The sequence below is a fragment of the Leuresthes tenuis genome, unplaced genomic scaffold (genome assembly GCF_036924035.1).
Source record: "Leuresthes tenuis unplaced genomic scaffold, fLeuTen1.0.hap1 SCAF_17, whole genome shotgun sequence".
Lineage (NCBI taxonomy): Eukaryota > Metazoa > Chordata > Actinopteri > Atheriniformes > Atherinopsidae > Leuresthes > Leuresthes tenuis.
Window position 1 is genome coordinate 28,016,896 of NW_027325371.1, and position 72,089 is coordinate 28,088,984.

The 72,089-nt window shown below is 42.7% G+C and overlaps 4 non-coding genes across 4 annotated transcripts; all 4 read left to right on the top strand.

Moving 5' to 3' along the window:
- Positions 1–25,599: 25,599 nt before the first annotated feature.
- LOC140274324 (U5 spliceosomal RNA) lies at positions 25,600–25,713 on the top strand. Its single transcript, XR_011908288.1, has one exon. It is a non-coding gene; the product is annotated as a U5 spliceosomal RNA (small nuclear RNA).
- Positions 25,714–39,868: 14,155 nt separating this feature from the next.
- Positions 39,869–39,982, top strand: LOC140274271 (U5 spliceosomal RNA). The gene has a single exon (XR_011908240.1). It is a non-coding gene; the product is annotated as a U5 spliceosomal RNA (small nuclear RNA).
- Positions 39,983–53,168: 13,186 nt separating this feature from the next.
- Positions 53,169–53,282, top strand: LOC140274272 (U5 spliceosomal RNA). The gene has a single exon (XR_011908241.1). It is a non-coding gene; the product is annotated as a U5 spliceosomal RNA (small nuclear RNA).
- A 16,239-nt stretch (positions 53,283–69,521) lies between these two features.
- LOC140274273 (U5 spliceosomal RNA) lies at positions 69,522–69,635 on the top strand. The gene has a single exon (XR_011908242.1). It is a non-coding gene; the product is annotated as a U5 spliceosomal RNA (small nuclear RNA).
- The last annotated feature ends 2,454 nt before the right edge of the window (positions 69,636–72,089 follow it).

Below are 72,089 nucleotides of genomic sequence, written 5' to 3' on the forward strand. Positions count from 1 at the left end.
AAGAGCTGTTTTCCTCTGCGCCTGTTCTCATCCACCCTGATACCTCTAAGCAGTTCGTAGTGGAGGTGGATGCCTCTGACAGTGGTGTGGGAGCAGTGCTTTCGCAGATCTCACAACAGAAGTTGCATCCGTGTGCTTATTTTTCTCGCCGGCTGTCTCCAGCTGAGCGCAACTGTGATGTGGGTAACCGGGAGCTTTTAGCAGTCGTTCTGGCATTAGAGGAGTGGAGACACTGGCTGGAGGGAGCAGAAATTCCATTTGTGGTTTGGACGGACCATAAGAACTTGGCCTACCTTCAGCAAGCCAAACGTCTCAATTCTCGACAGGCCAGATGGGCACTTTTTTAGGCAGATTTAATTTTACTCTCTCTTATAGACCTGGTTCCCATAATTTAAAGCCTGATGCCCTTTCCCGTCAGACAGAGAGACAGCCATTGACTGATCCCTCTGAGCCTGTGCTCCCTCCAAGCTGTTTTGTGGGAGCGGTCCATTGGGAGGTTGAGCAGCAGGTTAAGAGGGCCCTTTCCCGTTGTCCCCGTCCAGAGATCGGACCACCTAACTCTTTGTTCGTTCCCGAGAACGTTAGGTCTCAGGTGCTGCAGTGGGGGCACTCCTCCAGATTGGCCTGCCATCCTGGGGCGGCACGCACACTTGAGCTTATTCGACAGCGGTCCTGGTGGCCCACGCTGGTCTGTGACACCAATCAGTTTGTGGCAGCGTGCTCTGTCTGTGCCCGAGGGAAGGCCTCGCACCAACGGCCCGCTTGCTTGCTGAACCCTCTCCCCATTCCCTCACATCGCGTAGGATTTTGTCTCTGGTCTACCTCCTTCTGCAGGTAACTCTGTCATCCTTACTATTGTCGATCGTTTTTCTAAGGCTGTGCATTTTGTACCACTGTCGAAGCTCCCTTCTGCTCTGGAGACTGCTGAACTCTTGGTTCATCATGTTTTTCGTCACCATGGTATCCCCATGGACATCGTTTCTGATCGGGGACCCCAGTTTTTTTCCCAGGTTTGGCGAGCGTTCTGTGGCGCATTGGGGGCGAGGGTTAGTCTATCGTCTGGGTACCATCCTCAGTCGAACGGCCAGACAGAACGGGCCAACCAAGACCTGGAGGCCGCTTTAAGATGTGTGTGTGCACGTAACCCATCCTCCTGGAGTGTTCTGCTACCGTGGGTGGAGTATGCTCATAACAGTCTCTCCACATCTGCTACTGGTATGTCGCCATTCATGGTAATGTATGGTTTTCAACCCCCTTTGTTCCCTTCCCAGGAGGATGATGTGTCCGTCCCTTCTGTTCAGGAACACTTGCGACGAGTTCGCAGAGTGTAGGCGTTCGCCCGCTCCTAATTATCAGCCTGGGCAGATGGTGTGGTTATCCACCAGGGACCTGCCTTTGCAGGTAGAATCCCGTAAGCTGTCCCCTCGTTTCATTGGTCCTTTTCCAGCGGTCAGAATCATTAATCCCTCGGCTGTGCGCCTTAAGCTCCCAGACTCCCTTAAGGTACACCCCACGTTTCATGTGTCCCTCTTAAAGCCAGTCACCTCTTGTGCACTTGGTCCTCCAGCTGAACCTCCTCCTCCCCCCCCTGGTCGTGGATGGCCATCCTGCTTACTCAATTAATCGGATTCTGAATGTCAGACGTCGAGGCAGGGGTTTCCAGTATTTGGTTGACTGGGAGGGTTATGGGCCGGAGGAATGTTCTTGGGTTCTTGGGCGCTGGCTATGTGGGAGGGCAACCCCCAGCTCTGCTCCTCCTACCGGCGGTTCGTGGTGGAGATGAGAGGGGTCTTCGACCATCCTGTTCGTGGTAAAGAGGCGGGCAACCGACTGCTCTCACTACGCCAAGGCTCCAGGTCAGTAGCCGACCCGCTTACCCGCCAGACCATACATGATCAAAACAGGGAGTGGAGGTTGTTCAGCTGCAGGGTGTGAATTTCTGACTAAAGTTTGTAAATAGCGGGTAAGAAAAGTGCGAATGCCCGACAATGTATGATCAAAAGAGGGAGCGGAGGTTTTCGGCTGCAAGAAGGTGTGAACGTCTGACCAAAGTTTTTAAAAAGCAGTTAAGAAAAGGTTCGAATATCCAACCAAACATAATCAAAAGCGGGAGCAGAGCTGTTCGACTGCAAGTAGGTGTGAATGTAAGATCATAATTTGCAAGAAGCTGATGAGAAAGGGTGAGAATGCCCGACTATACACCATCAAATGCGGGAGCGGAGTTGTTCGGCTGTGAGTAGGTGTGAATGTCCGACCATAATTGCTGAAAAATGTGTTAGAAAAGACTAGAATGCCGGACAATACATCATCAAAAGCTGGGAGAGGTGGTGTTCGGCTGCAAGTAGGTGTGAATGTCCAGCCATAATTACTCACAAACGGGTAAGAAAAGGTAGTTTTGCCAGACCATACACGATCAAAACAGGGAGCGGAGGTGGTTCAGCCGCAAGGTCTGAATGTCTGACTAAAGTTTATAAAAAGCGGGTAAGACAAGGTGCGAATGCGCGACAATGTATGATCAAAAGAGGGAGCGGAGGGGTTCCGCTGTAAGACGGTGTGAATGTCCGACCATAGTTGGTAAAAAGCAGGTAAGAAAAGGTTGACATACCCGACTGTACACAATCAATTGCGGGAGCGGAAGTGTTCGGCTGTGAGTAGGTGTGAATGTCCGACCATAATTGCTGAAAAATGTGTTAGAAAAGACTAGAATGCCGGACAATACATCATCAAAAGCTGGGAGAGGTGGTGTTCGGCTGCAAGTAGGTGTGAATGTCCAGCCATAATTACTCACAAACGGGTAAGAAAAGGTAGTTTTGCCAGACCATACACGATCAAAACAGGGAGCGGAGGTGGTTCAGCCGCAAGGTCTGAATGTCTGACTAAAGTTTATAAAAAGCGGGTAAGACAAGGTGCGAATGCGCGACAATGTATGATCAAAAGAGGGAGCGGAGGGGTTCCGCTGTAAGACGGTGTGAATGTCCGACCATAGTTGGTAAAAAGCAGGTAAGAAAAGGTTGACATACCCGACTGTACACAATCAATTGCGGGAGCGGAAGTGTTCGGCTGTGAGTAGGTGTGAATGTCCGACCATAATTGCTGAAAAATGTGTTAGAAAAGACTAGAATGCCGGACAATACATCATCAAAAGCTCGGAGAGGTGGTGTTCGGCTGCAAGTAGGTGTGAATGTCCAGCCATAATTACTCACAAATGGGTAAGAAAAGGTAGTATTGCCAGACCATACATGATCAAAACAGGGAGTGGAGGTGGTTCAGCTGCAGGGTGTGAATTTCTGACTAAAGTTTGTAAAAAGCGGGTAAGACAGGTGTTCAGCTGCAAGGTGTGAATGCCCAACCATACATCATCAAAAGCAGGAGTGGAAGTGTTCGGCTACAAGAAGGTGTGAACGTCCAACCAAAATATGTAAAAAGAAGTTAAGAAAAGGTTCGAATATCCAACCAAACATAATCAAAAGCGGGAGCAGAGCTGTTCGACTGCAAGTAGGTGTGAATGTCAGATCATAATTTGCAAAAAGCTGATGAGAAAGGGTGAGAATGCCCGACTATACATCATCAAATGCGGGAGCGGAGTTGTTCGGCTGTGAGTAGGTGTGAATCTCCGACCATAATTGCTGAAAAATGTGTTAGAAAAGGTAAAAATGCCGGTCCATACATCATCAAAAGCGAGAGAGGTTGTGTTCGACTGCAAGTAGGTGTGAATGTCCAGCCATAATTACTCACAAACGGGTAAGAAAAGGTAGTAGCCAGACCATATATGATCAAAACAGGGAGCGGAGGTGTTTCAGCTACAAGAAGGTTTGAATGTCAAACTAAAGTTCAAATATATTAACAAAAGCGGGAGGAGAGGTCTTCGGATGAGAGTGGTTGAAAATTTCCAACCATAATGTATAAAATGCGGTGAAAAAAAAGGTGTGATAGAACACTAAAAGGTGGAGCGGAAGTGTTCGGCTGCAAGAAGGTGTGAATGTCCGACTATATTTGGTGAAAAGCAGGTGAAGCAAGGTCTGAATGCCCAACCTTACATCATCAAAAGCAAGATCAGAGTTGTTTGGCTGCAAGAAGGCCATAGTTTGCCAAAAGCGGGTAAGGTGCGAATGTCCGACTAAATATCAACAAAATTTGGGGCGGAGGTCTTCGGATGCAAGTGGGTGTGAATATCCCACCATACAAGTATGGTGGGTGGAGAGGAAGCTGTGAATAGCCGACCATAGTTTGGAAAAAGCGGGTAAGAAAAGGTTTGAATGCCCGAACATACACCATCAAAAGAGGGAGCGGAGGTGTTCCGCTGTACGAAGGTGTGAATGTCCAACCATACTTGGTAAAAAGCGGGTAAGAAAAGGTTAATATACCCGACTGTACACAATCAATAGCGGGAGCGGATGTGTTCGGCTACAAGAAGGTGTGACAGTCCGACCATGGTTTGTAAAAAGCCGGTAAGAAAAGGTGCGAATGTCTGACAATGTATGATCAAAAGAGAGAGCGGAGGTTTTCGGATACACGAAAGTTTGAATGTCCTACCATAGTTTGTAAATAGCGGGTAAGAAAAGGTTCAAATGCCCGACTATACACCATAAAAAGCGGGAGCGGAGGTGTTCCGCTGTAAGACGTTGTGAATGTCCGACCATAGTTGGTAAAAAGCGGGTAAGAAAAGGTTAAAATACCCGACTGTACAAAATCAATAGCGGGAGCGGAGTTGTTCGGCTACAAGAAGGTGTGAAAGTACGACCATGGTTTGTAAAAAGCAGTTAAGAAAAGGTTCGAATATCCAACCAAACATAATCAAAAGCGGGAGCAGAGCTGTTTGACTGCAAGTAGGTGTGAATGTCCAGCCATAATTACTCACAAACGGGGGAAGAAAAGGTAATATTGCCAGACCATACATGATCAAAACAGGGAGCGGAGGTTCAGCTGCAAGGTGTGAATGTCTGACTATAGTTTGTAAAAAGCGGGTAAGACAAGGTGCGAATGCCCGACAATGTATGATCAAAAGAGAGAGCGGAGGTGTTTGGCTGCAAGGTCTGAATGTCCAACCATAATTTGTAAAAACCGGGTAAGAAAACGCTCGAAAGCCCGACTATACATCATCAAAAGCGGGAGCGGAGGTGTTCAGCTGCAAGAAGGTGTGAATGTTCGACTAAAGTTTGTAAAAAGCTGGTAAGACAAGGAGCGATGTCCCGACATTGTATGATCAAAAGCGGGAGCGGAGGTGTCCAGCTGTGAGTAGGTGTGAATGTCCGACCATAATTGCTGAAAAATGTGTTAGAAAAGGTAAGAATACTGGGCCATACATCATCAAAAGCGGGAGAGGTGGTGTTCGGCTGCAAGAAGGTGTGAAAGTCCAACAATGGTTTGTAAAAAGCGGGTAAGAAAAGGTTAAAATACCCGACTGTACACAATCAATAGCGGGAGCGGATGTGTTCGGCTACAAGAAGATGTGAAAGTCCGACCATGGTTTGTAAAAAGCGGGTAAGAAAAGGTGCGAATGTCCGACAATGTATGATCAAAAGAGAGAGCGGAGGTTTTCGGATACAAGAAGGTTTGAATGTCCCACCATAGTTTGTAAAAAGCGGGTAAGAAAAGGTTCGAATGCCCGACTATACACCATCAAAAGCGGGAGCAGAGGTGTTCCGCTGTAAGACGGTGTGAATGTCCGACCATAGTTGGTAAAAAGCGGGTAAGAAAAGGTTAAAATACCCGACTGTACACAATCAATAGCGGGAGCGGAGTTGTTCGGCTACAAGAAGGTGTGAAAGTCCGACCATGGTTTGTAAAAACCGGGAAGAAAAGGCTCGAAAGCCCGACTATACACCATCAAAAAGAAGGTTTGAATGTCCATCAATAATTGCTTTAAAACAAGAAAGTAAATTTTCGAATATCAAACCGCACATGATCATAAGCGGTAGAGGAGGTGTTCGGCTGCAAGAAGGTGTGAATGTCCACCCATAATTCATGAAAAATGGGTAAAAAAAAAGGTGCGAATGCCTAACAATACATTATCAAAAGCAGGTGTGAATGTCAGATCATAATTTGTAAAAAGCTGATGAGAAAGGGTGAGAATGCCCGACTATACACCATCAAATGCGGGAGCGGAGGTGTTCGGCTCTGAGTAGGTGTGAATGTCCGACCATAATTGCTGAAGAATGTGTTAGAAAAGGTAAGAATGCTGGACCATACATCATCAAAAGCGGGAGAGGTGGTGTTCGGCTGCAAAAAGGTGTGACTGTTCGACTAAAGTTTGTAAAAAGTGGGTAAGACAAGGTGCGAATGCCTGACAATGTATGATCAAAAGCGGGAGCGGAGGTTTTCTGCTGCAAGAAGGTCTACATGTCCATCAATAATTGCTAGAAAACGTGAAAGAAACTTTTCGAAAATCAAACCGCACATGATCATAAGTGGGATAGGAGGTGTTCAGCTGCAAGGTGTGAATGTCCACCCATAATTCCTGAAAAATGGGCAAAAAAAAGGTGTGAATGCCCAACCATACATCATCAAAAGCAGGAGTGGAAGTGTTCGGCTACAAGAAGGTGTGAACGTCCAACCAAAATATGTAAAAAGAAGTTAAGAAAAGGTTCGAATATCCAACCAAACATAATCAAAAGCGGGAGCAGAGCTGTTCGACTGCAAGTAGGTGTGAATGTCAGATCATAATTTGCAAAAAGCTGATGAGAAAGGGTGAGAATGCCCGACTATACATCATCAAAAGCGGGAGCGGAGTTGTTCGGCTGTGAGTAGGTGTGAATCTCCGACCATAATTGCTGAAAAATGTGTTAGAAAAGGTAAAAATGCCGGTCCATACATCATCAAAAGCGAGAGAGGTTGTGTTCGACTGCAAGTAGGTGTGAATGTCCAGCCATAATTACTCACAAACGGGTAAGAAAAGGTAGTAGCCAGACCATATATGATCAAAACAGGGAGCGGAGGTGGTTCAGCTGCAAGAAGGTTTGAATGTCAAACTAAAGTTCAAATATATTAACAAAAGCGGGAGGAGAGGTCTTCGGATGAGAGTGGTTGAAAATTTCCAACCATAATGTATAAAATGCGGTGAAAAAAAAGGTGTGATAGAACACTAAAAGGTGGAGCGGAAGTGTTCGGCTGCAAGAAGGTGTGAATGTCCGACTATATTTGGTGAAAAGCAGGTGAAGCAAGGTCTGAATGCCCAACCTTACATCATCAAAAGCAAGATCAGAGTTGTTTGGCTGCAAGAAGGCCATAGTTTGCCAAAAGCGGGTAAGGTGCGAATGTCCGACTAAATATCAACAAAATTTGGGGCGGAGGTCTTCGGATGCAAGTGGGTGTGAATATCCCACCATACAAGTATGGTGGGTGGAGAGGAAGCTGTGAATAGCCGACCATAGTTTGGAAAAAGCGGGTAAGAAAAGGTTTGAATGCCCGAACATACACCATCAAAAGAGGGAGCGGAGGTGTTCCGCTGTACGAAGGTGTGAATGTCCAACCATACTTGGTAAAAAGCGGGTAAGAAAAGGTTAATATACCCGACTGTACACAATCAATAGCGGGAGCGGATGTGTTCGGCTACAAGAAGGTGTGACAGTCCGACCATGGTTTGTAAAAAGCCGGTAAGAAAAGGTGCGAATGTCCGACAATGTATGATCAAAAGAGAGAGCGGAGGTTTTCGGATACACGAAAGTTTGAATGTCCTACCATAGTTTGTAAATAGCGGGTAAGAAAAGGTTCAAATGCCCGACTATACACCATAAAAAGCGGGAGCGGAGGTGTTCCGCTGTAAGACGGTGTGAATGTCCGACCATAGTTGGTAAAAAGCGGGTAAGAAAAGGTTAAAATACCCGACTGTACAAAATCAATAGCGGGAGCGGAGTTGTTCGGCTACAAGACGGTGTGAAAGTACGACCATGGTTTGTAAAAAGCAGTTAAGAAAAGGTTCGAATATCCAACCAAACATAATCAAAAGCGGGAGCAGAGCTGTTCGACTGCAAGTAGGTGTGAATGTCCAGCCATAATTACTCACAAACGGGGGAAGAAAAGGTAGTATTGCCAGACCATACATGATCAAAACAGGGAGCGGAGGTTCAGCTGCAAGGTGTGAATGTCTGACTATAGTTTGTAAAAAGCGGGTAAGACAAGGTGCGAATACCCGACAATGTATGATCAAAAGAGAGAGCGGAGGTGTTCGGCTGCAAGGTCTGAATGTCCAACCATAATTTGTAAAAACCGGGTAAGAAAAGGCTCGAAAGCCCGACTATACATCATCAAAAGCGGGAGCGGAGGTGTTCAGCTGCAAGAAGGTGTGAATGTTCGACTAAAGTTTGTAAAAAGCTGGTAAGACAAGGAGCGATGTCCCGACATTGTATGATCAAAAGCGGGAGCGGAGGTGTCCAGCTGTGAGTAGGTGTGAATGTCCGACCATAATTGCTTAAAAATGTGTTAGAAAAGGTAAGAATACTGGACCATATATCATCAAAAGCGGGAGAGGTGGTGTTCGGCTGCAAGAAGGTGTGAAAGTCCAACAATGGTTTGTAAAAAGCGGGTAAGAAAAGGTTAAAATAACCGACTGTACACAATCAATAGCGGGAGCGGATGTGTTCGGATACAAGAAGATGTGAAAGTCCGACCATGGTTTGTAAAAAGCGGGTAAGAAAAGGTGCGAATGTCCGACAATGTATGATCAAAAGAGAGAGCGGAGGTTTTCGGATACAAGAAGGTTTGAATGTCCCACCATAGTTTGTAAAAAGCGGGTAAGAAAAGGTTCGAATGCCCGACTATACACCATCAAAAGCGGGAGCAGAGGTGTTCCGCTGTAAGACAGTGTGAATGTCCGACCATAGTTGGTAAAAAGCGGGTAAGAAAAGGTTAAAATACCCGACTGTACACAATCAATAGCGGGAGCGGAGTTGTACGGCTACAAGAAGGTGTGAAAGTCCGACCATGGTTTGTAAAAACCGGGAAGAAAAGGCTCGAAAGCCCGACTATACACCATCAAAAAGAAGGTTTGAATGTCCATCAATAATTGCTTTAAAACAAGAAAGTAAATTTTCGAATATCAAACCGCACATGATCATAAGCGGTAGAGGAGGTGTTCGGCTGCAAGAAGGTGTGAATGTCCACCCATAATTCATGAAAAATGGGTAAAAAAAAAGGTGCGAATGCCTAACAATACATTATCAAAAGCAGGTGTGAATGTCAGATCATAATTTGTAAAAAGCTGATGAGAAAGGGTGAGAATGCCCGACTATACACCATCAAATGCGGGAGCGGAGGTGTTCGGCTCTGAGTAGGTGTGAATGTCCGACCATAATTGCTGAAGAATGTGTTAGAAAAGGTAAGAATGCTGGACCATACATCATCAAAAGCGGGAGAGGTGGTGTTCGGCTGCAAAAAGGTGTGACTGTTCGACTAAAGTTTGTAAAAAGTGGGTAAGACAAGGTGCGAATGCCTGACAATGTATGATCAAAAGCGGGAGCGGAGGTGTTCAGCTGCAAGAAGGTCTACATGTCCATCAATAATTGCTAGAAAACATGAAAGAAACTTTTCGAAAATCAAACCGCACATGATCATAAGTGGGATAGGAGGTGTTCAGCTGCAAGGTGTGAATGTCCACCCATAATTCCTGAAAAATGGGCAAAAAAAAGGTGTGAATGCCCAACCATACATCATCAAAAGCAGGAGTGGAAGTGTTCGGCTACAAGAAGGTGTGAACGTCCAACCAAAATATGTAAAAAGAAGTTAAGAAAAGGTTCGAATATCCAACCAAACATAATCAAAAGCGGGAGCAGAGCTGTTCGACTGCAAGTAGGTGTGAATGTCAGATCATAATTTGCAAAAAGCTGATGAGAAAGGGTGAGAATGCCCGACTATACATCATCAAATGCGGGAGCGGAGTTGTTCGGCTGTGAGTAGGTGTGAATCTCCGACCATAATTGCTGAAAAATGTGTTAGAAAAGGTAAAAATGCCGGTCCATACATCATCAAAAGCGAGAGAGGTTGTGTTCGACTGCAAGTAGGTGTGAATGTCCAGCCATAATTACTCACAAACGGGTAAGAAAAGGTAGTAGCCAGACCATATATGATCAAAACAGGGAGCGGAGGTGGTTCAGCTGCAAGAAGGTTTGAATGTCAAACTAAAGTTCAAATATATTAACAAAAGCGGGAGGAGAGGTCTTCGGATGAGAGTGGTTGAAAATTTCCAACCATAATGTATAAAATGCGGTGAAAAAAAAGGTGTGATAGAACACTAAAAGGTGGAGCGGAAGTGTTCGGCTGCAAGAAGGTGTGAATGTCCGACTATATTTGGTGAAAAGCAGGTGAAGCAAGGTCTGAATGCCCAACCTTACATCATCAAAAGCAAGATCAGAGTTGTTTGGCTGCAAGAAGGCCATAGTTTGCCAAAAGCGGGTAAGGTGCGAATGTCCGACTAAATATCAACAAAATTTGGGGCGGAGGTCTTCGGATGCAAGTGGGTGTGAATATCCCACCATACAAGTATGGTGGGTGGAGAGGAAGCTGTGAATAGCCGACCATAGTTTGGAAAAAGCGGGTAAGAAAAGGTTTGAATGCCCGAACATACACCATCAAAAGAGGGAGCGGAGGTGTTCCGCTGTACGAAGGTGTGAATGTCCAACCATACTTGGTAAAAAGCGGGTAAGAAAAGGTTAATATACCCGACTGTACACAATCAATAGCGGGAGCGGATGTGTTCGGCTACAAGAAGGTGTGACAGTCCGACCATGGTTTGTAAAAAGCTGGTAAGAAAAGGTGCGAATGTCCGACAATGTATGATCAAAAGAGAGAGCGGAGGTTTTCGGATACACGAAAGTTTGAATGTCCTACCATAGTTTGTAAATAGCGGGTAAGAAAAGGTTCAAATGCCCGACTATACACCATAAAAAGCGGGAGCGGAGGTGTTCCGCTGTAAGACGGTGTGAATGTCCGACCATAGTTGGTAAAAAGCGGGTAAGAAAAGGTTAAAATACCCGACTGCACAAAATCAATAGCGGGAGCGGAGTTGTTCGGCTACAAGACGGTGTGAAAGTACGACCATGGTTTGTAAAAAGCAGTTAAGAAAAGGTTCGAATATCCAACCAAACATAATCAAAAGCGGGAGCAGAGCTGTTCGACTGCAAGTAGGTGTGAATGTCCAGCCATAATTACTCACAAACGGGGGAAGAAAAGGTAGTATTGCCAGACCATACATGATCAAAACAGGGAGCGGAGGTTCAGCTGCAAGGTGTGAATGTCTGACTATAGTTTGTAAAAAGCGGGTAAGACAAGGTGCGAATGCCCGACAATGTATGATCAAAAGAGAGAGCGGAGGTGTTCGGCTGCAAGGTCTGAATGTCCAACCATAATTTGTAAAAACCGGGTAAGAAAAGGCTCGAAAGCCCGACTATACATCATCTAAAGCGGGAGCGGAGGTGTTCAGCTGCAAGAAGGTGTGAATGTTCGACTAAAGTTTGTAAAAAGCTGGTAAGACAAGGAGCGATGTCCCGACATTGTATGATCAAAAGCGGGAGCGGAGGTGTCCAGCTGTGAGTAGGTGTGAATGTCCGACCATAATTGCTGAAAAATGTGTTAGAAAAGGTAAGAATACTGGACCATATATCATCAAAAGCGGGAGAGGTCGTGTTCGGCTGCAAGAAGGTGTGAAAGTCCAACAATGGTTTGTAAAAAGCGGGTAAGAAAAGGTTAAAATACCCGACTGTACACAATCAATAGCGGGAGCGGATGTGTTCGGATACAAGAAGATGTGAAAGTCCGACCATGGTTTGTAAAAAGCGGGTAAGAAAAGGTGCGAATGTCCGACAATGTATGATCAAAAGAGAGAGCGGAGGTTTTCGGATACAAGAAGGTTTGAATGTCCCACCATAGTTTGTAAAAAGCGGGTAAGAAAAGGTTCGAATGCCCGACTATACACCATCAAAAGCGGGAGCACAGGTGTTCCGCTGTAAGACGGTGTGAATGTCCGACCATAGTTGGTAAAAAGCGGGTAAGAAAAGGTTAAAATACCCGACTGTACACAATCAATAGCGGGAGCGGAGTTGTACGGCTACAAGAAGGTGTGAAAGTCCGACCATGGTTTGTAAAAACCGGGAAGAAAAGGCTCGAAAGCCCGACTATACACCATCAAAAAGAAGGTTTGAATGTCCATCAATAATTGCTTTAAAACAAGAAAGTAAATTTTCGAATATCAAACCGCACATGATCATAAGCGGTAGAGGAGGTGTTCGGCTGCAAGAAGGTGTGAATGTCCACCCATAATTCATGAAAAATGGGTAAAAAAAAAGGTGCGAATGCCTAACAATACATTATCAAAAGCAGGTGTGAATGTCAGATCATAATTTGTAAAAAGCTGATGAGAAAGGGTGAGAATGCCCGACTATACACCATCAAATGCGGGAGCGGAGGTGTTCGGCTCTGAGTAGGTGTGAATGTCCGACCATAATTGCTGAAGAATGTGTTAGAAAAGGTAAGAATGCTGGACCATACATCATCAAAAGCGGGAGAGGTGGTGTTCGGCTGCAAAAAGGTGTGACTGTTCGACTAAAGTTTGTAAAAAGTGGGTAAGACAAGGTGCGAATGCCTGACAATGTATGATCAAAAGCGGGAGCGGAGGTGTTCAGCTGCAAGAAGGTCTACATGTCCATCAATAATTGCTAGAAAACATGAAAGAAACTTTTCGAAAATCAAACCGCACATGATCATAAGTGGGATAGGAGGTGTTCAGCTGCAAGGTGTGAATGTCCACCCATAATTCCTGAAAAATGGGCAAAAAAAAGGTGTGAATGCCCAACCATACATCATCAAAAGCAGGAGTGGAAGTGTTCGGCTACAAGAAGGTGTGAACGTCCAACCAAAATATGTAAAAAGAAGTTAAGAAAAGGTTCGAATATCCAACCAATCATAATCAAAAGCGGGAGCAGAGCTGTTCGACTGCAAGTAGGTGTGAATGTCAGATCATAATTTGCAAAAAGCTGATGAGAAAGGGTGAGAATGCCCGACTATACATCATCAAATGCGGGAGCGGAGTTGTTCGGCTGTGAGTAGGTGTGAATCTCCGACCATAATTGCTGAAAAATGTGTTAGAAAAGGTAAAAATGCCGGTCCATACATCATCAAAAGCGAGAGAGGTTGTGTTCGACTGCAAGTAGGTGTGAATGTCCAGCCATAATTACTCACAAACGGGTAAGAAAAGGTAGTAGCCAGACCATATATGATCAAAACAGGGAGCGGAGGTGGTTCAGCTGCAAGAAGGTTTGAATGTCAAACTAAAGTTCAAATATATTAACAAAAGCGGGAGGAGAGGTCTTCGGATGAGAGTGGTTGAAAATTTCCAACCATAATGTATAAAATGCGGTGAAAAAAAAGGTGTGATAGAACACTAAAAGGTGGAGCGGAAGTGTTCGGCTGCAAGAAGGTGTGAATGTCCGACTATATTTGGTGAAAAGCAGGTGAAGCAAGGTCTGAATGCCCAACCTTACATCATCAAAAGCAAGATCAGAGTTGTTTGGCTGCAAGAAGGCCATAGTTTGCCAAAAGCGGGTAAGGTGCGAATGTCCGACTAAATATCAACAAAATTTGGGGCGGAGGTCTTCGGATGCAAGTGGGTGTGAATATCCCACCATACAAGTATGGTGGGTGGAGAGGAAGCTGTGAATAGCCGACCATAGTTTGGAAAAAGCGGGTAAGAAAAGGTTTGAATGCCCGAACATACACCATCAAAAGAGGGAGCGGAGGTGTTCCGCTGTACGAAGGTGTGAATGTCCAACCATAGTTGGTAAAAAGCGGGTAAGAAAAGGTTAAAATACCCGACTGCACAAAATCAATAGCGGGAGCGGAGTTGTTCGGCTACAAGACGGTGTGAAAGTACGACCATGGTTTGTAAAAAGCAGTTAAGAAAAGGTTCGAATATCCAACCAAACATAATCAAAAGCGGGAGCAGAGCTGTTCGACTGCAAGTAGGTGTGAATGTCCAGCCATAATTACTCACAAACGGGGGAAGAAAAGGTAGTATTGCCAGACCATACATGATCAAAACAGGGAGCGGAGGTTCAGCTGCAAGGTGTGAATGTCTGACTATAGTTTGTAAAAAGCGGGTAAGACAAGGTGCGAATGCCCGACAATGTATGATCAAAAGAGAGAGCGGAGGTGTTCGGCTGCAAGGTCTGAATGTCCAACCATAATTTGTAAAAACCGGGTAAGAAAAGGCTCGAAAGCCCGACTATACATCATCTAAAGCGGGAGCGGAGGTGTTCAGCTGCAAGAAGGTGTGAATGTTCGACTAAAGTTTGTAAAAAGCTGGTAAGACAAGGAGCGATGTCCCGACATTGTATGATCAAAAGCGGGAGCGGAGGTGTCCAGCTGTGAGTAGGTGTGAATGTCCGACCATATTTGCTGAAAAATGTGTTAGAAAAGGTAAGAATACTGGACCATATATCATCAAAAGCGGGAGAGGTCGTGTTCGGCTGCAAGAAGGTGTGAAAGTCCAACAATGGTTTGTAAAAAGCGGGTAAGAAAAGGTTAAAATACCCGACTGTACACAATCAATAGCGGGAGCGGATGTGTTCGGATACAAGAAGATGTGAAAGTCCGACCATGGTTTGTAAAAAGCGGGTAAGAAAAGGTGCGAATGTCCGACAATGTATGATCAAAAGAGAGAGCGGAGGTTTTCGGATACAAGAAGGTTTGAATGTCCCACCATAGTTTGTAAAAAGCGGGTAAGAAAAGGTTCGAATGCCCGACTATACACCATCAAAAGCGGGAGCACAGGTGTTCCGCTGTAAGACGGTGTGAATGTCCGACCATAGTTGGTAAAAAGCGGGTAAGAAAAGGTTAAAATACCCGACTGTACACAATCAATAGCGGGAGCGGAGTTGTACGGCTACAAGAAGGTGTGAAAGTCCGACCATGGTTTGTAAAAACCGGGAAGAAAAGGCTCGAAAGCCCGACTATACACCATCAAAAAGAAGGTTTGAATGTCCATCAATAATTGCTTTAAAACAAGAAAGTAAATTTTCGAATATCAAACCGCACATGATCATAAGCGGTAGAGGAGGTGTTCGGCTGCAAGAAGGTGTGAATGTCCACCCATAATTCATGAAAAATGGGTAAAAAAAAAGGTGCGAATGCCTAACAATACATTATCAAAAGCAGGTGTGAATGTCAGATCATAATTTGTAAAAAGCTGATGAGAAAGGGTGAGAATGCCCGACTATACACCATCAAATGCGGGAGCGGAGGTGTTCGGCTCTGAGTAGGTGTGAATGTCCGACCATAATTGCTGAAGAATGTGTTAGAAAAGGTAAGAATGCTGGACCATACATCATCAAAAGCGGGAGAGGTGGTGTTCGGCTGCAAAAAGGTGTGACTGTTCGACTAAAGTTTGTAAAAAGTGGGTAAGACAAGGTGCGAATGCCTGACAATGTATGATCAAAAGCGGGAGCGGAGGTGTTCAGCTGCAAGAAGGTCTACATGTCCATCAATAATTGCTAGAAAACATGAAAGAAACTTTTCGAAAATCAAACCGCACATGATCATAAGTGGGATAGGAGGTGTTCAGCTGCAAGGTGTGAATGTCCACCCATAATTCCTGAAAAATGGGCAAAAAAAAGGTGTGAATGCCCAACCATACATCATCAAAAGCAGGAGTGGAAGTGTTCGGCTACAAGAAGGTGTGAACGTCCAACCAAAATATGTAAAAAGAAGTTAAGAAAAGGTTCGAATATCCAACCAATCATAATCAAAAGCGGGAGCAGAGCTGTTCGACTGCAAGTAGGTGTGAATGTCAGATCATAATTTGCAAAAAGCTGATGAGAAAGGGTGAGAATGCCCGACTATACATCATCAAATGCGGGAGCGGAGTTGTTCGGCTGTGAGTAGGTGTGAATCTCCGACCATAATTGCTGAAAAATGTGTTAGAAAAGGTAAAAATGCCGGTCCATACATCATCAAAAGCGAGAGAGGTTGTGTTCGACTGCAAGTAGGTGTGAATGTCCAGCCATAATTACTCACAAACGGGTAAGAAAAGGTAGTAGCCAGACCATATATGATCAAAACAGGGAGCGGAGGTGGTTCAGCTGCAAGAAGGTTTGAATGTCAAACTAAAGTTCAAATATATTAACAAAAGCGGGAGGAGAGGTCTTCGGATGAGAGTGGTTGAAAATTTCCAACCATAATGTATAAAATGCGGTGAAAAAAAAGGTGTGATAGAACACTAAAAGGTGGAGCGGAAGTGTTCGGCTGCAAGAAGGTGTGAATGTCCGACTATATTTGGTGAAAAGCAGGTGAAGCAAGGTCTGAATGCCCAACCTTACATCATCAAAAGCAAGATCAGAGTTGTTTGGCTGCAAGAAGGCCATAGTTTGCCAAAAGCGGGTAAGGTGCGAATGTCCGACTAAATATCAACAAAATTTGGGGCGGAGGTCTTCGGATGCAAGTGGGTGTGAATATCCCACCATACAAGTATGGTGGGTGGAGAGGAAGCTGTGAATAGCCGACCATAGTTTGGAAAAAGCGGGTAAGAAAAGGTTTGAATGCCCGAACATACACCATCAAAAGAGGGAGCGGAGGTGTTCCGCTGTACGAAGGTGTGAATGTCCAACCATACTTGGTAAAAAGCGGGTAAGAAAAGGTTAATATACCCGACTGTACACAATCAATAGCGGGAGCGGATGTGTTCGGCTACAAGAAGGTGTGACAGTCCGACCATGGTTTGTAAAAAGCTGGTAAGAAAAGGTGCGAATGTCCGACAATGTATGATCAAAAGAGAGAGCGGAGGTTTTCGGATACACGAAAGTTTGAATGTCCTACCATAGTTTGTAAATAGCGGGTAAGAAAAGGTGCGAATGCCCGACTATACACCATAAAAAGCGGGAGCGGAGGTGTTCCGCTGTAAGACGGTGTGAATGTCCGACCATAGTTGGTAAAAAGCGGGTAAGAAAAGGTTAAAATACCCGACTGTACAAAATCAATAGCGGGAGCGGAGTTGTTCGGCTGCAAGAAGGTGTGAATGTCCGACTATATTTGGTGAAAAGCAGGTGAAGCAAGGTCTGAATGCCCAACCTTACATCATCAAAAGCAAGATCAGAGTTGTTTGGCTGCAAGAAGGCCATAGTTTGCCAAAAGCGGGTAAGGTGCGAATGTCCGACTAAATATCAACAAAATTTGGGGCGGAGGTCTTCGGATGCAAGTGGGTGTTCCGCTGTACGAAGGTGTGAATGTCCGACCATAGTTGGTAAAAAGCGGGTAAGAAAAGGTTAAAATACCCGACTGTACAAAATCAATAGCGAGAGCGGAGTTGTTCGGCTACAAGACGGTGTGAAAGTACGACCATGGTTTGTAAAAAGCAGTTAAGAAAAGGTTCGAATATCCAACCAAACATAATCAAAAGCGGGAGCAGATCTGTTCGACTGCAAGTAGGTTTGAATGTCCAGCCATAATTAATCACAAACGGGGGAAGAAAAGGTAGTATTGCCAGACCATACATGATCAAAACAGGGAGCGGAGGTTCAGCTGCAAGGTGTGAATGTCTGACTATAGTTTGTAAAAAGCGGGTAAGACAAGGTGCGAATGCCCGACAATGTATGATCAAAAGAGAGAGCGGAGGTGTTCGGCTGCAAGGTCTGAATGTCCAACCATAATTTGTAAAAACCGGGTAAGAAAAGGCTCGAAAGCCCGACTATACATCATCAAAAGCGGGAGCGGAGGTGTTCAGCTGCAAGAAGGTGTGAATGTTCGACTAAAGTTTGTAAAAAGCTGGTAAGACAAGGAGCGATGTCCCGACATTGTATGATCAAAAGCGGGAGCGGAGGTGTCCAGCTGTGAGTAGGTGTGAATGTCCGACCATAATTGCTGAAAAATGTGTTAGAAAAGGTAAGAATACTGGACCATACATCATCAAAAGCGGGAGAGGTGGTGTTCGGCTGCAAGAAGGTGTGAAAGTCCAACAATGGTTTGTAAAAAGCGGGTAATAAAAGGTTCGAATGCCCGAATATACATCATCAAAAGCGGAAGCGGAGGTGTTCGGATGCAAGAAGGTGTGAACGTCCGACCAAAGTTTGTAAAAAGCAGTGAAAAGCGAGAAAAAGCTTTTCGTGAGTTTTGCATGATTTGGGATTTTGCTTATAAAATGCATTACTTCACTCAAATTATGTTAAAACTGATTTGTCCTTCATATTTACCATGTCTAGAAAGATTTAAACAAAAAAAAAAAACGTTGTACTTTGCAGTAAAAGAAAGAGCAAATCTAAAGTTTCAGGAATCCGAGTATAAGCCTGCTTTCATGAGTTCTGCACGATTTCGGATTTTGCTATAAAATGAATTGCTTTGCTCAAACCAAGTTAAAACTGCTTTGTCCTTCCATATTCATCAATGTCTAGATCGACTTCAACAAAGAAAAACCTTGGACTTTGCAGTAGAAGAAGTTGAAATCCATCTACACATTGATAAATACGAAGGACAAAGCAGTTCCCACTTGCCCATAAGAAAATAAGCTTATTCTCGGATTCCTGATCCTTCAGTTTTGCTCTTTCTTCTACTGCAAAATACAATGTTGTTCTTTGTTGAAGTCGATCTAGACATTGATAAATATGAATGAAAAAGCAGTTTTAACTTGGTTTGAGTGAATGAATTCATTTTATACATAAAATCCGAAATCGTGCAGAACTCATGAAAATAAGCTTATTCTCGGATTCCTAAAACTTTTGATTGGCTCTTTCTTTTACTGCAAAGTACAACGTTGTTTTTTTGTTTAAATCTATCGAGACATTGATAAATATGAAGGTAAAAGCCGTTTTAACATAGTTTGAGTGAAGGAATTGATTTTATAGATAAAATCCCAAATCATGCAGAACTCCTCAAAAGGGGCGTATGGCTTAATCACAAGTGTGGCTCTTTCTCATTCAGGGTAGTATGAGGAAGTTTATGCTTGAAATATATGTAGAAATGGGTACATATGAAGGACAAAGCAGTGTTAACTTAGTTTGAGTGAAGGAATTAATTTTATACATAAAATCCCAAAGCATGCAGAACGTATGAAAAGAAGCTTATTCTCGGATTCCTGATCCTTCAGTTTTGCTCTTTCTTCTACTGCAAAATACAATGTTGTTCTTTGTTGAAGTCGATCTAGACATTAATAAATATGAAGGAAAAGGCAGTTTTAACTTGGTTTGAGTGAATGAATTCATTTTATACATAAAATCCGAAATCGTGCAGAACTCATGAAAATAAGCTTATTCTCGGATTCCTAAAACTTTTGATTTGCTCTTTCTTTTATTGCAAAGTACAACGTTGTTTTTTGTTTAAATCTATCGAGACATTGATAAATATGAAGGTAAAAGCCGTTTTAACATAGTTTGAGTGAAGGAATTAATTTTATAGATAAAATCCCAAACCATGCAGAACTCCTCAAAAGGGGCGTATGGCTTAATCACAAGTGTTGCTCTTTCTCATTCTGGGTAGTATGAGGAAGTTTATGCTTGAAATATATGTAGAAATGGGTACATATGAATGACAAAGCAGTGTTAACTTAGTTTGCGTGAAGGAATTCATTTTATACATAAAATCCGAAATCGTGCAGAACTCATGAAAATAAGCTTATTCTCGGATTCCTAAAACTTTTGATTTGCACTTTCTTTTACTGCAAAGTACAACGTTGTTTTTTGTTGAAATCTATCTAGACATTGATAAATACCAGTCGAAACTCTGCTGCCGCTTTTGATAATTTATGGTTGGGCATTCTTACCTTTTCTTACCCGCTTTTTACAAATTATGATCTTACATTCACACCTACTTGCAGTCGAACACCTTCTCATCCACTTATGATCATGTGCGGTTGGGCTTTCGCACCTTTTCTTACCCATTTTTCAGTAATTATGGGTGGACATTCAGACCTTCTTGCAGCCGAAAACCTCCACTCCTCTTTTGATCATACATTGTCGGGAATTCACACCTTGTCTTACCCGCTTTTTACAAACTTTAGTCGGACATTCAAACCTTCTTGCAGCTGAACCACCTCCGCTCCCTGTTTTGATCATATATGGTCTGGCAATAGTACCCTTTCTTACCCGTTTGTGAGTAATTATGGCTGGACATTCACACCTACTTGCAGCCGAACACAACCTCTCCCGCTTTTGGTGATATATGGTCCGGCATTCTTACCTTTTCTAACACATTTTTCAGCAATTATGGTTGTAGAATCACACCTACTCACAGCCGAACAACTCCGCTCCCACATTTGATAGTGTATAGTCGGGCATTCTCACCCTTTCTCAACAGCTTTTTGCAAATTATGATCTGATATTCACACCTACTTGCAGTCGAACAGCCCTGCTCCCGCTTTTGATTATGTTTGGTTGGATATTCGAACATTTTCTTAACTGCTTTTTACAAACTTTGGTCGGACGTTCACACCGTCTTGCAGCCGAACACCTCCGCTTCCGCTTTTGATGGTATATAGTCGGGCATTCGAGCCTTTTCTTACCCGCCTATTACTTACTATGGTTGGACATTCAAACCTTCTTGTAGCCGAACACATCCGCTCCTGCTTTTGATGATGTATTATTTGGCATTTGCACCTTTTCTTACCCATTTTTCATTAATTTTTGGTCGGATATTCAGACCTTCTTGCACCTGAACACCTCTGCTCCCGCTTTTGATGGTGTATAGTCGGGCTTTCGAGCCTTTTCTTCCCCGATTTTTACAAATTGTGGTTGGACATTCAGACCTTGCAGCCGAAAACCTCCGCTCCCTCTTTTGATCATACATTGTCGGGCATTCGCCCCTTGTCTTACACGGTTTTTACAAACTTTAGTCAGACATTCACACCTTGCAGCTGAACCACCTCCATTCCCTGTTTTGATCATGTGTGGTCTGGAAATACTACCTTTTCTTCCCCCGTTTGTGAGTGATTATGGCTGGACATTCACACCTACTTGCAGCCGAAAAACCACCTCTCCCGCTTTTGATGATGTATTGTCCGGCATTCTAGTCTTTTCTATCACATTTTTCAGCAATTATGATCTGATATTCACACCTACTTGCAGTCGAACAGCTCTGCTCCCGCTTTTGATTATGTTCGGTTGGATATTCAAACCTTTTCTTAACTGCTTTTTACAAACTTTGGTCGGACGTTAACACCTTCTTGCAGCCGAACACCTCCGCTTCCGCTTTTGATAGTATATATTCGGGTATTCGAACCTTTTCTTACCCGCTTTTTACAAACCATGGTTGGACTTTCATACCTTCTTGTAGCTGAACAACTCCACTCCTGCTTTTGATGATTTATGGTTGGACATTCGCATCTTTTCCTACCCATTTTTCAGTAATTATGGGTGGATATTCACATCTTCTTGCAGCTGAACACCTCCTCTCCCGCTAATGATCATGTAAGGTTTGATATTCGAAAATTTCCTTTCATGTTTTAAAGCAATTATTAATGGACATTCACACCTACTTGCAGCCGAACACAACCTCTCTCGCTTTTGATGATGTATGGACCGGCATTTTTACCTATTCTAACACATTTTTCAGCAATTATGGTCGGAGATTCACACCTACTCACAGCCGAACAACTCCGCTCCCGCATTTGATGATGTATAGTCGGGCATTCTCACCCTTTCTCATCAGCTTTTTGAAAATTATGATCTGACATTCACACCTACTTCCAGTCGAACAGCTCTGCTCCCGCTTTTGATTATGTTTGGTTAGATATTCGAACCTTTTCTTAACTGCTTTTTACAAACTTTGGTCGGACGTTCACAATATCTTGCAGCCGAACACCTCCGCTTCCGCATTTGATGGTGTATAGTCGGGCATTCGAGCCTTTTCTTACCCACCTATTACTTACTATGGTTGGACATTCAAACCTTCTTGTAGCCGAACACATCCGCTCCTGCTTTTGATGATGTATGGTTTGGCATTCGCACCTTTTCTTACCCATTTTTCAGTAATTATTGGTCGGACATTCAGACCTGCTTGCACCTGAACACCTCTGCTCCCGCTTTTGATGGTGTATAGTCGGGCTTTCGAGCCTTTTCTTCCCCGATTTTTACAAATTATGGTTGGACATTCAGACCTTGCAGCCGAAAACCTCCGCTCCCTCTTTTGATCATACATTGTCGGGCATTCGCCCCTTGTCTTACACGGTTTTTACAAACTTTAGTCAGACATTCACACCTTGCAGCTGAACCACCTCCATTCCCTGTTTTGATCATGTGTGGTCTGGAAATACTACCTTTTCTTCCCCCGTTTGTGAGTAATTATGGCTGGACATTCACACCTACTTGCAGCCGAAAAACCACCTCTCCCGCTTTTGATGATGTATTGTCCGGCATTCTAGTCTTTTCTATCACATTTTTCAGCAATTATGATCTGACATTCACACCTACTTGCAGTCGAACAGCTCTGCTCCCGCTTTTGATTATGTTCGGTTGGATATTCAAACCTTTTCTTAACTGCTTTTTACAATATTTGGTCGGACGTTCACACCTTCTTGCAGCCGAACACCCCCACTTCCGCTTTTGATGGTATATATTCGGGTATTCGAACCTTCTCTTACCCGCTTTTTACAAACCATGGTTGGACTTTCATACCTTCTTGTAGCTGAACAACTCCACTCCTGCTTTTGATGATTTATGGTTGGACATTCGCATCTTTTCCTACCCATTTTTCAGTAATTATGGGTGGATATTCACATCTTCTTGCAGCTGAACACCTCCTCTCCCGCTAATGATCATGTAAGGTTTGATATTCGAAAATTTTCTTTCATGTTTTAAAGCAATTATTAATGGACATTCACACCTACTTGCAGCCGAACACCACCTCTCCCGCTTTTGATGATGTATGGACCGGCATTCTTACCTTTTCTAACACATTTTTCAGCAATTATGGTTGGAGAATCACACCTACTCACAGCCGAACAACTCCGCTACCGCATTTGATGGTGTATAGTCGGGATTTCTCACCCTTTCTCATCAGCTTTTTGCAAATTATTCTCTGACATTCACACCTACTTGCAGTCGAACAGCTCTGCTCCCGCTTTTGATTATGTTTGGTTAGATATTCGAACCTTTTCTTAACTGCTTTTTTACAAACTTTGGTTGGACGTTCACACCTTCTTGCAGCCGAACACCTCCGCTCCCTCTTTTGTTGGTGTATGTTCGGGCATTCGAACCTTTTCTTACCCACTTTTTACAAACCAGGGTCGGACTTTCACACCTTTTAGTAGCCGAACAACTCCGCTCCCGCTATTGATTGTGTACAGTCGGGTATTTTAACCTTTTCTTACCCGCTTTTTACCAACTATGGTCGGACATTCACACCTTCGTACAGCGGAACACCTCCGCTCCCTCTTTTGATGGTGTATGTTCGGGTATTCAAACCTTTTCTTACCCGCTTTTTCCAAACTATGGTCGGCTATTCACAGCTTCCTCTCCACCATACTTGTATGGTTGGATATTCACACCCACTTGCATCCGAAGACCTCTGCCCCAAATTTTGTTGATATTTAGTCGGACATTCGCACCTTACCCGCTTTTGGCAAACTATGGCCTTCTTGCAGCCAAACACCTCTGATCTCGCTTTTGATGATGTAAGGTTGGGCATTCAGACCTTGCTTCACCTGCTTTTCACCAAATATAGTCGGATATTCACACCTTCTTGCAGCCGAACACTTCCGCTCCACCTTTTAGTGTTCTATCACACCTTTTTTTCACCGCATTTTATACATTATGGTTGGAAATTTTCAACCACTCTCATCCGAAGACCTCTCCTCCCGCTTTCTTTAATATATTTGAACTTTAGTCGGACATTCAAACCTTCTTGCAGCTGAACCACCTCCGCTCCCTGTTTTGATCATATATGGTCTGGCAATACTACCTTTTCTTACCCGTTTGTGAGTAATTATGGCTGGACATTCACACCTACTTGCAGCCGAACACAACCTCTCTCACTTTTGATGATGTATGGACCGGCATTTTTACCTATTCTAACACATTTTTCAGCAATTATGGTCGGAGATTCACACCTACTCACAGCCGAACAACTCCGCTCCCGCATTTGATGATGTATAGTCGGGCATTCTCACCCTTTCTCATCAGCTTTTTGAAAATTATGATCTGACATTCACACCTACTTCCAGTCGAACAGCTCTGCTCCCGCTTTTGATTATGTTTGGTTAGATATTCGAACCTTTTCTTAACTGCTTTTTACAAACTTTGGTCGGACGTTCACAATATCTTGCAGCCGAACACCTCCGCTTCCGCTTTTGATGGTGTATATTCGGGCATACGAACCTTTTCTTACCCGCTTTTTACAAACCAAGTTCGGACTTTCACACCTTCTCTTAGCTGAACAACTCCGCTCCCTCTTTTGATTGTGTACAGTTGGGTAATTTAACCTTTTCTTACCCGCTTTTTACCATCTATGGTCGGACATTCACACCGTCTTACAGCGGAACACCTCCGCTCCCTCTTTTGATGATGTATGGTTAGGCATTCGCACCTTCTCTCACCCGCCTTTTACTATGGTCGGCCATTCACAGCTTCCTCTCCACCATACTTGTATGGTGGGATATTCACACCCACTTGCATCCGAAGACCTCCGCTTCCGCTTTTGATGGGAACTGACAACATAAGAAGTCCGGACATACTTTGATAGTATATGAATAAGTGGGTAGCTACTGACAAGCATTAAGCATGTCACACAGCCCAAACATATAACATTTCAGGACACACCACACAGTTAACAACCACAGTGAAGCGTGTCAAAGCCCAAACATGTAACATTCAACAGGACACTTACACAACACATTCAAATCAAACAGTCAGACAACATACAAGAACATATACCCCAGCCGGCATTGCTCCCTGCCTATTTTCGTACAGCACACTATGTGTGCGCACACCTTTATTCACAAACTCTTCAACTTATACTCTTTTACCGAAGTTGCTACAGCTCGATTGGCCGAATACCCTTTGATCCTATTTCGGTGAATTTGACATCTGCCTTACATATAACAGATTAGCGGTTTAGCAGTTTTAATTTAGTTTGAGTGAAGGAATTCATTTTATAGCAAAATCCGAAATCGTGAAGAACTCATGAAAGTAAGCTTATTCTCGGATTCCTGAAACTTTAGATTTGCTCTTTCTTTTACTGCAAAGTACAACGTTGTTTTTTTTGTTTAAATCTTTCTAGACATGGTAAATATTAAGGACAAAGCAGTTTTCACATAGTTTGAGTGAAGGAATTCATTTTATAGATAAAATCCCAAGAGTCTGATGGGAAAAGAGAGTGAATGCGAAGTAGACTTTAACACGGCTATGGGAGCGAGCCGAGTGTGGGCTAACCAGGAGAATTGCTTGAAAGAAATGCGACCCCGAATGAGCGGTCAGAACAAAGCCTCAATACGGGATTCTCGTGGTGTTTTTGTTGCTGCCTTGTCTTTTGCACAGAGTAAAAGACAAGGCAGCCATCGAATAGGGCCCGATTGTTCCTACTTGGTCAGCCGAGGAGCAAGGGGGGGGGGAGCAAGCGTCTCAACCAAGCAAAGCTCACCATGGGGAAGGTGACTATGCCAACAAGCCTGATGCCCTGCTCCCGCAGTGACGGATAATCGTACTCTGGTTTCTCTTCATAACGTACAAGTCTTTCGCCTTTTACTAAAGATTTCTGTGGAGAGCAGCACTAATGAGTTGTTTCTATTTTTGACAGGCTTTACCTTTGCGGGTGAAGCCCTTTCTGTCTGTGCAAAAGAAATCTTGTTACTGTGCAGAGTGACTTCTCTGAGTAGAGTCGCCTTACTTGTTGCGACTGTGCCGATGTTCGAAGCTGGAGTGCAAAGTTGTTGCTTGAATGGTGCTTGCTGGAGCGTGCGGGAGTGCAAAGTTATACCATTTAAAAGGGCTGAAGAGTGCTCAGTGCAGCGGGTGGGCGACACTCTGGCCACCTTGAAAACCGAGGTTACATCCACTACCAGGGGCAGCCCAAGTTCTGCCGCAAGTGTGGTGAGCATGGGCACCTGGTTGAGGCTTGTACCAAGGTGTTATGTGGGAAGAGCAGAGAAATTGGGCAAACTTTTGGAGAGTGTCCAAATGGCAGGAAATGTAATCTCTGTGGAGAATTAAATCACCTCTTCAGAGATTGCCCTAAATCTTTTGCCAACAAATTAAAGACGGTAAAGCCACAGTCAAGCCAACAAAGAGAAGGACCAAAGGTGGCAGTTGGTGAACAAAGTGAAGAGGTTGACCCAATAAATTCAAACTTCCCGCCAAAAGCTTGGATTGGAAGTGAGGAGCAAAAAGGGGAGGGGCCTGTAGAGGCCTCACCACTCAGTGTTGAAGTCTGTGAGAATTCACAGGCAGAGGGTGGAGCTACGCTAAATGAGGAGGAAGAGCAGACAGGTGAGTCTAGTGAAGATACTCACCTCCCCGAAGGTCAACAGAAGGTCAATTTGTTGATAGGCATTCATTTATTTCTTCACTTCTGATGAAGTTTCAACAATAAACAACAAACTTTGTATTATTAGAAAGAACCAGAATCATTCTTCAGGAATCCGAAAATAAGCTCTATTTTATGAGTTATGCACGAATTCGGATTCTCCTATAAAACGAATTCATTAACTCAAACCAAGTTAAGACTGCTTTGTCCTTCATATTTATTCATGTCTAATCAAGTTTCAACGATAAACAACGTTGTACTTTGTAGAATGAGAAAGAACTTCTTCAGCAATAAGCATCTCTCGACATATGATGAAGTACAGATTTTGCTATAAAATTAATTCCTTCTATCAGCCTGACTTAAAACTGTTTGTCCTCCTTATTTATCCACTTCAAATCAAGTTTCAACAAATAAAAAAAAGTTGTAGTTTGAGAAAGTACAACTTAATCTTCAGCAATCAGTATAAAAAGAGGTGCAAATGCCAACCATACATACCTACAAGGTGGAGCGGAAGTATTCAGCTGCAAGTAGGTGTGAATGTTCGACTATAATTTGTAAAAAGCGGGTAAGAAAAGGTTCGAATGCCCGACTATATATTAACAAAAGCGGGAGGAGAGGTCTTCGGATGAGAGTGGGTGAGAATTTCCAACCATAATCTATAAAATACGGTGAAAAAAAATGTGAATGCCTCATAGAACACTAAAAGCGGAAGTGTTCGGCTGCAAGAAGGTGTGAATGTCCGACTATATTTGGTGAAAAGCAGGTGAAGCAAGGTCTGAATGCCCAACCTTATATCATCAAAAGCGAGATCAGAGGTGTTTGGCTGCAAGAAGGCCATAGTTTTCCAAAAGCGGGTAAGGTGCGAATGTCCGACTAAATATCAACAAAATTTGGGGCGGAGGTCTTCGGATGCAAGTGGGTGTTCCGCTGTACGAAGGTGTGAATGTCCGACCATACTTGGTAAAAAGCGGGTAAGAAAAGGTTAAAATACCCGACTGTACACAATCAATAGCGGGAGCGGATGTGTTCGGCTACAAGAAGATGTGATAGTCCGACCATGGTTTGTAAAAAGCGGGTAAGAAAAGGTGCGAATGTCCGACAATGTATGATCAAAAGAGAGAGCGGAGGTTTTCGCATACAAGAAGGTTTGAATGTCCCACCATAGTTTGTAAAAAGCGGGTAAGAAAAGGTTCGAATGCCCGACTATACACCATCAAAAGCGGGAATAGAGGTGTTCCGCTGTAAGACGGTGTGAATGTCCGACCATAGTTGGTAAAAAGCGGGTAAGAAAAGGTTAAAATACCCGACTGTACACAATCAATAGCGGGAGCGGAGTTGTTCGGCTACAAGAAGGTGTGAAAGTCCGACCATGGTTTGTAAAAACCGGGAAGAAAAGGCTCGAAAGCCCGACTATACACCATCAAAAAGAAGGTTTGAATGTCCATCAATAATTGCTTTAAAACAAGAAAGTAAATTTTCGAATATCAAACCGCACATGATCATAAGCGGGAGAGGAGGTGTTCGGCTGCAAGAAGGTGTGAATGTCCACCCATAATTCATGAAAAATGGGTAAAAAAAAAGGTGCGAATGCCTAACAATACATTATCAAAAGCAGGTGTGAATGTCAGATCATAATTTATAAAAAGCTGATGAGAAAGGGTGAGAATGCCCGACTATACACCATCAAATGCGGGAGCGGAGGTGTTCGGCTCTGAGTAGGTGTGAATGTCCGACCATAATTGCTGAAGAATGTGTTAGAAAAGGTAAGAATGCTGGACCATACATCATCAAGAGCGGGAGAGGTGGTGTTCGGCTGCAAAAAGGTGTGACTGTTCGACTAAAGTTTGTAAAAAGTGGGTAAGACAAGGTGCGAATGCCTGACAATGTATGATCAAAAGCGGGAGCGGAGGTGTTCTGCTGCAAGAAGGTCTACATGTCCATCAATAATTGCTAGAAAACATGAAAGAAACTTTTCGAAAATCAAACCGCACATGATCATAAGTGGGATAGGAGGTGTTCAGCTGCAAGGTGTGAATGTCCAACCATAATTCCTGAAAAATGGGCAAAAAAAAGGTGTGAATGCCCAACCATACATCATCAAAAGCAGGAGTGGAAGTGTTCGGCTACAAGAAGGTGTGAACGTCCAACCAAAATATGTAAAAAGAAGTTAAGAAAAGGTTCGAATATCCAACCAAACATAATCAAAAGCGGGAGCAGAGCTGTTCGACTGCAAGTAGGTGTGAATGTCAGATCATAATTTGCAAAAAGCTGATGAGAAAGGGTGAGAAATCCCGACTATACATCATCAAATGCGGGAGCGGAGTTGTTCGGCTGTGAGTAGGTGTGAATCTCCGACCATAATTGCTGAAAAATGTGTTAGAAAAGGTAAAAATGCCGGTCCATACATCATCAAAAGCGAGAGAGGTTGTGTTCGACTGCAAGTAGGTGTGAATGTCCAGCCATAATTACTCACAAACGGGTAAGAAAAGGTAGTAGCCAGACCATATATGATCAAAACAGGGAGCGGAGGTGGTTCAGCTGCAAGAAGGTTTGAATGTCAAACTAAAGTTCAAATATATTAACAAAAGCGGGAGGAGAGGTCTTCGGATGAGAGTGGTTGAAAATTTCCAACCATAATGTATAAAATGCGGTGAAAAAAAAGGTGTGATAGAACACTAAAAGGTGGAGCGGAAGTGTTCGGCTGCAAGAAGGTGTGAATGTCCGACTATATTTGGTGAAAAGCAGGTGAAGCAAGGTCTGAATGCCCAACCTTACATCATCAAAAGCAAGATCAGAGTTGTTTGGCTGCAAGAAGGCCATAGTTTGCCAAAAGCGGGTAAGGTGCGAATGTCCGACTAAATATCAACAAAATTTGGGGCGGAGGTCTTCGGATGCAAGTGGGTGTGAATATCCCACCATACAAGTATGGTGGGTGGAGAGGAAGCTGTGAATAGCCGACCATAGTTTGGAAAAAGCGGGTAAGAAAAGGTTTGAATGCCCGAACATACACCATCAAAAGAGGGAGCGGAGGTGTTCCGCTGTACGAAGGTGTGAATGTCCAACCATACTTGGTAAAAAGCGGGTAAGAAAAGGTTAATATACCCGACTGTACACAATCAATAGCGGGAGCGGATGTGTTCGGCTACAAGAAGGTGTGAGAGTCCGACCATGGTTTGTAAAAAGCTGGTAAGAAAAGGTGCGAATGTCCGACAATGTATGATCAAAAGAGAGAGCGGAGGTTTTCGGATACACGAAAGTTTGAATGTCCTACCATAGTTTGTAAATAGCGGGTAAGAAAAGGTTCAAATGCCCGACTATACACCATAAAAAGCGGGAGCGGAGGTGTTCCGCTGTAAGACGGTGTGAATGTCCGACCATAGTCGGTAAAAAGCGGGTAAGAAAAGGTTAAAATACCTGACTGTACAAAATCAATAGCGGGAGCGGAGTTGTTCGGCTACAAGAAGGTGTGAAAGTACGACCATGGTTTGTAAAAAGCAGTTAAGAAAAGGTTCGAATATCCAACCAAACATAATCAAAAGCGGGAGCAGAGCTGTTCGACTGCAAGTAGGTGTGAATGTCCAGCCATAATTACTCACAAACGGGGGAAGAAAAGGTAGTATTGCCAGACCATACATGATCAAAACAGGGAGCGGAGGTTCAGCTGCAAGGTGTGAATGTCTGACTATAGTTTGTAAAAAGCGGGTAAGACAAGGTGCCAATGCCCGACAATGTATGATCAAAAGAGAGAGCGGAGGTGTTTGGCTGCAAGGTCTGAATGTCCAACCATAATTTGTAAAAACCGGGTAAGAAAAGGCTCGAAAGCCCGACTATACATCATCAAAAGCGGGAGCGGAGGTGTTCAGCTGCAAGAAGGTGTGAATGTTCGACTAAAGTTTGTAAAAAGCTGGTAAGACAAGGAGCGATGTCCCGACATTGTATGATCAAAAGCGGGAGCGGAGTTGTCCAGCTGTGAGTAGGTGTGAATGTCCGACCATAATTGCTGAAAAATGTGTTAGAAAAGGTAAGAATACTGGGCCATACATCATCAAAAGCGGGAGAGGTGGTGTTCGGCTGCAAGAAGGTGTGAAAGTCCAACAATGGTTTGTAAAAAGCGGGTAAGAAAAGGTTAAAATACCCGACTGTACACAATCAATAGCGGGAGCGGATGTGTTCGGCTACAAGAAGATGTGAAAGTCCGACCATGGTTTGTAAAAAGCGGGTAAGAAAAGGTGCGAATGTCCGACAATGTATGATCAAAAGAGAGAGCGGAGGTTTTCGGATACAAGAAGGTTTGAATGTCCCACCATAGTTTGTAAAAAGCGGGTAAGAAAAGGTTAGAATGCCCTACTATACACCATCAAATGCGGGAGCAGAGGTGTTCCGCTGTAAGACGGTGTGAATGTCCGACCATAGTTGGTAAAAAGCGGGTAAGAAAAGGTTAAAATACCCGACTGTACACAATCAATAGCGGGAGCGGAGTTGTTCGGCTACAAGAAGGTGTGAAAGTCCGACCATGGTTTGTAAAAACCGGGAAGAAAAGGCTCGAAAGCCCGACTATACACCATCAAAAAGAAGGTTTGAATGTCCATCAATAATTGCTTTAAAACAAGAAAGTAAATTTTCGAATATCAAACCGCACATGATCATAAGCGGGAGAGGAGGTGTTCGGCTGCAAGAAGGTGTGAATGTCCACCCATAATTCATGAAAAATGGGTAAAAAAAAAGGTGCGAATGCCTAACAATACATTATAAAAAGCAGGTGTGAATGTCAGATCATAATTTGTAAAAAGCTGATGAGAAAGGGTGAGAATGCCCGACTATACACCATCAAATGCGGGAGCGGAGGTGTTCGGCTCTGAGTAGGTGTGAATGTCCGACCATAATTGCTGAAGAATGTGTTAGAAAAGGTAAGAATGCTGGACCATACATCATCAAAAGCGGGAGAGGTGGTGTTCGGCTGCAAAAAGGTGTGACTGTTCGACTAAAGTTTGTAAAAAGTGGGTAAGACAAGGTGCGAATGCCTGACAATGTATGATCAAAAGCGGGAGCGGAGGTGTTCTGCTGCAAGAAGGTCTACATGTCCATCAATAATTGCTAGAAAACATGAAAGAAACTTTTCGAAAATCAAACCGCACATGATCATAAGTGGGATAGGAGGTGTTCAGCTGCAAGGTGTGAATGTCCACCCATAATTCCTGAAAAATGGGCAAAAAAAAGGTGTGAATGCCCAACCATACATCATCAAAAGCAGGAGTGGAAGTGTTCGGCTACAAGAAGGTGTGAACGTCCAACCAAAATATGTAAAAAGAAGTTAAGAAAAGGTTCGAATATCCAACCAAACATAATCAAAAGCGGGAGCAGAGCTGTTCGACTGCAAGTAGGTGTGAATGTCAGATCATAATTTGCAAAAAGCTGATGAGAAAGGGTGAGAATGCCCGACTATACATCATCAAAAGCGGGAGCGGAGTTGTTCGGCTGTGAGTAGGTGTGAATCTCCGACCATAATTGCTGAAAAATGTGTTAGAAAAGGTAAAAATGCCGGTCCATACATCATCAAAAGCGAGAGAGGTTGTGTTCGACTGCAAGTAGGTGTGAATGTCCAGCCATAATTACTCACAAACGGGTAAGAAAAGGTAGTAGCCAGACCATATATGATCAAAACAGGGAGCGGAGGTGGTTCAGCTGCAAGAAGGTTTGAATGTCAAACTAAAGTTCAAATATATTAACAAAAGCGGGAGGAGAGGTCTTCGGATGAGAGTGGTTGAAAATTTCCAACCATAATGTATAAAATGCGGTGAAAAAAAAGGTGTGATAGAACACTAAAAGGTGGAGCGGAAGTGTTCGGCTGCAAGAAGGTGTGAATGTCCGACTATATTTGGTGAAAAGCAGGTGAAGCAAGGTCTGAATGCCCAACCTTACATCATCAAAAGCAAGATCAGAGTTGTTTGGCTGCAAGAAGGCCATAGTTTGCCAAAAGCGGGTAAGGTGCGAATGTCCGACTAAATATCAACAAAATTTGGGGCGGAGGTCTTCGGATGCAAGTGGGTGTGAATATCCCACCATACAAGTATGGTGGGTGGAGAGGAAGCTGTGAATAGCCGACCATAGTTTGGAAAAAGCGGGTAAGAAAAGGTTTGAATGCCCGAACATACACCATCAAAAGAGGGAGCGGAGGTGTTCCGCTGTACGAAGGTGTGAATGTCCAACCATACTTGGTAAAAAGCGGGTAAGAAAAGGTTAATATACCCGACTGTACACAATCAATAGCGGGAGCGGATGTGTTCGGCTACAAGAAGGTGTGACAGTCCGACCATGGTTTGTAAAAAGCCGGTAAGAAAAGGTGCGAATGTCCGACAATGTATGATCAAAAGAGAGAGCGGAGGTTTTCGGATACACGAAAGTTTGAATGTCCTACCATAGTTTGTAAATAGCGGGTAAGAAAAGGTTCAAATGCCCGACTATACACCATAAAAAGCGGGAGCGGAGGTGTTCCGCTGTAAGACGGTGTGAATGTCCGACCATAGTTGGTAAAAAGCGGGTAAGAAAAGGTTAAAATACCCGACTGTACAAAATCAATAGCGAGAGCGGAGTTGTTCGGCTACAAGACGGTGTGAAAGTACGACCATGGTTTGTAAAAAGCAGTTAAGAAAAGGTTCGAATATCCAACCAAACATAATCAAAAGCGGGAGCAGATCTGTTCGACTGCATGTAGGTTTGAATGTCCAGCCATAATTAATCACAAACGGGGGAAGAAAAGGTAGTATTGCCAGACCATACATGATCAAAACAGGGAGCGGAGGTTCAGCTGCAAGGTGTGAATGTCTGACTATAGTTTGTAAAAAGCGGGTAAGACAAGGTGCGAATGCCCGACAATGTATGATCAAAAGAGAGAGCGGAGGTGTTCGGCTGCAAGGTCTGAATGTCCAACCATAATTTGTAAAAACCGGGTAAGAAAAGGCTCGAAAGCCCGACTATACATCATCAAAAGCGGGAGCGGAGGTGTTCAGCTGCAAGAAGGTGTGAATGTTCGACTAAAGTTTGTAAAAAGCTGGTAAGACAAGGAGCGATGTCCCGACATTGTATGATCAAAAGCGGGAGCGGAGGTGTCCAGCTGTGAGTAGGTGTGAATGTCCGACCATAATTGCTGAAAAATGTGTTAGAAAAGGTAAGAATACTGGACCATACATCATCAAAAGCGGGAGAGGTGGTGTTCGGCTGCAAGAAGGTGTGAAAGTCCAACAATGGTTTGTAAAAAGCGGGTAATAAAAGGTTCGAATGCCCGAATATACATCATCAAAAGCGGAAGCGGAGGTGTTCGGATGCAAGAAGGTGTGAACGTCCGACCAAAGTTTGTAAAAAGCAGTGAAAAGCGAGAAAAAGCTTTTCGTGAGTTTTGCATGATTTGGGATTTTGCTTATAAAATGCATTACTTCACTCAAACTATGTTAAAACTGATTTGTCCTTCATATTTACCATGTCTAGAAAGATTTAAACAAAAAAACAACGTTGTACTTTGCAGTAAAAGAAAGAGCAAATCTAAAGTTTCAGGAATCCGAGTATAAGCCTGCTTTCATGAGTTCTGCACGATTTCGGATTTTGCTATAAAATGAATTGCTTTGCTCAAACCAAGTTAAAACTGCTTTGTCCTTCCATATTCATCAATGTCTAGATCGACTTCAACAAAGAAAAACATTGGACTTTGCAGTAGAAGAAGTTGAAATCCATCTACACATTGATAAATACGAAGGACAAAGCAGTTCCCACTTGCCCATAAGAAAATAAGCTTATTCTCGGATTCCTGATCCTTCAGTTTTGCTCTTTCTTCTACTGCAAAATACAATGTTGTTCTTTGTTGAAGTCGATCTAGACATTGATAAATATGAATGAAAAAGCAGTTTTAACTTGGTTTGAGTGAATGAATTCATTTTATACATAAAATCCGAAATCGTGCAGAACTCATGAAAATAAGCTTATTCTCGGATTCCTAAAACTTTTGATTGGCTCTTTCTTTTACTGCAAAGTACAACGTTGTTTTTTTGTTTAAATCTATCGAGACATTGATAAATATGAAGGTAAAAGCCGTTTTAACATAGTTTGAGTGAAGGAATTGATTTTATAGATAAAATCCCAAATCATGCAGAACTCCTCAAAAGGGGCGTATGGCTTAATCACAAGTGTGGCTCTTTCTCATTCAGGGTAGTATGAGGAAGTTTATGCTTGAAATATATGTAGAAATGGGTACATATGAAGGACAAAGCAGTGTTAACTTAGTTTGAGTGAAGGAATTAATTTTATACATAAAATCCCAAATCATGCAGAACGTATGAAAAGAAGCTTATTCTCGGATTCCTGATCCTTCAGTTTTGCTCTTTCTTCTACTGCAAAATACAATGTTGTTCTTTGTTGAAGTCGATCTAGACATTAATAAATATGAAGGAAAAAGCAGTTTTAACTTGGTTTGAGTGAATGAATTCATTTTATACATAAAATCCGAAATCGTGCAGAACTCATGAAAATAAGCTTATTCTCGGATTCCTAAAACTTTTGATTTGCTCTTTCTTTTATTGCAAAGTACAACGTTGTTTTTTTGTTTAAATCTATCGAGACATTGATAAATATGAAGGTAAAAGCCGTTTTAACATAGTTTGAGTGAAGGAATTAATTTTATAGATAAAATCCCAAACCATGCAGAACTCCTCAAAAGGGGCGTATGGCTTAATCACAAGTGTTGCTCTTTCTCATTCAGGGTAGTATGAGGAAGTTTATGCTTGAAATATATGTAGAAATGGGTACATATGAATGACAAAGCAGTGTTAACTTAGTTTGCGTGAAGGAATTCATTTTATACATAAAATCCGAAATCGTGCAGAACTCATGAAAATAAGCTTATTCTCGGATTCCTAAAACTTTTGATTTGCACTTTCTTTTACTGCAAAGTACAACGTTGTTTTTTGTTGAAATCTATCTAGACATTGATAAATACCAGTCGAAACTCTGCTGCCGCTTTTGATAATTTATGGTTGGGCATTCTTACCTTTTCTTACCCGCTTTTTACAAATTATGATCTTACATTCACACCTACTTGCAGTCGAACACCTTCTCATCCACTTATGATCATGTGCGGTTGGGCTTTCGCACCTTTTCTTACCCATTTTTCAGTAATTATGGGTGGACATTCAGACCTTCTTGTAGCCGAAATCCTCCACTCCTCTTTTGATCATACATTGTCGGGAATTCACACCTTGTCTTACCCGCTTTTTACAAACTTTAGTCGGACATTCAAACCTTCTTGCAGCTGAACCACCTCCGCTCCCTGTTTTGATCATATATGGTCTGGCAATAGTACCCTTTCTTACCCGTTTGTGAGTAATTATGGCTGGACATTCACACCTACTTGCAGCCGAACACAACCTCTCCCGCTTTTGGTGATATATGGTCCGGCATTCTTACCTTTTCTAACACATTTTTCAGCAATTATGGTTGTAGAATCACACCTACTCACAGCCGAACAACTCCGCTCCCACATTTGATAGTGTATAGTCGGGCATTCTCACCCTTTCTCAACAGCTTTTTGCAAATTATGATCTGATATTCACACCTACTTGCAGTCGAACAGCTCTGCTCCCGCTTTTGATGTTTGGTTGGATATTCGAACATTTTCTTAACTGCTTTTTACAAACTTTGGTCGGACGTTCACACCGTCTTGCAGCCGAACACCTCCGCTTCCGCTTTTGATGGTATATAGTCGGGCATTCGAGCCTTTTCTTACCCGCCTATTACTTACTATGGTTGGACATTCAAACCTTCTTGTAGCCGAACACATCCGCTCCTGCTTTTGATGATGTATTATTTGGCATTTGCACCTTTTCTTACCCATTTTTCATTAATTTTTGGTCGGATATTCAGACCTTCTTGCACCTGAACACCTCTGCTCCCGCTTTTGATGGTGTATAGTCGGGCTTTCGAGCCTTTTCTTCCCCGATTTTTACAAATTGTGGTTGGACATTCAGACCTTGCAGCCGAAAACCTCCGCTCCCTCTTTTGATCATACATTGTCGGGCATTCGCCCCTTGTCTTACACGGTTTTTACAAACTTTAGTCAGACATTCACACCTTGCAGCTGAACCACCTCCATTCCCTGTTTTGATCATGTGTGGTCTGGAAATACTACCTTTTCTTCCCCCGTTTGTGAGTGATTATGGCTGGACATTCACACCTACTTGCAGCCGAAAAACCACCTCTCTCGCTTTTGATGATGTATTGTCCGGCATTCTAGTCTTTTCTATCACATTTTTCAGCAATTATGATCTGACATTCACACCTACTTGCAGTCGAACAGCTCTGCTCCCGCTTTTGATTATGTTCGGTTGGATATTCAAACCTTTTCTTAACTGCTTTTTACAATATTTGGTCGGACGTTCACACCTTCTTGCAGCCGAACACCCCCACTTCCGCTTTTGATGGTATATATTCGGGTATTCGAACCTTCTCTTACCCGCTTTTTACAAACCATGGTTGGACTTTCATACCTTCTTGTAGCTGAACAACTCCACTCCTGCTTTTGATGATTTATGGTTGGACATTCGCATCTTTTCCTACCCATTTTTCAGTAATTATGGGTGGATATTCACATCTTCTTGCAGCTGAACACCTCCTCTCCCGCTAATGATCATGTAAGGTTTGATATTCGAAAATTTTCTTTCATGTTTTAAAGCAATTATTAATGGACATTCACACCTACTTGCAGCCGAACACCACCTCTCCCGCTTTTGATGATGTATGGACCGGCATTCTTACCTTTTCTAACACATTTTTCAGCAATTATGGTTGGAGAATCACACCTACTCACAGCCGAACAACTCCGCTACCGCATTTGATGGTGTATAGTCGGGATTTCTCACCCTTTCTCATCAGCTTTTTGCAAATTATTCTCTGACATTCACACCTACTTGCAGTCGAACAGCTCTGCTCCCGCTTTTGATTATGTTTGGTTAGATATTCGAACCTTTTCTTAACTGCTTTTTTACAAACTTTGGTCGGACGTTCACACCTTCTTGCAGCCTAACACCTCCGCTCCCTCTTTTGTTGGTGTATGTTCGGGCATTCGAACCTTTTCTTACCCGCTTTTTACAAACCAGGGTCGGACTTTCACACCTTTTAGTAGCCGAACAACTCCGCTCCCGCTATTGATTGTGTACAGTCGGGTATTTTAACCTTTTCTTACCCGCTTTTTACCAACTATGGTCGGACATTCACAGCTTCCTCTCCACCATACTTGTATGGTTGGATATTCACACCCACTTGCATCCGAAGACCTCTGCCCCAAATTTTGTTGATATTTAGTCGGACATTCGCACCTTACCCGCTTTTGGCAAACTATGGCCTTCTTGCAGCCAAACACCTCTGATCTCGCTTTTGATGATGTAAGGTTGGGCATTCAGACCTTGCTTCACCTGCTTTTCACCAAATATAGTCGGATATTCACACCTTCTTGCAGCTGAACACTTCCGCTCCACCTTTTAGTGTTCTATCACACCTTTTTTTCACCGCATTTTATACATTATGGTTGGAAATTTTCAACCACTCTCATCCGAAGACCTCTCCTCCCGCTTTCTTTAATATATTTGAACTTTAGTCGGACATTCAAACCTTCTTGCAGCTGAACCACCTCCGCTCTCTGTTTTGATCATATATGGTCTGGCAATACTACCTTTTCTTACCCGTTTGTGAGTAATTATGGCTGGACATTCACACCTACTTGCAGCCGAACACAACCTCTCTCGCTTTTGATGATGTATGGACCGGCATTTTTACCTATTCTAACACATTTTTCAGCAATTATGGTCGGAGATTCACACCTACTCACAGCCGAACAACTCCGCTCCCGCATTTGATGATGTATAGTCGGGCATTCTCACCCTTTCTCATCAGCTTTTTGAAAATTATGATCTGACATTCACACCTACTTCCAGTCGAACAGCTCTGCTCCCGCTTTTGATTATGTTTGGTTAGATATTCGAACCTTTTCTTAACTGCTTTTTACAAACTTTGGTCGGACGTTCACAATATCTTGCAGCCGAACACCTCCGCTTCCGCTTTTGATGGTGTATATTCGGGCATACGAACCTTTTCTTACCCGCTTTTTAGAAACCAAGGTCGGACTTTCACACCTTCTCTTAGCTGAACAACTCCGCTCCCTCTTTTGATTGTGTACAGTCGGGTAATTTAACCTTTTCTTACCCGCTTTTTACCATCTATGGTCGGACATTCACACCGTCTTACAGCGGAACACCTCCGCTCCCTCTTTTGATGATGTATGGTTAGGCATTCGCACCTTCTCTCACCCGCCTTTTACTATGGTCGGCCATTCACAGCTTCCTCTCCACCATACTTGTATGGTGGGATATTCACACCCACTTGCATCCGAAGACCTCCGCTTCCGCTTTTGATGGGAACTGACAACATAAGAAGTCCGGACATACTTTGATAGTATATGAATAAGTGGGTAGCTACTGACAAGCATTAAGCATGTCACACAGCCCAAACATATAACATTTCAGGACACACCACACAGTTAACAACCACAGTGAAGCGTGTCAAAGCCCAAACATGTAACATTCAACAAGACACTTACACAACACATTCAAATCAAACAGTCAGACAACATACAAGAACATATACCCCAGCCGGCATTGCTCCCTGCCTATTTTCGTACAGCACACTATGTGTGCGCACACCTTTATTCACAAACTCTTCAACTTATACTCTTTTACCGAAGTTGCTACAGCTCGATTGGCCGAATACCCTTTGATCCTATTTCGGTGAATTTGACATCTGCCTTACATATAACAGATTAGCGGTTTAGCAGTTTTAATTTAGTTTGAGTGAAGGAATTCATTTTATAGCAAAATCCGAAATCGTGAAGAACTCATGAAAGTAAGCTTATTCTCGGATTCCTGAAACTTTAGATTTGCTCTTTCTTTTACTGCAAAGTACACGTTGTTTTTTTTGTTTAAATCTTTCTAGACATGGTAAATATTAAGGACAAAGCAGTTTTCACATAGTTTGAGTGAAGGAATTCATTTTATAGATAAAATCCCAAGAGTCTGATGGGAAAAGAGAGTGAATGCGAAGTAGACTTTAACACGGCTATGGGAGCGAGCCGAGTGTGGGCTAACCAGGAGAATTGCTTGAAAGAAATGCGACCCCGAATGAGCGGTCAGAACAAAGCCTCAATACGGGATTCTCGTGGTGTTTTTGTTGCTGCCTTGTCTTTTGCACAGAGTAAAAGACATGGCAGCCATCGAATAGGGCCCGATTGTTCCTACTTGGTCAGCCGAGGAGCAAGGGGGGGGGGGAGCAAGTGTCTCAACCAAGCAAAGCTCACCATGGGGAAGGTGGCTATGCCAACAAGCCTGATGCCCTGCTCCCGCAGTGACGGATAATCGTACTCTGGTTTCTCTTCATAACGTACAAGTCTTTCGCCTTTTACTAAAGATTTCTGTGGAGAGCAGCACTAATGAGTTGTTTCTATTTTTGGCAGGCTTTACCTTTGCGGGTGAAGCCCTTTCTGTCTGTGCAAAAGAAATCTTGTTACTGTGCAGAGTGACTTCTCTGAGTAGAGTCGCCTTACTTGTTGCGACTGTGCCGATGTTCGAAGCTGGAGTGCAAAGTTGTTGCTTGAATGGTGCTTGCTGGAGCGTGCGGGAGTGCAAAGTTATACCATTTAAAAGGGCTGAAGAGTGCTCAGTGCAGCGGGTGGGCGACACTCTGGCCACCTTGAAAACCGAGGTTACATCCACTACCAGGGGCAGCCCAAGTTCTGCCGCAAGTGTGGTGAGCATGGGCACCTGGTTGAGGCTTGTACCAAGGTGTTATGTGGGAAGAGCAGAGAAATTGGGCAAACTTTTGGAGAGTGTCCAAATGGCAGGAAATGTAATCTCTGTGGAGAATTAAATCACCTCTTCAGAGATTGCCCTAAATCTTTTGCCAACAAATTAAAGACGGTAAAGCCACAGTCAAGCCAACAAAGAGAAGGACCAAAGGTGGCAGTTGGTGAACAAAGTGAAGAGGTTGACCCAATAAATTCAAACTTCCCGCCAAAAGCTTGGATTGGAAGTGAGGAGCAAAAAGGGGAGGGGCCTGTAGAGGCCTCACCACTCAGTGTTGAAGTCTGTGAGAATTCACAGGCAGAGGGTGGAGCTACGCTAAATGAGGAGGAAGAGCAGACAGGTGAGTCTAGTGAAGATACTCACCTCCCCGAAGGTCAACAGAAGGTCAATTTGTTGATAGGCATTCATTTATTTCTTCACTTCTGATGAAGTTTCAACAATAAACAACAAACTTTGTATTATTAGAAAGAACCAGAATCATTCTTCAGGAATCCGAAAATAAGCTCTATTTTATGAGTTATGCACGAATTCGGATTCTCCTATAAAACGAATTCATTAACTCAAACCAAGTTAAGACTGCTTTGTCCTTCATATTTATTCATGTCTAATCAAGTTTCAACGATAAACAACGTTGTACTTTGTAGAATGAGAAAGAACTTCTTCAGCAATAAGCATCTCTCGACATATGACGAAGTACAGATTTTGCTATAAAATTAATTCCTTCTATCAGCCTGACTTAAAACTGTTTGTCCTCCTTATTTATCCACTTCAAATCAAGTTTCAACAAATAAAAAAAAGTTGTAGTTTGAGAAAGTACAACTTAATCTTCAGCAATCAGTATAAAAAGAGGTGCAAATGCCAACCATACATACCTACAAGGTGGAGCGGAAGTATTCAGCTGCAAGTAGGTGTGAATGTTCGACTATAATTTGTAAAAAGCGGGTAAGAAAAGGTTCGAATGCCCGACTATATATTAACAAAAGCGGGAGGAGAGGTCTTCGGATGAGAGTGGGTGAGAATTTCCAACCATAATCTATAAAATACGTTGAAAAAAAATATGTGAATGCCTCATAGAACACTAAAAGCGGAAGTGTTCGGCTGCAAGAAGGTGTGAATGTCCGACTATATTTGGTGAAAAGCAGGTGAAGCAAGGTCTGAATGCCCAACCTTATATCATCAAAAGCGAGATCAGAGGTGTTTGGCTGCAAGAAGGCCATAGTTTTCCAAAAGCGGGTAAGGTGCGAATGTCCGACTAAATATCAACCAAATTTGGGGCGGAGGTCTTCGGATGCAAGTGGGTGTGAATATCCCACCATACAAGTATGGTGGAGAGGAAGCTGTAAATAGCCGACCATAGTTTGGAAAAAGCGGGTAAGAAAAGGTTTGAATGCCCGAACATACACCATCAGAAGAGGGAGCGGAGGTGTTCCGCTGTACGAAGGTGTGAATGTCCGACCATACTTGGTAAAAAGCGGGTAAGAAAAGGTTAAAATACCCGACTGTACACAATCAATAGCGGGAGCGGATGTGTTCGGCTACAAGAAGATGTGAAAGTCCGACCATGGTTTGTAAAAAGCGGGTAAGAAAAGGTGCGAATGTCCGACAATGTATGATCAAAAGAGAGAGCGGAGGTTTTCGGATACAAGAAGGTTTGAATGTCCCACCATAGTTTGTAAAAAGCGGGTAAGAAAAGGTTCGAATGCCCGACTATACACCATCAAAAGCGGGAATAGAGGTGTTCCGCTGTAAGACGGTGTGAATGTCCGACCATAGTTGGTAAAAAGCGGGTAAGAAAAGGTTAAAATACCCGACTGTACACAATCAATAGCGGGAGCGGAGTTGTTCGGCTACAAGAAGGTGTGAAAGTCCGACCATGGTTTGTAAAAACCGGGAAGAAAAGGCTCGAAAGCCCGACTATACACCATCAAAAAGAAGGTTTGAATGTCCATCAATAATTGCTTTAAAACAAGAAAGTAAATTTTCGAATATCAAACCGCACATGATCATAAGCGGGAGAGGAGGTGTTCGGCTGCAAGAAGGTGTGAATGTCCACCCATAATTCATGAAAAATGGGTAAAAAAAAAAGGTGCGAATGCCTAACAATACATTATCAAAAGCAGGTGTGAATGTCAGATCATAATTTGTAAAAAGCTGATGAGAAAGGGTGAGAATGCCCGACTATACACCATCAAATGCGGGAGCGGAGGTGTTCGGCTCTGAGTAGGTGTGAATGTCCGACCATAATTGCTGAAGAATGTGTTAGAAAAGGTAAGAATGCTGGACCATACATCATCAAAAGCGGGAGAGGTGGTGTTCGGCTGCAAAAAGGTGTGACTGTTCGACTAAAGTTTGTAAAAAGTGGGTAAGACAAGGTGCGAATGCCTGACAATGTATGATCAAAAGCGGGAGCGGAGGTGTTCAGCTGCAAGAAGGTCTACATGTCCATCAATAATTGCTAGAAAACATGAAAGAAACTTTTCGAAAATCAAACCGCACATGATCATAAGTGGGATAGGAGGTGTTCAGCTGCAAGGTGTGAATGTCCACCCATAATTCCTGAAAAATGGGCAAAAAAAAGGTGTGAATGCCCAACCATACATCATCAAAAGCAGGAGTGGAAGTGTTCGGCTACAAGAAGGTGTGAACGTCCAACCAAAATATGTAAAAAGAAGTTAAGAAAAGGTTCGAATATCCAACCAAACATAATCAAAAGCGGGAGCAGAGCTGTTCGACTGCAAGTAGGTGTGAATGTCAGATCATAATTTGCAAAAAGCTGATGAGAAAGGGTGAGAATGCCCGACTATACATCATCAAAAGCGGGAGCGGAGTTGTTCGGCTGTGAGTAGGTGTGAATCTCCGACCATAATTGCTGAAAAATGTGTTAGAAAAGGTAAAAATGCCGGTCCATACATCATCAAAAGCGAGAGAGGTTGTGTTCGACTGCAAGTAGGTGTGAATGTCCAGCCATAATTACTCACAAACGGGTAAGAAAAGGTAGTAGCCAGACCATATATGATCAAAACAGGGAGCGGAGGTGGTTCAGCTGCAAGAAGGTTTGAATGTCAAACTAAAGTTCAAATATATTAACAAAAGCGGGAGGAGAGGTCTTCGGATGAGAGTGGTTGAAAATTTCCAACCATAATGTATAAAATGCGGTGAAAAAAAAGGTGTGATAGAACACTAAAAGGTGGAGCGGAAGTGTTCGGCTGCAAGAAGGTGTGAATGTCCGACTATATTTGGTGAAAAGCAGGTGAAGCAAGGTCTGAATGCCCAACCTTACATCATCAAAAGCAAGATCAGAGTTGTTTGGCTGCAAGAAGGCCATAGTTTGCCAAAAGCGGGTAAGGTGCGAATGTCCGACTAAATATCAACAAAATTTGGGGCGGAGGTCTTCGGATGCAAGTGGGTGTTAATATCCCACCATACAAGTATGGTGGGTGGAGAGGAAGCTGTGAATAGCCGACCATAGTTTGGAAAAAGCGGGTAAGAAAAGGTTTGAATGCCCGAACATACACCATCAAAAGAGGGAGCGGATGTGTTCCGCTGTACGAAGGTGTGAATGTCCAACCATACTTGGTAAAAAGCGGGTAAGAAAAGGTTAATATACCCGACTGTACACAATCAATAGCGGGAGCGGATGTGTTCGGCTACAAGAAGGTGTGACAGTCCGACCATGGTTTGTAAAAAGCCGGTAAGAAAAGGTGCGAATGTCCGACAATGTATGATCAAAAGAGAGAGCGGAGGTTTTCGGATACACGAAAGTTTGAATGTCCTACCATAGTTTGTAAATAGCGGGTAAGAAAAGGTTCAAATGCCCGACTATACACCATAAAAAGCGGGAGCGGAGGTGTTCCGCTGTAAGACGGTGTGAATGTCCGACCATAGTTGGTAAAAAGCGGGTAAGAAAAGGTTAAAATACCCGACTGTACAAAATCAATAGCGAGAGCGGAGTTGTTCGGCTACAAGACGGTGTGAAAGTACGACCATGGTTTGTAAAAAGCAGTTAAGAAAAGGTTCGAATATCCAACCAAACATAATCAAAAGCGGGAGCAGAGCTGTTCGACTGCAAGTAGGTGTGAATGTCCAGCCATAATTACTCACAAACGGGGGAAGAAAAGGTAGTATTGCCAGACCATACATGATCAAAACAGGGAGCGGAGGTTCAGCTGCAAGGTGTGAATGTCTGACTATAGTTTGTAAAAAGCGGGTAAGACAAGGTGCGAATGCCCGACAATGTATGATCAAAAGAGAGAGCGGAGGTGTTCGGCTGCAAGGTCTGAATGTCCAACCATAATTTGTAAAAACCGGGTAAGAAAAGGCTCGAAAGCCCGACTATACATCATCAAAAGCGGGAGCGGAGGTGTTCAGCTGCAAGAAGGTGTGAATGTTCGACTAAAGTTTGTAAAAAGCTGGTAAGACAAGGAGCGATGTCCCGACATTGTATGATCAAAAGCGGGAGCGGAGGTGTCCAGCTGTGAGTAGGCGTGAATGTCCGACCATAATTGCTGAAAAATGTGTTAGAAAAGGTAAGAATACTGGACCATATATCATCAAAAGCGGGAGAGGTGGTGTTCGGCTGCAAGAAGGTGTGAAAGTCCAACAATGGTTTGTAAAAAGCGGGTAATAAAAGGTTCGAATGCCCGAATATACATCATCAAAAGCGGAAGCGGAGGTGTTCGGATGCAAGAAGGTGTGAACGTCCGACCAAAGTTTGTAAAAAGCAGTGAAAAGCGAGAAAAAGCTTTTCGTGAGTTTTGCATGATTTGGGATTTTGCTTATAAAATGCATTACTTCACTCAAACTATGTTAAAACTGATTTGTCCTTCATATTTACCATGTCTAGAAAGATTTAAACAAAAAAAAACAACGTTGTACTTTGCAGTAAAAGAAAGAGCAAATCTAAAGTTTCAGGAATCCGAGTATAAGCCTGCTTTCATGAGTTCTGCACGATTTCGGATTTTGCTATAAAATGAATTGCTTTGCTCAAACCAAGTTAAAACTGCTTTGTCCTTCCATATTCATCAATGTCTAGATCGACTTCAACAAAGAAAAACATTGGACTTTGCAGTAGAAGAAGTTGAAATCCATCTACACATTGATAAATACGAAGGACAAAGCAGTTCCCACTTGCCCATAAGAAAATAAGCTTATTCTCGGATTCCTGATCCTTCAGTTTTGCTCTTTCTTCTACTGCAAAATACAATGTTGTTCTTTGTTGAAGTCGATCTAGACATTGATAAATATGAATGAAAAAGCAGTTTTAACTTGGTTTGAGTGAATGAATTCATTTTATACATAAAATCCGAAATCGTGCAGAACTCATGAAAATAAGCTTATTCTCGGATTCCTAAAACTTTTGATTGGCTCTTTCTTTTACTGCAAAGTACAACGTTGTTTTTTTTTTTAAATCTATCGAGACATTGATAAATATGAAGGTAAAAGCCGTTTTAACATAGTTTGAGTGAAGGAATTGATTTTATAGATAAAATCCCAAATCATGCAGAACTCCTCAAAAGGGGCGTATGGCTTAATCACAAGTGTGGCTCTTTCTCATTCAGGGTAGTATGAGGAAGTTTATGCTTGAAATATATGTAGAAATGGGTACATATGAAGGACAAAGCAGTGTTAACTTAGTTTGAGTGAAGGAATTAATTTTATACATAAAATCCCAAATCATGCAGAACGTATGAAAAGAAGCTTATTCTCGGATTCCTGATCCTTCAGTTTTGCTCTTTCTTCTACTGCAAAATACAATGTTGTTCTTTGTTGAAGTCGATCTAGACATTAATAAATATGAAGGAAAAAGCAGTTTTAACTTGGTTTGAGTGAATGAATTCATTTTATACATAAAATCCGAAATCGTGCAGAACTCATGAAAATAAGCTTATTCTCGGATTCCTAAAACTTTTGATTTGCTCTTTCTTTTATTGCAAAGTACAACGTTGTTTTTTTGTTTAAATCTATCGAGACATTGATAAATATGAAGGTAAAAGCCGTTTTAACATAGTTTGAGTGAAGGAATTAATTTTATAGATAAAATCCCAAACCATGCAGAACTCCTCAAAAGGGGCGTATGGCTTAATCACAAGTGTTGCTCTTTCTCATTCAGGGTAGTATGAGGAAGTTTATGCTTGAAATATATGTAGAAATGGGTACATATGAATGACAAAGCAGTGTTAACTTAGTTTGCGTGAAGGAATTCATTTTATACATAAAATCCGAAATCGTGCAGAACTCATGAAAATAAGCTTATTCTCGGATTCCTAAAACTTTTGATTTGCACTTTCTTTTACTGCAAAGTACAACGTTGTTTTTTGTTGAAATCTATCTAGACATTGATAAATATGAAGGTAAAAGCCGTTTTAACATAGTTTGAGTGAAGGAATTGATTTTATAGATAAAATCCCAAATCATGCAGAACTCCTCAAAAGGGGCGTATGGCTTAATCACAAGTGTGGCTCTTTCTCATTCAGGGTAGTATGAGGAAGTTTATGCTTGAAATATATGTAGAAATGGGTACATATGAAGGACAAAGCAGTGTTAACTTAGTTTGCGTGAAGGAATTCATTTTATACATAAAATCCGAAATCGTGCAGAACTCATGAAAATAAGCTTATTCTCGGATTCCTAAAACTTTTGATTTGCACTTTCTTTTACTGCAAAGTACAACGTTGTTTTTTGTTGAAATCTATCTAGACATTGATAAATACCAGTCGAAACTCTGCTGCCGCTTTTGATAATTTATGGTTGGGCATTCTTACCTTTTCTTACCCGCTTTTTACAAATTATGATCTTACATTCACACCTACTTGCAGTCGAACACCTTCTCATCCACTTATGATCATGTGCGGTTGGGCTTTCGCACCTTTTCTTACCCATTTTTCAGTAATTATGGGTGGACATTCAGACCTTCTTGCAGCCGAAAACCTCCACTCCTCTTTTGATCATACATTGTCGGGAATTCACACCTTGTCTTACCCGCTTTTTACAAACTTTATATGGTCTGGCAATAGTACCCTTTCTTACCCGTTTGTGAGTAATTATGGCTGGACATTCACACCTACTTGCAGCCGAACACAACCTCTCCCGCTTTTGGTGATATATGGTCCGGCATTCTTACCTTTTCTAACACATTTTTCAGCAATTATGGTTGTAGAATCACACCTACTCACAGCTGAACAACTCCGCTCCCACATTTGATAGTGTATAGTCGGGCATTCTCACCCTTTCTCAACAGCTTTTTGCAAATTATGATCTGATATTCACACCTACTTGCAGTCGAACAGCTCTGCTCCCGCTTTTGATTATGTTCGGTTGGATATTCAAACCTTTTCTTAACTGCTTTTTACAATATTTGGTCGGACGTTCACACCTTCTTGCAGCCGAACACCCCCACTTCCGCTTTTGATGGTATATATTCGGGTATTCGAACCTTCTCTTACCCGCTTTTTACAAACCATGGTTGGACTTTCATACCTTCTTGTAGCTGAACAACTCCACTCCTGCTTTTGATGATTTATGGTTGGACATTCGCATCTTTTCCTACCCATTTTTCAGTAATTATGGGTGGATATTCACATCTTCTTGCAGCTGAACACCTCCTCTCCCGCTAATGATCATGTAAGGTTTGATATTCGAAAATTTTCTTTCATGTTTTAAAGCAATTATTAATGGACATTCACACCTACTTGCAGCCGAACACCACCTCTCCCGCTTTTGATGATGTATGGACCGGCATTCTTACCTTTTCTAACACATTTTTCAGCAATTATGGTTGGAGAATCACACCTACTCACAGCCGAACAACTCCGCTACCGCATTTGATGGTGTATAGTCGGGATTTCTCACCCTTTCTCATCAGCTTTTTGCAAATTATTCTCTGACATTCACACCTACTTGCAGTCGAACAGCTCTGCTCCCGCTTTTGATTATGTTTGGTTAGATATTCGAACCTTTTCTTAACTGCTTTTTTACAAACTTTGGTCGGACGTTCACACCTTCTTGCAGCCGAACACCTCCGCTCCCTCTTTTGTTGGTGTATGTTCGGGCATTCGAACCTTTTCTTACCCGCTTTTTACAAACCAGGGTCGGACTTTCACACCTTTTAGTAGCCGAACAACTCCGCTCCCTCTATTGATTGTGTACAGTCGGGTATTTTAACCTTTTCTTACCCGCTTTTTACCAACTATGGTCGGACATTCACACCTTCGTACAGCGGAACACCTCCGCTCCCTCTTTTGATGGTGTATGTTCGGGTATTCAAACCTTTTCTTACCCGCTTTTTCCAAACTATGGTCGGCTATTCACAGCTTCCTCTCCACCATACTTGTATGGTTGGATATTCACACCCACTTGCATCCGAAGACCTCTGCCCCAAATTTTGTTGATATTTAGTCGGACATTCGCACCTTACCCGCTTTTGGCAAACTATGGCCTTCTTGCAGCCAAACACCTCTGATCTCGCTTTTGATGATGTAAGGTTGGGCATTCAGACCTTGCTTCACCTGCTTTTCACCAAATATAGTCGGATATTCACACCTTCTTGCAGCCGAAAACCTCCACTCCTCTTTTGATCATACATTGTCGGGAATTCACACCTTGTCTTACCCGCTTTTTACAAACTTTATATGGTCTGGCAATAGTACCTTTTCTTACCCGTTTGTGAGTAATTATGGCTGGACATTCACACCTACTTACAGCCGAACACAACCTCTCTCGCTTTTGATGATGTATGGACCGGCATTCTTACCTTTTCTAACACATTTTTCAGCAATTATGGTCGGAGATTCACACCTACTCACAGCCGAACAACTCCGCTCCCGCATTTGATGGTGTATAGTCGGGCATTCTCACCCTTTCTCATCAGCTTTTGCAAATTATGATCTGATATTCACACCTACTTGCAGTCGAACAGCTCTGCTCCCGCTTTTGATTATGTTTGGTTGGATATTCGAACATTTTCTTAACTGCTTTTTACAAACTTTGGTCGGACGTTCACACCGTCTTGCAGCCGAACACCTCCGCTTCCGCTTTTGATGGTATATAGTCGGGCATTCGAGCCTTTTCTTACCCGCCTATTACTTACTATGGTTGGACATTCAAACCTTCTTGTAGCCGAACACATCCGCTCCTGCTTTTGATGATGTATGATTTGGCATTCGCACCTTTTCTTACCCATTTTTCAGTAATTATTGGTTGGACATTCAGACCTGCTTGCACCTGAACACCTCTGCTCCCGCTTTTGATGGTGTATAGTCGGGCTTTCGAGCCTTTTCTTCCCCGATTTTTACAAATTATGGTTGGACATTCAGACCTTGCAGCCGAAAACCTCCGCTCCCTCTTTTGATCATACATTGTCGGGCATTCGCCCCTTGTCTTACACGGTTTTTACAAACTTTAGTCAGACATTCACACCTTGCAGCTGAACCACCTCCATTCCCTGTTTTGATCATGTGTGGTCTGGAAATACTACCTTTTCTTCCCCCGTTTGTGAGTAATTATGGCTGGACATTCACACCTACTTGCAGCCGAAAAACCACCTCTCCCGCTTTTGATGATGTATTGTCTGGCATTCTAGTCTTTTCTATCACATTTTTCAGCAATTATGATCTGACATTCACACCTACTTGCAGTCGAACAGCTCTGCTCCCGCTTTTGATTATGTTCGGTTGGATATTCAAACCTTTTCTTAACTGCTTTTTACAATATTTGGTCGGACGTTCACACCTTCTTGCAGCCGAACACCCCCACTTCCGCTTTTGATGGTATATATTCGGGTATTCGAACCTTCTCTTACCCGCTTTTTACAAACCATGGTTGGACTTTCATACCTTCTTGTAGCTGAACAACTCCACTCCTGCTTTTGATGATTTATGGTTGGACATTCGCATCTTTTCCTACCCATTTTTCAGTAATTATGGGTGGATATTCACATCTTCTTGCAGCTGAACACCTCCTCTCCCGCTAATGATCATGTAAGGTTTGATATTCGAAAATTTTCTTTCATGTTTTAAAGCAATTATTAATGGACATTCACACCTACTTGCAGCCGAACACCACCTCTCCCGCTTTTGATGATGTATGGACCGGCATTCTTACCTTTTCTAACACATTTTTCAGCAATTATGGTTGGAGAATCACACCTACTCACAGCCGAACAACTCCGCTACCGCATTTGATGGTGTATAGTCGGGATTTCTCACCCTTTCTCATCAGCTTTTTGCAAATTATTCTCTGACATTCACACCTACTTGCAGTCGAACAGCTCTGCTCCCGCTTTTGATTATGTTTGGTTAGATATTCGAACCTTTTCTTAACTGCTTTTTTACAAACTTTGGTCGGACGTTCACACCTTCTTGCAGCCGAACACCTCCGCTCCCTCTTTTGTTGGTGTATGTTCGGGCATTCGAACCTTTTCTTACCCGCTTTTTACAAACCAGGGTCGGACTTTCACACCTTTTAGTAGCCGAACAACTCCGCTCCCTCTATTGATTGTGTACAGTCGGGTATTTTAACCTTTTCTTACCCGCTTTTTACCAACTATGGTCGGACATTCACACCTTCGTACAGCGGAACACCTCCGCTCCCTCTTTTGATGGTGTATGTTCGGGTATTCAAACCTTTTCTTACCCGCTTTTTCCAAACTATGGTCGGCTATTCACAGCTTCCTCTCCACCATACTTGTATGGTTGGATATTCACACCCACTTGCATCCGAAGACCTCTGCCCCAAATTTTGTTGATATTTAGTCGGACATTCGCACCTTACCCGCTTTTGGCAAACTATGGCCTTCTTGCAGCCAAACACCTCTGATCTCGCTTTTGATGATGTAAGGTTGGGCATTCAGACCTTGCTTCACCTGCTTTTCACCAAATATAGTCGGATATTCACACCTTCTTGCAGCCGAACACTTCCGCTCCACCTTTTAGTGTTCTATCACACCTTTTTTTCGCCGCATTTTATACATTATGGTTGGAAATTTTCAACCACTCTCATCCGAAGACCTCTCCTCCCGCTTTCTTTAATATATTTGAACTTTAGTCGGACATTCAAACCTTCTTGCAGCTGAACCACCTCCGCTCCCTGTTTTGAACATATATGGTCTGGCAATACTACCTTTTCTTACCCGTTTGTGAGTAATTATGGCTGGACATTCACACCTACTTGCAGCCGAACACAACCTCTCTCGCTTTTGATGATGTATGGACCGGCATTTTTACCTATTCTAACACATTTTTCAGCAATTATGGTCGGAGATTCACACCTACTCACAGCCGAACAACTCCGCTCCCGCATTTGATGATGTATAGTCGGGCATTCTCACCCTTTCTCATCAGCTTTTTGCAAATTATGATCTGACATTCACACCTACTTCCAGTCGAACAGCTCTGCTCCCGCTTTTGATTATGTTTGGTTAGATATTCGAACCTTTTCTTAACTGCTTTTTACAAACTTTGGTCGGACGTTCACAATATCTTGCAGCCGAACACCTCCGCTTCCGCTTTTTATGGTGTATATTCGGGCATACGAACCTTTTCTTACCCGCTTTTTACAAACCAAGGTCGGACTTTCACACCTTCTCTTAGCTGAACAACTCCGCTCCCTCTTTTGATTGTGTACAGTCGGGTAATTTAACCTTTTCTTACCCGCTTTTTACCATCTATGGTCGGACATTCACACCGTCTTACAGCGGAACACCTCCGCTCCCTCTTTTGATGATGTATGGTTAGGCATTCGCACCTTCTCTCACCCGCCTTTTACTATGGTCGGCCATTCACAGCTTCCTCTCCACCATACTTGTATGGTGGGATATTCACACCCACTTGCATCCGAAGACCTCCGCTTCCGCTTTTGATGGGAACTGACAACATAAGAAGTCCGGACATACTTTGATAGTATATGAATAAGTGGGTAGCTACTGACAAGCATTAAGCATGTCACACAGCCCAAACATATAACATTTCAGGACACACCACACAGTTAACAACCACAGTGAAGCGTGTCAAAGCCCAAACATGTAACATTCAACAGGACACTTACACAACACATTCAAATCAAACAGTCAGACAACATACAAGAACATATACCCCAGCCGGCATTGCTCCCTGCCTATTTTCGTACAGCACACTATGTGTGCGCACACCTTTATTCACAAACTCTTCAACTTATACTCTTTTACCGAAGTTGCTACAGCTCGATTGGCCGAATACCCTTTGATCCTATTTCGGTGAATTTGACATCTGCCTTACATATAACAGATTAGCGGTTTAGCAGTTTTAATTTAGTTTGAGTGAAGGAATTCATTTTATAGCAAAATCCGAAATCGTGAAGAACTCATGAAAGTAAGCTTATTCTTGGATTCCTGAAACTTTAGATTTGCTCTTTCTTTTACTGCAAAGTACAACGTTGTTTTTTTTGTTTAAATCTTTCTAGACATGGTAAATATTAAGGACAAAGCAGTTTTCACATAGTTTGAGTGAAGGAATTCATTTTATAGATAAAATCCTAAGAGTCTGATGGGAAAAGAGAGTGAATGCGAAGTAGACTTTAACACGGCTATGGGAGCGAGCCGAGTGTGGGCTAACCAGGAGAATTGCTTGAAAGAAATGCGACCCCGAATGAGCGGTCAGAACAAAGCCTCAATACGGGATTCTCGTGGTGTTTTTGTTGCTGCCTTGTCTTTTGCACAGAGTAAAAGACAAGGCAGCCATCGAATAGGGCCCGATTGTTCCTACTTGGTCAGCCGAGGAGCAAGGGGGGGGGGGGGAGCAAGCGTCTCAACCAAGCAAAGCTCACCATGGGGAAGGTGGCTATGCCAACAAGCCTGATGCCCTGCTCCCGCAGTGACGGATAATCGTACTCTGGTTTCTCTTCATAACGTACAAGTCTTTCGCCTTTTACTAAAGATTTCTGTGGAGAGCAGCACTAATGAGTTGTTTCTATTTTTGGCAGGCTTTACCTTTGCGGGTGAAGCCCTTTCTGTCTGTGCAAAAGAAATCTTGTTACTGTGCAGAGTGACTTCTCTGAGTAGAGTCGCCTTACTTGTTGCGACTGTGCCGATGTTCGAAGCTGGAGTGCAAAGTTGTTGCTTGAATGGTGCTTGCTGGAGCGTGCGGGAGTGCAAAGTTATACCATTTAAAAGGGCTGAAGAGTGCTCAGTGCAGCGGGTGGGCGACACTCTGGCCACCTTGAAAACCGAGGTTACATCCACTACCAGGGGCAGCCCAAGTTCTGCCGCAAGTGTGGTGAGCATGGGCACCTGGTTGAGGCTTGTACCAAGGTGTTATGTGGGAAGAGCAGAGAAATTGGGCAAACTTTTGGAGAGTGTCCAAATGGCAGGAAATGTAATCTCTGTGGAGAATTAAATCACCTCTTCAGAGATTGCCCTAAATCTTTTGCCAACAAATTAAAGACGGTAAAGCCACAGTCAAGCCAACAAAGAGAAGGACCAAAGGTGGCAGTTGGTGAACAAAGTGAAGAGGTTGACCCAATAAATTCAAACTTCCCGCCAAAAGCTTGGATTGGAAGTGAGGAGCAAAAAGGGGAGGGGCCTGTAGAGGCCTCACCACTCAGTGTTGAAGTCTGTGAGAATTCACAGGCAGAGGGTGGAGCTACGCTAAATGAGGAGGAAGAGCAGACAGGTGAGTCTAGTGAAGATACTCACCTCCCCGAAGGTCAACAGAAGGTCAATTTGTTGATAGGCATTCATTTATTTCTTCACTTCTGATGAAGTTTCAACAATAAACAACAAACTTTGTATTATTAGAAAGAACCAGAATCATTCTTCAGGAATCCGAAAATAAGCTCTATTTTATGAGTTATGCACGAATTCGGATTCTCCTATAAAACGAATTCATTAACTCAAACCAAGTTAAGACTGCTTTGTCCTTCATATTTATTCATGTCTAATCAAGTTTCAACGATAAACAACGTTGTACTTTGTAGAATGAGAAAGAACTTCTTCAGCAATAAGCATCTCTCGACATATGACGAAGTACAGATTTTGCTATAAAATTAATTCCTTCTATCAGCCTGACTTAAAACTGTTTGTCCTCCTTATTTATCCACTTCAAATCAAGTTTCAACAAATAAAAAAAAGTTGTAGTTTGAGAAAGTACAACTTAATCTTCAGCAATCAGTATAAAAAGAGGTGCAAATGCCAACCATACATACCTACAAGGTGGAGCGGAAGTATTCAGCTGCAAGTAGGTGTGAATGTTCGACTATAATTTGTAAAAAGCGGGTAAGAAAAGGTTCGAATGCCCGACTATATATTAACAAAAGCGGGAGGAGAGGTCTTCGGATGAGAGTGGGTGAGAATTTCCAACCATAATCTATAAAATACGGTGAAAAAAAATATGTGAATGCCTCATAGAATACTAAAAGCGGAAGTGTTCGGCTGCAAGAAGGTGTGAATGTCCGACTATATTTGGTGAAAAGCAGGTGAAGCAAGGTCTGAATGCCCAACCTTATATCATCAAAAGCGAGATCAGAGGTGTTTGGCTGCAAGAAGGCCATAGTTTGCCAAAAGCGGGTAAGGTGCGAATGTCCGACTAAATATCAACAAAATTTGGGGCGGAGGTCTTCGGATGCAAGTGGGTGTGAATATCCCACCATACAAGTATGGTGGAGAGGAAGCTGTAAATAGCCGACCATAGTTTGGAAAAAGCGGGTAAGAAAAGGTTTGAATGCCCGAACATACACCATCAAAAGAGGGAGCGGAGGTGTTCCGCTGTACGAAGGTGTGAATGTCCGACCATACTTGGTAAAAAGCGGGTAAGAAAAGGTTAAAATACCCGACTGTACACAATCAATAGCGGGAGCGGATGTGTTCGGCTACAAGAAGATGTGAAAGTCCGACCATGGTTTGTAAAAAGCGGGTAAGAAAAGGTGCGAATGTCCGACAATGTATGATCAAAAGAGAGAGCGGAGGTTTTCGGATACAAGAAGGTTTGAATGTCCCACCATAGTTTGTAAAAAGCGGGTAAGAAAAGGTTGGAATGCCCGACTATACACCATCAAAAGCGGGAGAGGTGGTGTTCGGCTGCAAAAAGGTGTGACTGTTCGACTAAAGTTTGTAAAAAGTGGGTAAGACAAGGTGCGAATGCCTGACAATGTATGATCAAAAGCGGGAGCGGAGGTGTTCAGCTGCAAGAAGGTCTACATGTCCATCAATAATTGCTAGAAAACATGAAAGAAACTTTTCGAAAATCAAACCGCACATGATCATAAGTGGGATAGGAGGTGTTCAGCTGCAAGGTGTGAATGTCCACCCATAATTCCTGAAAAATGGGCAAAAAAAAGGTGTGAATGCCCAACCATACATCATCAAAAGCAGGAGTGGAAGTGTTCGGCTACAAGAAGGTGTGAACGTCCAACCAAAATATGTAAAAAGAAGTTAAGAAAAGGTTCGAATATCCAACCAAACATAATCAAAAGCGGGAGCAGAGCTGTTCGACTGCAAGTAGGTGTGAATGTCAGATCATAATTTGCAAAAAGCTGATGAGAAAGGGTGAGAATGCCCGACTATACATCATCAAATGCGGGAGCGGAGTTGTTCGACTGCAAGTAGGTGTGACTGTCCAGCCATAATTACTCACAAACGGGGGAAGAAAAGGTAGTATTGCCAGACCATACATGATCAAAACAGGGAGCGGAGGTTCAGCTGCAAGGTGTGAATGTCTGACTATAGTTTGTAAAAAGCGGGTAAGACAAGGTGCGAATGCCCGACAATGTATGATCAAAAGAGAGAGCGGAGGTGTTCGGCTGCAAGGTCTGAATGTCCAACCATAATTTGTAAAAACCGGGTAAGAAAAGGCTCGAAAGCCCGACTATACATCATCAAAAGCGGGAGCGGAGGTGTTCAGCTGCAAGAAGGTGTGAATGTTCGACTAAAGTTTGTAAAAAGCTGGTAAGACAAGGAGCGATGTCCCGACATTGTATGATCAAAAGCGGGAGCGGAGGTGTCCAGCTGTGAGTAGGTGTGAATGTCCGACCATAATTGCTGAAAAATGTGTTAGAAAAGGTAAGAATACTGGACCATACATCATCAAAAGCGGGAGAGGTGGTGTTCGGCTGCAAGAAGGTGTGAAAGTCCAACAATGGTTTGTAAAAAGCGGGTAAGAAAAGGTTAAAATACCCGACTGTACAAAATCAATAGCGGGAGCGGATGTGTTCGGCTACAAGAAGATGTGAAAGTCCGACCATGGTTTGTAAAAAGCGGGTAAGAAAAGGTGCGAATGTCCGACAATGTATGATCAAAAGAGAGAGCGGAGGTTTTCGGATACAAGAAGGTTTGAATGTCCCACCATAGTTTGTAAAAAGCGGGTAAGAAAAGGTTCGAATGCCCGACTATACACCATCAAAAGCGGGAGCAGAGGTGTTCCGCTTTAAGACGGTGTGAATGTCCGACCATAGTTGGTAAAAAGCGGGTAAGAAAAGGTTAAAATACCCGACTGTACACAATCAATAGCGGGAGCGGAGTTGTACGGCTACAAGAAGGTGTGAAAGTCCGACCATGGTTTGTAAAAACCGGGAAGAAAAGGCTCGAAAGCCCAACTATACACCATCAAAAAGAAGGTTTGAATGTCCATCAATAATTGCTTTAAAACAAGAAAGTAAATTTTCGAATATCAAACCGCACATGATCATAAGCGGTAGAGGAGGTGTTCGGCTGCAAGAAGGTGTGAATGTCCACCCATAATTCATGAAAAATGGGTAAAAAAAAAGGTGCGAATGCCTAACAATACGTTATCAAAAGCAGGTGTGAATGTCAGATCATAATTTGTAAAAAGCTGATGAGAAAGGGTGAGAATGCCCGACTATACACCATCAAATGCGGGAGCGGAGGTGTTCGGCTCTGAGTAGGTGTGAATGTCCGACCATAATTGCTGAAGAATGTGTTAGAAAAGGTAAGAATGCTGGACCATACATCATCAAAAGCGGGAGAGGTGGTGTTCGGCTGCAAAAAGGTGTGACTGTTCGACTAAAGTTTGTAAAAAGTGGGTAAGACAAGGTGCGAATGCCTGACAATGTATCATCAAAAGCGGGAGCGGAGGTGTTCAGCTGCAAGAAGGTCTACATGTCCATCAATAATTGCTAGAAAACATGAAAGAAACTTTTCGAAAATCAAACCGCACATGATCATAAGTGGGATAGGAGGTGTTCAGCTGCAAGGTGTGAATATCCACCCATAATTCCTGAAAAATGGGCAAAAAAAAGGTGTGAATGTCCGACCATACATCATCAAAAGCAGGAGTGGAAGTGTTCGGCTACAAGAAGGTGTGAACATCCAACCAAAATATGTAAAAAGAAGTTAAGAAAAGGTTCGAATATCCAACCAAACATAATCAAAAGCGGGAGCAGAGCTGTTCGACTGCAAGTAGGTGTGAATGTCAGATCATAATTTGCAAAAAGCTGATGAGAAAGGGTGAGAATGCCCGACTATACATCATCAAATGCGGGAGCGGAGTTGTTCGGCTGTGAGTAGGTGTGAATCTCCGACCATAATTGCTGAAAAATGTGTTAGAAAAGGTAAAAATGCCGGTCCATACATCATCAAAAGCGAGAGAGGTTGTGTTCGACTGCAAGTAGGTGTGAATGTCCAGCCATAATTACTCACAAACGGGTAAGAAAAGGTAGTAGCCAGACCATATATGATCAAAACAGGGAGCGGAGGTGGTTCAGCTGCAAGAAGGTTTGAATGTCAAACTAAAGTTCAAATATATTAACAAAAGCGGGAGGAGAGGTCTTCGGATGAGAGTGGTTGAAAATTTCCAACCATAATGTATAAAATGCGGTGAAAAAAAAGGTGTGATAGAACACTAAAAGGTGGAGCGGAAGTGTTCGGCTGCAAGAAGGTGTGAATGTCCGACTATATTTGGTGAAAAGCAGGTGAAGCAAGGTCTGAATGCCCAACCTTACATCATCAAAAGCAAGATCAGAGTTGTTTGGCTGCAAGAAGGCCATAGTTTGCCAAAAGCGGGTAAGGTGCGAATGTCCGACTAAATATCAACAAAATTTGGGGCGGAGGTCTTTGGATGCAAGTGGGTGTGAAGATCCCACCATACAAGTATGGTGGATGGAGAGGAAGCTGTGAATAGCCGACCATAGTTTGGAAAAAGCGGGTAAGAAAAGGTTTGAATGCCCGAACATACACCATCAAAAGAGGGAGCGGAGGTGTTCCGCTGTACGAAGGTGTGAATGTCCAACCATACTTGGTAAAAAGCGGGTAAGAAAAGGTTAATATACCCGACTGTACACAATCAATAGCGGGAGCGGATGTGTTCGGCTACAAGAAGGTGTGACAGTCCGACCATGGTTTGTAAAAAGCCGGTAAGAAAAGGTGCGAATGTCCGACAATGTATGATCAAAAGAGAGAGCGGAGGTTTTCGGATACACGAAAGTTTGAATGTCCTACCATAGTTTGTAAATAGCGGGTAAGAAAAGGTTCAAATGCCCGACTATACACCATAAAAAGCGGGAGCGGAGGTGTTCCGCTGTAAGACGGTGTGAATGTCCGACCATAGTTGGTAAAAAGCGGGTAAGAAAAGGTTAAAATACCCGACTGTACAAAATCAATAGCGAGAGCGGAGTTGTTCGGCTACAAGACGGTGTAAAAGTACGACCATGGTTTGTAAAAAGCAGTTAAGAAAAGGTTCGAATATCCAACCAAACATAATCAAAAGCGGGAGCAGATCTGTTCGACTGCAAGTAGGTTTGAATGTCCAGCCATAATTAATCACAAACGGGGGAAGAAAAGGTAGTATTGCCAGACCATACATGATCAAAACAGGGAGCGGAGGTTCAGCTGCAAGGTGTGAATGTCTGACTATAGTTTGTAAAAAGCGGGTAAGACAAGGTGCGAATGCCCGACAATGTATGATCAAAAGAGAGAGCGGAGGTGTTCGGCTGCAAGGTCTGAATGTCCAACCATAATTTGTAAAAACCGGGTAAGAAAAGGCTCGAAAGCCCGACTATACATCATCAAAAGCGGGAGCGGAGGTGTTCAGCTGCAAGAAGGTGTGAATGTTCGACTAAAGTTTGTAAAAAGCTGGTAAGACAAGGAGCGATGTCCCGACATTGTATGATCAAAAGCGGGAGCGGAGGTGTCCAGCTGTGAGTAGGTGTGAATGTCCGACCATAATTGCTGAAAAATGTGTTAGAAAAGGTAAGAATACTGGACCATATATCATCAAAAGCGGGAGAGGTGGTGTTCGGCTGCAAGAAGGTGTGAAAGTCCAACAATGGTTTGTAAAAAGCGGGTAATAAAAGGTTCGAATGCCCGAATATACATCATCAAAAGCGGAAGCGGAGGTGTTCGGATGCAAGAAGGTGTGAACGTCCGACCAAAGTTTGTAAAAAGCAGTGAAAAGCGAGAAAAAGCTTTTCGTGAGTTTTGCATGATTTGGGATTTTGCTTATAAAATGCATTACTTCACTCAAACTATGTTAAAACTGATTTGTCCTTCATATTTACCATGTCTAGAAAGATTTAAACAAAAAAAAACAACGTTGTACTTTGCAGTAAAAGAAAGAGCAAATCTAAAGTTTCAGGAATCCGAGTATAAGCCTGCTTTCATGAGTTCTGCACGATTTCGGATTTTGCTATAAAATGAATTGCTTTGCTCAAACCAAGTTAAAACTGCTTTGTCCTTCCATATTCATCAATGTCTAGATCGACTTCAACAAAGAAAAACATTGGACTTTGCAGTAGAAGAAGTTGAAATCCATCTACACATTGATAAATACGAAGGACAAAGCAGTTCCCACTTGCCCATAAGAAAATAAGCTTATTCTCGGATTCCTGATCCTTCAGTTTTGCTCTTTCTTCTACTGCAAAATACAATGTTGTTCTTTGTTGAAGTCGATCTAGACATTGATAAATATGAATGATAAAGCAGTTTTAACTTGGTTTGAGTGAATGAATTCATTTTATACATAAAATCCGAAATCGTGCAGAACTCATGAAAATAAGCTTATTCTCGGATTCCTAAAACTTTTGATTGGCTCTTTCTTTTACTGCAAAGTACAACGTTGTTTTTTTTTTTAAATCTATCGAGACATTGATAAATATGAAGGTAAAAGCCGTTTTAACATAGTTTGAGTGAAGGAATTGATTTTATAGATAAAATCCCAAATCATGCAGAACTCCTCAAAAGGGGCGTATGGCTTAATCACAAGTGTGGCTCTTTCTCATTCAGGGTAGTATGAGGAAGTTTATGCTTGAAATATATGTAGAAATGGGTACATATGAAGGACAAAGCAGTGTTAACTTAGTTTGAGTGAAGGAATTAATTTTATACATAAAATCCCAAGTCATGCAGAACGTATGAAAAGAAGCTTATTCTCGGATTCCTGATCCTTCAGTTTTGCTCTTTCTTCTACTGCAAAATACAATGTTGTTCTTTGTTGAAGTCGATCTAGACATTAATAAATATGAAGGAAAAAGCAGTTTTAACTTGGTTTGAGTGAATGAATTCATTTTATACATAAAATCCGAAATCGTGCAGAACTCATGAAAATAAGCTTATTCTCGGATTCCTAAAACTTTTGATTTGCTCTTTCTTTTATTGCAAAGTACAACGTTGTTTTTTTGTTTAAATCTATCGAGACATTGATAAATATGAAGGTAAAAGCCGTTTTAACATAGTTTGAGTGAAGGAATTAATTTTATAGATAAAATCCCAAACCATGCAGAACTCCTCAAAAGGGGCGTATGGTTTAATCACAAGTGTTGCTCTTTCTCATTCAGGGTAGTATGAGGAAGTTTATGCTTGAAATATATGTAGAAATGGGTACATATGAATGACAAAGCAGTGTTAACTTAGTTTGCGTGAAGGAATTCATTTTATACATAAAATCCGAAATCGTGCAGAACTCATGAAAATAAGCTTATTCTCGGATTCCTAAAACTTTTGATTTGCACTTTCTTTTACTGCAAAGTACAACGTTGTTTTTTGTTGAAATCTATCTAGACATTGATAAATACCAGTCGAAACTCTGCTGCCGCTTTTGATAATTTATGGTTGGGCATTCTTACCTTTTCTTACCCGCTTTTTACAAATTATGATCTTACATTCACACCTACTTGCAGTCGAACACCTTCTCATCCACTTATGATCATGTGCGGTTGGGCTTTCGCACCTTTTCTTACCCATTTTTCAGTAATTATGGGTGGACATTCAGACCTTCTTGCAGCCGAAAACCTCCACTCCTCTTTTGATCATACATTGTCGGGAATTCACACCTTGTCTTACCCGCTTTTTACAAACTTTATATGGTCTGGCAATAGTACCCTTTCTTACCCGTTTGTGAGTAATTATGGCTGGACATTCACACCTACTTGCAGCCGAACACAACCTCTCCCGCTTTTGGTGATATATGGTCCGGCATTCTTACCTTTTCTAACACATTTTTCAGCAATTATGGTTGTAGAATCACACCTACTCACAGCTGAACAACTCCGCTCCCACATTTGATAGTGTATAGTCGGGCATTCTCACCCTTTCTCAACAGCTTTTTGCAAATTATGATCTGATATTCACACCTACTTGCAGTCGAACAGCTCTGCTCCCGCTTTTGATTATGTTTGGTTGGATATTCGAACATTTTCTTAACTGCTTTTTACAAACTTTGGTCGGACGTTCACACCGTCTTGCAGCCGAACACCTCCGCTTCCGCTTTTGATGGTATATAGTCGGGCATTCGAGCCTTTTCTTACCCGCCTATTACTTACTATGGTTGGACATTCAAACCTTCTTGTAGCCGAACACATCCGCTCCTGCTTTTGATGATGTATTATTTGGCATTTGCACCTTTTCTTACCCATTTTTCATTAATTTTTGGTCGGATATTCAGACCTTCTTCCACCTGAACACCTCTGCTCCCGCTTTTGATGGTGTATAGTCGGGCTTTCGAGCCTTTTCTTCCCCGATTTTTACAAATTGTGGTTGGACATTCAGACCTTGCAGCCGAAAACCTCCGCTCCCTCTTTTGATCATACATTGTCGGGCATTCGCCCCTTGTCTTACACGGTTTTTACAAACTTTAGTCAGACATTCACACCTTGCAGCTGAACCACCTCCATTCCCTGTTTTGATCATGTGTGGTCTGGAAATACTACCTTTTCTTCCCCCATTTGTGAGTGATTATGGCTGGACATTCACACCTACTTGCAGCCGAAAAACCACCTCTCCCGCTTTTGATGATGTATTGTCCGGCATTCTAGTCTTTTCTATCACATTTTTCAGCAATTATGATCTGACATTCACACCTACTTGCAGTCGAACAGCTCTGCTCCCGCTTTTGATTATGTTCGGTTGGATATTCAAACCTTTTCTTAACTGCTTTTTACAAACTTTGGTCGGACGTTCACACCTTCTTGCAGCCGAACACCTCCGCTTCCGCTTTTGATGGTATATATTCGGGTATTCGAACCTTTTCTTACCCGCTTTTTACAAACCATGGTTGGACTTTCATACCTTCTTGTAGCTGAACAACTCCACTCCTGCTTTTGATGATTTATGGTTGGACATTCGCATCTTTTCCTACCCATTTTTCAGTAATTATGGGTGGATATTCACATCTTCTTGCAGCTGAACACCTCCTCTCCCGCTAATGATCATGTAAGGTTTGATATTCGAAAATTTCCTTTCATGTTTTAAAGCAATTATTAATGGACATTCACACCTACTTACAGCCGAACACAACCTCTCTCGCTTTTGATGATGTATGGACCGGCATTCTTACCTTTTCTAACACATTTTTCAGCAATTATGGTCGGAGATTCACACCTACTCACAGCCGAACAACTCCGCTCCCGCATTTGATGGTGTATAGTCGGGCATTCTCACCCTTTCTCATCAGCTTTTTGCAAATTATGATCTGATATTCACACCTACTTGCAGTCGAACAGCTCTGCTCCCGCTTTTGATTATGTTTGGTTGGATATTCGAACATTTTCTTAACTGCTTTTTACAAACTTTGGTCGGACGTTCACACCGTCTTGCAGCCGAACACCTCCGCTTCCGCTTTTGATGGTATATAGTCGGGCATTCGAGCCTTTTCTTACCCGCCTATTACTTACTATGGTTGGACATTCAAACCTTCTTGTAGCCGAACACATCCGCTCCTGCTTTTGATGATGTATGATTTGGCATTCGCACCTTTTCTTACCCATTTTTCAGTAATTATTGGTTGGACATTCAGACCTGCTTGCACCTGAACACCTCTGCTCCCGCTTTTGATGGTGTATAGTCGGGCTTTCGAGCCTTTTCTTCCCCGATTTTTACAAATTATGGTTGGACATTCAGACCTTGCAGCCGAAAACCTCCGCTCCCTCTTTTGATCATACATTGTCGGGCATTCGCCCCTTGTCTTACACGGTTTTTACAAACTTTAGTCAGACATTCACACCTTGCAGCTGAACCACCTCCATTCCCTGTTTTGATCATGTGTGGTCTGGAAATACTACCTTTTCTTCCCCCGTTTGTGAGTAATTATGGCTGGACATTCACACCTACTTGCAGCCGAAAAACCACCTCTCCCGCTTTTGATGATGTATTGTCTGGCATTCTAGTCTTTTCTATCACATTTTTCAGCAATTATGATCTGACATTCACACCTACTTGCAGTCGAACAGCTCTGCTCCCGCTTTTGATTATGTTCGGTTGGATATTCAAACCTTTTCTTAACTGCTTTTTACAATATTTGGTCGGACGTTCACACCTTCTTGCAGCCGAACACCCCCACTTCCGCTTTTGATGGTATATATTCGGGTATTCGAACCTTCTCTTACCCGCTTTTTACAAACCATGGTTGGACTTTCATACCTTCTTGTAGCTGAACAACTCCACTCCTGCTTTTGATGATTTATGGTTGGACATTCGCATCTTTTCCTACCCATTTTTCAGTAATTATGGGTGGATATTCACATCTTCTTGCAGCTGAACACCTCCTCTCCCGCTAATGATCATGTAAGGTTTGATATTCGAAAATTTTCTTTCATGTTTTAAAGCAATTATTAATGGACATTCACACCTACTTGCAGCCGAACACCACCTCTCCCGCTTTTGATGATGTATGGACCGGCATTCTTACCTTTTCTAACACATTTTTCAGCAATTATGGTTGGAGAATCACACCTACTCACAGCCGAACAACTCCGCTACCGCATTTGATGGTGTATAGTCGGGATTTCTCACCCTTTCTCATCAGCTTTTTGCAAATTATTCTCTGACATTCACACCTACTTGCAATCGAACAGCTCTGCTCCCGCTTTTGATTATGTTTGGTTAGATATTCGAACCTTTTCTTAACTGCTTTTTTACAAACTTTGGTCGGACGTTCACACCTTCTTGCAGCCGAACACCTCCGCTCCCTCTTTTGTTGGTGTATGTTCGGGCATTCGAACCTTTTCTTACCCGCTTTTTACAAACCAGGGTCGGACTTTCACACCTTTTAGTAGCCGAACAACTCCGCTCCCTCTATTGATTGTGTACAGTCGGGTATTTTAACCTTTTCTTACCCGCTTTTTACCAACTATGGTCGGACATTCACACCTTCGTACAGCGGAACACCTCCGCTCCCTCTTTTGATGGTGTATGTTCGGGTATTCAAACCTTTTCTTACCCGCTTTTTCCAAACTATGGTCGGCTATTCACAGCTTCCTCTCCACCATACTTGTATGGTTGGATATTCACACCCACTTGCATCCGAAGACCTCTGCCCCAAATTTTGTTGATATTTAGTCGGACATTCGCACCTTACCCGCTTTTGGCAAACTATGGCCTTCTTGCAGCCAAACACCTCTGATCTCGCTTTTGATGATGTAAGGTTGGGCATTCAGACCTTGCTTCACCTGCTTTTCACCAAATATAGTCGGATATTCACACCTTCTTGCAGCCGAAAACCTCCACTCCTCTTTTGATCATACATTGTCGGGAATTCACACCTTGTCTTACCCGCTTTTTACAAACTTTATATGGTCTGGCAATAGTACCTTTTCTTACCCGTTTGTGAGTAATTATGGCTGGACATTCACACCTACTTACAGCCGAACACAACCTCTCTCGCTTTTGATGATGTATGGACCGGCATTCTTACCTTTTCTAACACATTTTTCAGCAATTATGGTCGGAGATTCACACCTACTCACAGCCGAACAACTCCGCTCCCGCATTTGATGGTGTATAGTCGGGCATTCTCACCCTTTCTCATCAGCTTTTGCAAATTATGATCTGATATTCACACCTACTTGCAGTCGAACAGCTCTGCTCCCGCTTTTGATTATGTTTGGTTGGATATTCGAACATTTTCTTAACTGCTTTTTACAAACTTTGGTCGGACGTTCACACCGTCTTGCAGCCGAACACCTCCGCTTCCGCTTTTGATGGTATATAGTCGGGCATTCGAGCCTTTTCTTACCCGCCTATTACTTACTATGGTTGGACATTCAAACCTTCTTGTAGCCGAACACATCCGCTCCTGCTTTTGATGATGTATGATTTGGCATTCGCACCTTTTCTTACCCATTTTTCAGTAATTATTGGTTGGACATTCAGACCTGCTTGCACCTGAACACCTCTGCTCCCGCTTTTGATGGTGTATAGTCGGGCTTTCGAGCCTTTTCTTCCCCGATTTTTACAAATTATGGTTGGACATTCAGACCTTGCAGCCGAAAACCTCCGCTCCCTCTTTTGATCATACATTGTCGGGCATTCGCCCCTTGTCTTACACGGTTTTTACAAACTTTAGTCAGACATTCACACCTTGCAGCTGAACCACCTCCATTCCCTGTTTTGATCATGTGTGGTCTGGAAATACTACCTTTTCTTCCCCCGTTTGTGAGTAATTATGGCTGGACATTCACACCTACTTGCAGCCGAAAAACCACCTCTCCCGCTTTTGATGATGTATTGTCTGGCATTCTAGTCTTTTCTATCACATTTTTCAGCAATTATGATCTGACATTCACACCTACTTGCAGTCGAACAGCTCTGCTCCCGCTTTTGATTATGTTCGGTTGGATATTCAAACCTTTTCTTAACTGCTTTTTACAATATTTGGTCGGACGTTCACACCTTCTTGCAGCCGAACACCCCCACTTCCGCTTTTGATGGTATATATTCGGGTATTCGAACCTTCTCTTACCCGCTTTTTACAAACCATGGTTGGACTTTCATACCTTCTTGTAGCTGAACAACTCCACTCCTGCTTTTGATGATTTATGGTTGGACATTCGCATCTTTTCCTACCCATTTTTCAGTAATTATGGGTGGATATTCACATCTTCTTGCAGCTGAACACCTCCTCTCCCGCTAATGATCATGTAAGGTTTGATATTCCAAAATTTTCTTTCATGTTTTAAAGCAATTATTAATGGACATTCACACCTACTTGCAGCCGAACACCACCTCTCCCGCTTTTGATGATGTATGGACCGGCATTCTTACCTTTTCTAACACATTTTTCAGCAATTATGGTTGGAGAATCACACCTACTCACAGCCGAACAACTCCGCTACCGCATTTGATGGTGTATAGTCGGGATTTCTCACCCTTTCTCATCAGCTTTTTGCAAATTATTCTCTGACATTCACACCTACTTGCAGTCGAACAGCTCTGCTCCCGCTTTTGATTATGTTTGGTTAGATATTCGAACCTTTTCTTAACTGCTTTTTTACAAACTTTGGTCGGACGTTCACACCTTCTTGCAGCCGAACACCTCCGCTCCCTCTTTTGTTGGTGTATGTTCGGGCATTCGAACCTTTTCTTACCCGCTTTTTACAAACCAGGGTCGGACTTTCACACCTTTTAGTAGCCGAACAACTCCGCTCCCTCTATTGATTGTGTACAGTCGGGTATTTTAACCTTTTCTTACCCGCTTTTTACCAACTATGGTCGGACATTCACACCTTCGTACAGCGGAACACCTCCGCTCCCTCTTTTGATGGTGTATGTTCGGGTATTCAAACCTTTTCTTACCCGCTTTTTCCAAACTATGGTCGGCTATTCACAGCTTCCTCTCCACCATACTTGTATGGTTGGATATTCACACCCACTTGCATCCGAAGACCTCTGCCCCAAATTTTGTTGATATTTAGTCGGACATTCGCACCTTACCCGCTTTTGGCAAACTATGGCCTTCTTGCAGCCAAACACCTCTGATCTCGCTTTTGATGATGTAAGGTTGGGCATTCAGACCTTGCTTCACCTGCTTTTCACCAAATATAGTCGGATATTCACACCTTCTTGCAGCCGAACACTTCCGCTCCACCTTTTAGTGTTCTATCACACCTTTTTTTCGCCGCATTTTATACATTATGGTTGGAAATTTTCAACCACTCTCATCCGAAGACCTCTCCTCCCGCTTTCTTTAATATATTTGAACTTTAGTCGGACATTCAAACCTTCTTGCAGCTGAACCACCTCCGCTCCCTGTTTTGAACATATATGGTCTGGCAATACTACCTTTTCTTACCCGTTTGTGAGTAATTATGGCTGGACATTCACACCTACTTGCAGCCGAACACAACCTCTCTCGCTTTTGATGATGTATGGACCGGCATTTTTACCTATTCTAACACATTTTTCAGCAATTATGGTCGGAGATTCACACCTACTCACAGCCGAACAACTCCGCTCCCGCATTTGATGATGTATAGTCGGGCATTCTCACCCTTTCTCATCAGCTTTTTGCAAATTATGATCTGACATTCACACCTACTTCCAGTCGAACAGCTCTGCTCCCGCTTTTGATTATGTTTGGTTAGATATTCGAACCTTTTCTTAACTGCTTTTTACAAACTTTGGTCGGACGTTCACAATATCTTGCAGCCGAACACCTCCGCTTCCGCTTTTGATGGTGTATATTCGGGCATACGAACCTTTTCTTACCCGCTTTTTACAAACCAAGGTCGGACTTTCACACCTTCTCTTAGCTGAACAACTCCGCTCCCTCTTTTGATTGTGTACAGTCGGGTAATTTAACCTTTTCTTACCCGCTTTTTACCATCTATGGTCGGACATTCACACCGTCTTACAGCGGAACACCTCCGCTCCCTCTTTTGATGATGTATGGTTAGGCATTCGCACCTTCTCTCACCCGCCTTTTACTATGGTCGGCCATTCACAGCTTCCTCTCCACCATACTTGTATGGTGGGATATTCACACCCACTTGCATCCGAAGACCTCCGCTTCCGCTTTTGATGGGAACTGACAACATAAGAAGTCCGGACATACTTTGATAGTATATGAATAAGTGGGTAGCTACTGACAAGCATTAAGCATGTCACACAGCCCAAACATATAACATTTCAGGACACACCACACAGTTAACAACCACAGTGAAGCGTGTCAAAGCCCAAACATGTAACATTCAACAGGACACTTACACAACACATTCAAATCAAACAGTCAGACAACATACAAGAACATATACCCCAGCCGGCATTGCTCCCTGCCTATTTTCGTACAGCACACTATGTGTGCGCACACCTTTATTCACAAACTCTTCAACTTATACTCTTTTACCGAAGTTGCTACAGCTCGATTGGCCGAATACCCTTTGATCCTATTTCGGTGAATTTGACATCTGCCTTACATATAAGAGATTAGCGGTTTAGCAGTTTTAATTTAGTTTGAGTGAAGGAATTCATTTTATAGCAAAATCCGAAATCGTGAAGAACTCATGAAAGTAAGCTTATTCTTGGATTCCTGAAACTTTAGATTTGCTCTTTCTTTTACTGCAAAGTACAACGTTGTTTTTTTTTGTTTAAATCTTTCTAGACATGGTAAATATTAAGGACAAAGCAGTTTTCACATAGTTTGAGTGAAGGAATTCATTTTATAGATAAAATCCTAAGAATCTGATGGGAAAAGAGAGTGAATGCGAAGTAGACTTTAACACGGCTATGGGAGCGAGCCGAGTGTGGGCTAACCAGGAGAATTGCTTGAAAGAAATGCGACCCCGAATGAGCGGTCAGAACAAAGCCTCAATACGGGATTCTCGTGGTGTTTTTGTTGCTGCCTTGTCTTTTGCACAGAGTAAAAGACAAGGCAGCCATCGAATAGGGCCCGATTGTTCCTACTTGGTCAGCCGAGGAGCAAGGGGGGGGGGGAGCAAGCGTCTCAACCAAGCAAAGCTCACCATGGGGAAGGTGGCTATGCCAACAAGCCTGATGCCCTGCTCCCGCAGTGACGGATAATCGTACTCTGGTTTCTCTTCATAACGTACAAGTCTTTCGCCTTTTACTAAAGATTTCTGTGGAGAGCAGCACTAATGAGTTGTTTCTATTTTTGGCAGGCTTTACCTTTGCGGGTGAAGCCCTTTCTGTCTGTGCAAAAGAAATCTTTTTACTGTGCAGAGTGACTTCTCTGAGTAGAGTCGCCTTACTTGTTGCGACTGTGCCGATGTTCGAAGCTGGAGTGCAAAGTTGTTGCTTGAATGGTGCTTGCTGGAGCGTGCGGGAGTGCAAAGTTATACCATTTAAAAGGGCTGAAGAGTGCTCAGTGCAGCGGGTGGGCGACACTCTGGCCACCTTGAAAACCGAGGTTACATCCACTACCAGGGGCAGCCCAAGTTCTGCCGCAAGTGTGGTGAGCATGGGCACCTGGTTGAGGCTTGTACCAAGGTGTTATGTGGGAAGAGCAGAGAAATTGGGCAAACTTTTGGAGAGTGTCCAAATGGCAGGAAATGTAATCTCTGTGGAGAATTAAATCACCTCTTCAGAGATTGCCCTAAATCTTTTGCCAACAAATTAAAGACGGTAAAGCCACAGTCAAGCCAACAAAGAGAAGGACCAAAGGTGGCAGTTGGTGAACAAAGTGAAGAGGTTGACCCAATAAATTCAAACTTCCCGCCAAAAGCTTGGATTGGAAGTGAGGAGCAAAAAGGGGAGGGGCCTGTAGAGGCCTCACCACTCAGTGTTGAAGTCTGTGAGAATTCACAGGCAGAGGGTGGAGCTACGCTAAATGAGGAGGAAGAGCAGACAGGTGAGTCTAGTGAAGATACTCACCTCCCCGAAGGTCAACAGAAGGTCAATTTGTTGATAGGCATTCATTTATTTCTTCACTTCTGATGAAGTTTCAACAATAAACAACAAACTTTGTATTATTAGAAAGAACCAGAATCATTCTTCAGGAATCCGAAAATAAGCTCTATTTTATGAGTTATGCACGAATTCGGATTCTCCTATAAAACGAATTCATTAACTCAAACCAAGTTAAGACTGCTTTGTCCTTCATATTTATTCATGTCTAATCAAGTTTCAACGATAAACAACGTTGTACTTTGTAGAATGAGAAAGAACTTCTTCAGCAATAAGCATCTCTCGACATATGACGAAGTACAGATTTTGCTATAAAATTAATTCCTTCTATCAGCCTGACTTAAAACTGTTTGTCCTCCTTATTTATCCACTTCAAATCAAGTTTCAACAAATAAAAAAAAGTTGTAGTTTGAGAAAGTACAACTTAATCTTCAGCAATCAGTATAAAAAGAGGTGCAAATGCCAACCATACATACCTACAAGGTGGAGCGGAAGTATTCAGCTGCAAGTAGGTGTGAATGTTCGACTATAATTTGTAAAAAGCGGGTAAGAAAAGGTTCGAATGCCCGACTATATATTAACAAAAGCGGGAGGAGAGGTCTTCGGATGAGAGTGGGTGAGAATTTCCAACCATAATCTATAAAATACGGTGAAAAAAAATATGTGAATGCCTCATAGAATACTAAAAGCGGAAGTGTTCGGCTGCAAGAAGGTGTGAATGTCCGACTATATTTGGTGAAAAGCAGGTGAAGCAAGGTCTGAATGCCCAACCTTATATCATCAAAAGCGAGATCAGAGGTGTTTGGCTGCAAGAAGGCCATAGTTTTCCAAAAGCGGGTAAGGTGCGAATGTCCGACTAAATATCAACAAAATTTGGGGCGGAGGTCTTCGGATGCAAGTGGGTGTGAATATCCCACCATACAAGTATGGTGGAGAGGAAGCTGTAAATAGCCGACCATAGTTTGGAAAAAGCGGGTAAGAAAAGGTTTGAATGCCCGAACATACACCATCAAAAGAGGGAGCGGAGGTGTTCCGCTGTACGAAGGTGTGAATGTCCGACCATACTTGGTAAAAAGCGGGTAAGAAAAGGTTAAAATACCCGACTGTACACAATCAATAGCGGGAGCGGATGTGTTCGGCTACAAGAAGATGTGAAAGTCCGACCATGGTTTGTAAAAAGCGGGTAAGAAAAGGTGCGAATGTCCGACAATGTATGATCAAAAGAGAGAGCGGAGGTTTTCGGATACAAGAAGGTTTGAATGTCCCACCATAGTTTGTAAAAAGCGGGTAAGAAAAGGTTGGAATGCCCGACTATACACCATCAAAAGCGGGAGCAGAGGTGTTCCGCTGTAAGACGGTGTGAATGTCCGACCATAGTTGGTAAAAAGCGGGTAAGAAAAGGTTAAAATACCCGACTGTACACAATCAATAGCGGGAGCGGAGTTGTACGGCTACAAGAAGGTGTGAAAGTCCGACCATGGTTTGTAAAAACCGGGAAGAAAAGGCTCGAAAGCCCGACTATACACCATCAAAAAGAAGGTTTGAATGTCCATCAATAATTGCTTTAAAACAAGAAAGTAAATTTTCGAATATCAAACCGCACATGATCATAAGCAGTAGAGGAGGTGTTCGGCTGCAAGAAGGTGTGAATGTCCACCCATAATTCATGAAAAATGGGTAAAAAAAAAGGTGCGAATGCCTAACAATACATTATCAAAAGCAGGTGT